The 64,472-nt window shown below is 37.3% G+C and overlaps 1 protein-coding gene across 1 annotated transcript; it reads right to left on the bottom strand.

Annotated features, from left to right (window-relative positions):
• Nucleotides 1-4,122: 4,122 nt before the first annotated feature.
• On the bottom strand, nucleotides 4,123-50,152 carry PZP (PZP alpha-2-macroglobulin like). The gene is given in 36 exon segments (XM_035027846.1): nucleotides 4,123-4,205; nucleotides 4,684-4,786; nucleotides 5,738-5,806; nucleotides 6,491-6,563; nucleotides 8,460-8,587; nucleotides 8,744-8,760; nucleotides 8,763-8,955; nucleotides 10,647-10,870; nucleotides 11,863-12,043; nucleotides 12,461-12,535; nucleotides 12,866-13,022; nucleotides 14,022-14,109; nucleotides 14,603-14,779; nucleotides 15,251-15,334; nucleotides 16,416-16,467; nucleotides 16,959-17,080; nucleotides 17,466-17,592; nucleotides 18,977-19,196; nucleotides 19,811-19,955; nucleotides 23,950-24,018; nucleotides 24,021-24,092; nucleotides 31,110-31,173; nucleotides 31,425-31,652; nucleotides 33,022-33,183; nucleotides 34,444-34,553; nucleotides 34,701-34,762; nucleotides 34,975-35,027; nucleotides 35,357-35,470; nucleotides 42,380-42,462; nucleotides 42,890-42,937; nucleotides 42,940-43,057; nucleotides 43,329-43,349; nucleotides 44,591-44,643; nucleotides 44,821-44,980; nucleotides 45,771-45,954; nucleotides 50,067-50,152. Coding segments are annotated over 36 exon segments (4,005 nt in total).
• Nucleotides 50,153-64,472: the final 14,320 nt, after the last annotated feature.

The following is a 64,472-nucleotide window of genomic DNA, read 5'->3' as shown; positions in this document are numbered from 1 at the left end:
GGAAGGAAGGAAGGAAGGAAGGAAGGAAGGAAGGAAGGAAGGAAGGAAATTGACTACTTTTTGCTATACCCTGAATTAGTCACAGTGGTTTCACAATAATGGTAAATAAGAATAAGAATTTTCAACTTTCAGGGCTAAGAAAATAGAAGTGTTGGCATAGTTTTAAGAATACTTATTGCTGTAGCAGATATGAATTAGGAACCACAAACTGTGGCATTCAAGAAATATAACATTCTTTTTTTTTATGTTGAATTAAATCCAATTTTACTTCCATTCTTCCAAATTGCTGGGTGAGAATTAATCTTAGTTTTTATGAGAGCTTTTCTCACACCGGGATTTGTAAAGCAAAATGGGAAGATTGCTTTAGTGTTTGCTTGAAATGGCAACTCCTGATATGACCATGTCATTGTCCAACCCCTTAGCTACCTTGGAAGGCTGACTGCTTGGCTGCTTCTATGCTAGTTTTGGGTGTGAGAATGTTTGCTGACACTGAGAGCTCTGTGGCTCAGAGTGGGCCTCATATAGCCATTTAACTCAGAGGCCTTGTCTTTTCTCTTGAGTGCAATGAGGGAGATTCCACTATCTTGGGTCACACAAACCTCCACCCAACTCCTGGTTTTGGATTCTCCCTGCCAACTGGGTTTCTACTCTTCCCTTCCTGCAAAAAACTTCTTTCTCCTTTTCTTCAGGAGCACCTAGAGTAAGTAATTTGCTCAGTAGTCAGGGCTTTCACAAAGATCTTTAAGTAACCTCTGCTTCTAACCTTGAAAATTCCTAAGGCTTGGCTACACTTTTGAAATAGGGAAGGGAAAACAAGGGATTAGGATCAGCACAGACCACATTCTTCCCAAATCCTTTTTTTAGAAGTGAAAACAAAACACCAGTTGATGTTTCAATAAGTTATCCTTCCATGTTATTCAGGGAAGGAAGCTGGGAAACTGAGAAATATTTCACATATTTTGAAAGAAAAATGAGCATGTATAATTTCAATTCAGGTATGTGCATATATATATATATATATATATATATATATATATATATATATATTCTTTTTAAAAAAAGAGAAAGGAAAAGATAAAGGAAGGGAAAACAGTCTATTTATAATTTTGGTAATTTCCATTTTTACATATACATCTCCATACCTCACATATTGGATAAAAACATGCAAAGACTTCTGGTGCTAGGCTCCCATGTTATGATTTTCTTATACAGGAGTGGATAAAATTACCCTCCCCCTCAATTTCTTCTTTGGTCTCTATTTGATAATGCTATTACTGCCCACACATATATTCTTCCTGCTTCTGCAAGCAAAATTATGATCCTAGAAATATGGAATTTTAATCCCAGGATTTAATTAAGAGCACTAGCATTAAGAAACTTACCTCTTTTTCTGGGAGTAGTGAAATGTTGGAAAAATGTGTTAATCTCTATTTATTACTTCTCCCATTCCTTATGTGAAAATGGATCAGCAATACTTGGCCTCATAAGAAAGGGATCAAAATTCATAGTGATAAAATAGCACTACCTGAATCATTTGAATGAAGGGATTAGTGCACAGTTTACTTGTTTCTCTTTGGAAAACCTAAGGTGAAATCAAAAAGTGGTCTGGATTAAGGAGAGGATTTCTTAGATTCCTGGCTGACCTGCCCTTCTGTCCTCCCTCTCGTTGTCCCATCTAATCCTTGTGATTGAGAAACCTCTTGTTTCTCACAAAATTCTCACATTCATTTGGGCTCAGATCTTTTGGGTCATCTTTAAAGACTTCTAAATTTTCCCTTTTGAAACACTGTGCTTTTGATTCTGAGGAAGGCCAAGCAGAATCGTTTCATACTGTTTCTTAGCTTTTTCTCAGGAACAGAGAATTAGATTTAATTTTTTTGCAATGCTACTTCATAGGAAATATTATATTCATTCACCAGGATGCACAGAATGTCTATTATTTCTCTTTGTGATGTTAGCAATTGTTGGTGTTCAAGACCTAGATACATTATTTCATTATGAGTTGTAAAATGGTTTAGATAAAATGAGATATTTAGAAAAGTCTCTGAGATGTTTAAAATACTATGCTAATATAAAATTACATCAATATTTGATTTTCTGAAGAAGAAGAAGGAGGAGGAGGTGGAGGAAGAGGAAGGGGAGGAGGAGGGGAAGGGGGTAGGGGAGGGGAATGGAGAAGAGAAGAAGGGGGAGAAGGAGGAGCAAGGGGAAGTGGAGGTGGGGGAGAAGGAGGAGGAGGGAGAGGAGAAGACCCACATAAGTTAAAAATAAAAAGTAAATAGACAAAATTCCTCCTCAAAAATATTTGTGAGTTGAGAATTCTTTCTTTAAGGGGACAGCAACTGAAAGATAATTTGGCTTCTGAATCAAATGTAAGTCCATTTCCCTCCTTTTCTCTTCCCAATCACCCATTTAAAGAATGTTGAAGACAGGAAGAAACCCACGGTAGGGCTGAAAATGAGAGGGGACATCATCAGATAAGAGTTCTGCACCATCACCCCCCACAGAACATTGATTTTAGCAGTTATGGATGAGAGTACCCTGGGGGAGTTGGAGAGTCCAGTGGGGAAGTCCCAACACACTGTGTGTGTGTGTGGGATTTCCAAGAATAGATGCATTGAAGAGGGTAAGAGGAATATTTTTACTTTGCCTTCATCACCTTCCCCGAAGGTGGCACAGTTTGGTGCCAGGAGAGACCCCCATGGCCTGTGATTTTTCCCATGAAGGGAAGTGAGAACATACTGAATGAGTGCCCCATTAAAGTTTGGTTTGGTCATGTGATTTGCTTTAGCCAATAGAATACAAATGGAAGTTATATACTTTTTATTTTAGCCAAAGCTTTAAGAGCCCTTGCTTGATTCAGCTATTTCTCTTTCCCCTCTCCCATGAGAATAGTTTATCCTCATACAATACTTTGAGGGAGGGTCTGTTATTCCCATTTCATTGTGAGGAATCTGAAGCAGAGAGGTTAAGTAACTGCCCTCCTTACTCAGTTGGTGAGGCATGGATAGAGTCTGAATTTGTCTCTAGGCAATCTGGCCCCTGCGTCTAGACTTTAATCACTGCACAATACTGCCTGTCTCCAACACATTCTTTTACTCCAATCATTTTAGTCTCTTGTGAAGTCCATTTTTGATGTCTTAGCTTAGGGACAAAGACTAATATTTCCGGTTTCCTCTCAAAAAATATTTATGCCTTCCTAGTTACTAATCAATACAACTTACTTATCTCTCTCTAAGCAAAGGTTTCCTAGACCAATGGATGAGTTTTTTCTTGAGGTCTCTCAAAACTATTGTAAGTTTTTCCATTTGACTTTATATCTAATATCCACAGCTGAACTATAAGTAGATTTGTTACACATCTGTAGTCTTCACATTATTTAAAATAATAGAACTCTTTATGTGAACATGTAATTAATATTTGATAAGTAAGTGATTGAACAAATGATAGCCTGACCAGAAACACATGTTTATTCAACAAGCTTTTTTGAAGTCTGTTTCACAGAGACAAACAACTCCATTTCTTTTAAATAGAAGTACAAGACAGGGAATCCGGCAAAATATGTAGCTTAAATATGGTCCTCAAACATTGCTGTGCTCTGCATCTATGGAGAAAAGAGAAACATAGGAAGGTTGTAGGGTTTCCTCAGGAATATTCCCTCAGTTGAGCCTGGGCAGCAGAGTGGGCTAGAACAGAGGTTGGCACACTTTGCTGTGAGGCCACATGGTAAATATTTTGGACATTGCAGGCCATGTGGCTTACATCATAGCTACTCAACTTTTGAAAGCAGCTATTGAAAATAATGTAATGAGCATGGCTCTGTTCCAATAAAAACTTCATTTACAAAAACAGATGTTGGGCTAGACTTTGTCTGAAGGAAACAAATCAGCTGTGATGTAAAATGTTGCCTCTTAACGATAGCTATCCTACTAACAAACAAGCAAACAACACTTATTGACTTTACTGATAATGGTGTGAATATCTGCTATTGGAGTCTACCTACAGAGTAAGTGCTCTTCTCCAGTATTCTCTTTGTGTGAGAATGTGCCCTATGGACTGTCTTGGGGCTAGAAGGAGACTTGTAGAGAATTTTAAATTTAGAAGAAAGTTTAGGGAGTGTAGTTAATGTGGAATGATGGTGGTTCTGGCGTGTGACCTCTTAACTACGCTGCAGGGGGTGATGTACTCAGCAATGGCCGACTCATCTGAAAGAACTGTTGGATGAAAGGAGAGAAAAAAAAGATATCTATAAACTGGAGCCCATATTAAGTTTGTTCACTTTACTTTTGAAGAAAAGTACATCATATCAGGATTGTCAAAACTGCATAAATACACAAGTGTTGAACAGGATAGTTAAAATATCTATATTCTAACACTCATTTGTCATAAACTGCTTTTTCTTGTTACATTATCTTTTTATGTGTATTACATTCTCTATGTCTCTAAACTATTTGAGAGCAGGGACCAAATGTTATCTTTCTTTTTAAATTTCTAAGTTTCTGACTCCATAGATACTGATAAATTTGTTCCATTCATAGTTTCTACACTATGTATCTCAGAGCAAAGAGACAAATAGATGTACTACTGACTGAATGGACTAAAATAGGATCTACTGTAACAACAGAATCCATTTCTTGGCTCTGGGTTGAGAGTCTTTAGTTGCTTCAGTTTCCTTTGACTTACCTGTCTCATAGTAATCATAGACTTTAACAGTCACTGGCTTGAGGTGTCTTACTGGGATGTCTTGCAGAACCATGAAGGAAAAGCTGAGTGTCTGATTTGTTACCTAAGAGGAAAAGTGGGAGTAATGAACAGGCTAGAAAGCCTCCTTCCCTCTTCCTTGAGTAAATTATATTCTTTATGGTTCTCAGATTCTTATGCACTAGTGTCTTTTAGGTGAGCAAACATTTATGGATGACAAGATGGGTTTTATTTTTTTATTTTAAAAAATATTTATTCAGTTATTTTAGAGCGAGAGAGAGAGAGAGAGAGAAAGAGAGAGTGCGTGTGAGCAGGGGGAGGGGCAAAGGGAGAGGGAGAGTCCCAAGCAGACTCCCCACTGAGCCTGAAGCGCAGTGTGGGGCTGGATCTCATGACCCTGAGATCACGACCTGAGCCACCCAGGTGCTCCCAAGATCTGCTTTAAACAAAACTTTGGAAACACTTTACCATGAACAAAATTCCCCCGATTTTCTCTTAAACAACTGAGACAATCCATATTCTCTTGTAGTCTTCTGTATGAGATTAACTCTCTGGGCCCATGGGAATGGTTTCTAAGATGCAGAGACTTGGCTTTGTACCATTTGTAATTATTAAACTAGTCTTTTTGTGTGCTTAGATAAATCACTCCCTTTGCTTTATAGTCAGATTTGAAGATATTCATGAGGTCTACATTTTATATTCTCTTACATAGTGATATATTAGAATGTTTACAGTATCATTGATCAACCACCATGTGGTATATTTATTCTTTTGTGGGAGGTCTTTAAAATAACAGACACAATAAACCTTTTGTTCTAGTTCATAGAAATTCTCATTTTCCAATTTTAACATAATAAAAGAGAACAAAAGACTCCATGGGTCTAAAAGGAGATTTTTATTCTCTTAGAATAAAGGAACTTTCTGGAAGAGTGCTATTAATTACCGCTTTCCTCATACTACTTATTTTCTAGTGGAGAGATTCCCTTAAAAAGATCACCAGTATGTATAGTGTCAGCCAAAATGTCAGAGCTCTTACCTGTTCCACATAAATGAGGACATGGTTATTGCTTACTTCTATCCTGCTCACATGGCTGGACCTTTCAAGCTGAGGAAAATTAGAAAATTTAAAAAGTTAGAAAATGAGAGCAGATTGTAGTAAGGGACAAATGTCCAAATGATGTCAGGAGTAGGATTCCTATAAATCATTTTCATGGTTAAATAGCCAGGGTACATTAAAGATATAAAAGATGGGTGAGGGGGAAGAATCAGATTTGGATACAGGCATCAACATTGTCATGTCTTGACTGTGAAAAAAATCTTCTGGCTTTCTATGAAGAGATGGTAGCCAGGTATTTTCAGATCAGGCTTTCCACCATGCTTCAGTATCCAGGTAACATATTAGACCCTCTCACATCTGTGATGATTCCAGTTCATATTGACTTTATCATTGCCAAATTTTTTAGAGCATATCAGCCAATTTGGTACTTAATCATAGTCTGTCTTTCTAGCATTGTGATGGTAAAATAAGGTTTCATGCCTATGTGCTTTAAATCCCTAACTAGACTGTGGATGGCTCAAGGACAGGGACTCCTCTCGTGTTTCTCTAGTATCATACAAGTCCCTCAGCTTAGAGACAAATAAGCAATTATTGAATTGAATTTTCTGGGTTTGGGAAAAAGATTTCGTGAGGCAGGTTGCTATTGATAAGGCTTTGATATTGGTATGGTCTTAGTTTGAAGATACAGAGCATCCTTTTGTATGAGATCTATTAGGCTTAAAATACACCTACCATTTTTACTGTTGGTTTCAAGGGGATAAAACCAGACACCATCTTCACATCAACAATCATCATATTGGTGTAACTGTAGTGTCAAAGGAAAAAGGAATAAGGGCTTTGTATGTGAAAGAAAGCCAGAGTCCGTCTTTTAAGACCTACCATAAATGTTGCCTATCATCATGAAGTTTTCTATAACATTATAACTCCTAGAAATCTCTGTTCCTTGGACATGTATGACGATGTTTGGAACCCTGAATGTACATCAGATCTATGGCTTACTAAAATCATAGATGTTTAGGTCCCAATCCAAAACTATCAAATCAGAGTCTCTGAGAATGGAGCTTGGTAATCTGCATTCATTAACACATTGCCAATTTTTGGACACTCCATTTATACTATACATTTGTTATTTAGTAGGTATTACTTTTTAATTTTTTTAAAAGATTTATTTATTTATTTGAGAGAGTGAGAATGAGAGAGAGAGAGAGTACATAAGAGGGGGGAGGGTTAGAGGGAGAAGCAGGCTCCTGCCGAGCAGGGAGCCCGATGCGGGACTCGATCCCGGGACTCCAGGATCATGACCTGAGCCGAAGGCAGTCACTTAACCAACTGAGCCACCCAGGCGCCCTACTTTTCTTTTTTTTTTTTTTTTTTAAAAGATTTTATTTATTTATTTGACAGAGAGCTACACAGCAAGAGAGGGAACACAAGCAGGGGGAGTGGGAGAGGGAGAAGCAGGCTTCCCGCTGAGCAGGGAGCCTGATTGGGGGCTCGATCCCAGGATCCTGGGATCATGACCTGAGCCGAAGGCAGACGCTTAACGACTGAGCCACCCAGGCCAGGCGCCCTACTTTTCTATTTTTAGTTAACTTGAATGCAGCATGTTTCCAAAGAGGCTTCAAAGTGTTGTGAGATCAGATAGACTTATACTTTATACTTTGAATAAATTGATGTTTACTAATTAGGTTGGCTGTCTGAAACATGATTTGTTTTACAATATCAGTATCATTAGTTGTAGATACATAGTATTATATGCTGCTATGTTTTCTTAGGATTCCTATTTTTTTTAATGAAAATTTATTTATTTATTTTAGAGAGAGAGCATGCACGAGCAGGGGGTAGGGGTGCAGAGGGAGAGAGAATCTGAAGCAGACTCTGTGCCGAGTACGGAGCCTGACACAAGGCTAGATCTCACAACCTCAAGATAATGACCTGAACCAAGAGTTGGATGCTCATCTGACTGAGCCACCCAGGTGCCCCAAATTCCTATAAGTTTTTGATGGGCTATTATAGGGTAATTTCTATATTTTATATTTAATTTATACCTCTATTTAATATTAGCATTTGCTATTTATATATTTGATTAGAAAAATAATAAAATAGAATTTAATTATTCAGAAAAGGTAAGGAAGACTTAATTCAACCTAAAATAAAAATCTTTGTGGAAAGTAATTTATTCTTCAGCATTGAGTTGAACAAAAATTAGTGTAAAAGTAGGAATTTATTAGAACATTTGAAGAGTCTACATTTTTTTATTTGAAAGTTTAAGACCAACTTTGCTTTTAAATACTTTTAAAGTATTACTGAGGGGTGCCTGGACGGCTCAGTCGTTAAGCATCAGCCTTCGGCTCAGGTCATGATCCCAGGATCCTGGGATCAAGCCGGGCATCGAGCTCCCTGCTCCGCAGGAAGCCTGCTTCTCCGACTCCCCCTGCTTGTGTTCCCTCTCTTGCTGTCTCCCTCTCTGTCAAAAAATAAATAAAAAAATCTTAAAAAAATAAAGTATTACTGAAACTTTAAGACAAAAAAATTGCTAGAGAAAAGGATCACTATGTAATGATACAAGGCTAACTTCATTAGTAGATATATCAATTTTAAATTACATTCACCTAACAGCAAAGGTTCCAAATATATTCTTAATTACTGAAGGTTCCAGGTAGCTTTTAGACTCAGCATTAGGTGGTTCAGTCGGAAGTCTTACCTGACATTCAGTGAGATCTGGAAGTTGGTGTGAACTTTGGGTGCATCACAAGTATGGGGTACAGTCTGTACCTTCAAGGCAAATGGGGAGTCCTCCTTCTCTGGAAGAATATTGTATTTCATGGATGTCTGTGGAATAGCAAGCACAGCATCAGTCTCTCTCCTTACCTGGGGCTCCTCACTTTTCCATCATTCAACTTCTCCCGATTTGCCCTTCATTTGTCCAAGAAAGAGAGATCAGAGCTCCCTTTTCATTTGATAAGGTTAAAATTTCAAGAGTCTCACCTGAAGATACACACATCCGTCACTGTTATGGAATATTCCCCAGGCAGCTCTGGCAATGAGACCTGATGCAGCAACAGGAGGTTGCTGTTGTCCACTTGGAGATTTGTGACAAATGCCTGTGAATTCTGGATGGTCACCTGGGCAGCTTTCTCAGTCCCGGTGAAGGTGGCTGTTCCATATCTGGTTAAAGCCTGGAGAACCACCACTGTGTCCTGGAAAAGACAAGTGGAGAACCCACCGCCACAGAGTAAGTTTTTGGTAGCAGGGATTTTCCACCAAAGTCTGTGTTGGTTACCACAGGGGAGGCTGGCTTTTTCCCCCTGAAGTATACACCTACTCATTGTTTTTCCCTCTTCTCTACCTTTAGGCATCATCAAAGTTATGCTATTGTTTCTGCAAATGAAATACAAGATTATTGATGCCAATTAGCCTTGCCATTTATTTTCCCTTATATTGATTTTGTCCTAAGGGATTATTCTCTCTATCTGGAAGTTGCAGCCTGCTCTTTCTTATCAAGAGTCCTCTTGGCTGTATCTTTTAAAAATTGGGTTGAGGGGCACCTGGGCGGCTCAGTCATCAAGCGTCTGCCTTTGGCTCAGGTCATGATCCCAGGGTCCTGGGATCAAGCCCCACATCGGGCTCCCTGCTCAGCGGGAAGCCTGCTTCTCCCTCTCCCACTCCCCCTGCTTGTGTTCCTGCTCTAGCTGTCTCTCTCTGTCAAATAAATAAAATCTAAAAAAAAAAATTGGGTTGAAAATTAGCAAGTTAGGAAAAAGAGTGACTGGTGTTAATGTAGATAGAAGAGTGAGAGAAATTGGTGATGAGTGGTGATATGAGACAGTTGAACTTTCCCAACTCTCTTTTCCTTTTTTATACAGCTTATTTTCATTCCCTGCACCTAATTTCTCTGAAAAAGAGAAGTTTTACTATGTCCATCCTAAATATTGAAAGAGGATTATAGGAGCAAAAACCCAGACTCTCTGGATGTTTAGCACAAAAGGAAAATTCCAAGAACTTCAGCTTTGAAAAAAAAATCAGTTTAAAGGGGAAGTCAGAAGGGAGTTCACTGGGCAGGTAGAAAGGATTGGAGAGCCTGAACAGGACTTCTCAATCATTCTATGAAGATCAACATGAACTCTACTTGGTCCACTTTCCTTTTAATCGTACAATTTTCTGGCTCACCTTAGAGGATTTCTTGTTGGAAGAATCCTACAGATGTAGTCTGGAGCCTAGAACACTGATTCTTTTTTTTTTTTTTTAAGATTTATTTTATTTATTTGAGGTGGGGGAGGGGCATAGGGCGAGGGAGAGATAATCCTAAGCAGACTTCTGGCTAAGTGTGGAGCTCGATATGGGGCTTGATCTTATGACCCTGAGATCATGACCTGAGCTGAAATCAAGTGTTGGAGGCTCAGGTGACTAGGCCACCCAGGTGCCCCTAGAACACTGATTCTTAACCAAGAGCGATTTTACCTTGTCTCAACTGGGAGCAGGGTGTTATTGGCATCTAGTGGAGAGAGAACAGGGGTGCTGCTAAACATCTTAAGGATCCAGGACAGCCCCTCACAACAGTAATTATCTGACCCAAAATGTCAAGAGCAGTGATATTCAAAAACCCTAGAGTGTGGCCAATGACCAATGTGTATAAGCTTTAGAGAGGAATGATGTTTATGGTAAGTAATCAAATCGATAGGATGTTAACATAGTTCTTAGGGAAAAGTGTTTTTGGGGAATGTCTTAGATCTCTTTACTTCATATTCCCACTGCCTTCAAATATCCCTAAATAACTCTCCCAAGATGTAATGGTCTCTTCTCTTTTCCTTGTTAACTGTTGTGTTTTTCAAGCTTTCCCATGTGCCATGTGAATCTAGAGTCTTGAGAAGACTATTTGGGAAACACAGACCTGAGTGGAGGAGAAGCCCCCCTGGGAATCCTGTTGCTTTGTGATCCACTTCATGATGCGCGAGGCGGAAGTCAGCTCCTTTGAGGTCGGGGCAGGCTGGGCCTTGAGGTAAGCCAGGAGCACATAGGATGTCATTTCCACCTCAGCTGAGGGAGCTGGGGGTTGGTAAAAATGCCCCACTGGTGCCCTGGGTTTCTGAGGTCGCTCCCAGTGGACTGAGTTATCTTACGGGTGAGAAAAAGGAGAGAATCCTAATTACCAGTAGATGATACGTGAATACACATTTGTATCATATGGAGCCGAAGATAGTACAGAGAAGTAACGTCCTCTCTGTCATAAGCCCTGCAAATTCACTAACTCACATTTCCATGCTAAAGTTGGCTTAGTCTTGTGGGGATAAGTTGAAGAATGTTGTTGAAGGAGGAAGCATAGAGCATCTTTATCAGTTTCTCAAATATTATTTTAATTGAGTCAGGGGAAGGGAAAAGTGACAGAGAGAGTTCTCTGGAGAGATATTTCCTGGAAACTGAAGAATAAATTGGAATATAAAACCTACCTATTGATCTCAGAGGACTTTTGTGATAATCTCTGGCAAATAGGGATAAAAACACTTTGGAAATGTTATTTCACTTCCTTTAGTATGGTTTTTGGTTGTGCCTCTTTTCTTTTTTTTTTTTTTTAAGATTTTATTTATTTATTCATGAGAGACAGAGAGATTGAGAGAGAGGCAGAGGGAGAAGCAGGCTCCCAAGGAGCAGGGAGCCCGATGCGGGACTCGATCCCAGGACGCTGGGATCATGACCTGAGCCGAAGGCAGACGCTTAACCATCTGAGCCACCCAGGCGCCCGGTTGTGCCTCTTTTCATCCAAGTAGGGAGACAGATACCATGTGAAGTATATATAAATTAAATTAGAGGGAGCATGAGGGGAGGGGCAGAGGGAGAGGGAGAATCTCAAGCCGACTCCCTGCTGAGCGGGGTGCCTGACATGGGGCTCGATCCCACAAACCTAAGCCGAAATCAAGAGTCAGAAGTTTAACTGACTGAGCCACCCAGACACTCAAGAAGACATTTTTACAAGAGGTGCTCTGATTTCACAATATACGAGTTGGCTAAGGAATTCCAGATGAAGCTTGTTACTTTCGTTGGAAATATAGCCCTCCTTTTTGTAGTATCAGTGTAAATGAAAGGGGAAATTTTTTACCATTTTCTCTCACCTTCTTTCACAGCTTCCTCATCAAGAGAGTTCAGTATTTCTCTCTTCTTATCCTGGTTTCCCACTAGAGCAAAAGCATAGGCCCACAATGCCTTGGTGTAGCTATGGCTCCCACGTGTCCCCTCCTTTGCTGTGTTCCAGGCAGTCTCCAGGCAGAACAGGGCATTGCGAATAACAGGGTGCTGCAAGGACAAAGAGGTAATGATGTCAGATTAGGGTAAGTAGAGGATGGAGGAAACCCTGAGTTGGATATTGTTTGACAGAAGTCATTTGTGGTTGTCAGCCAGCCAGGTAGACAGCCAGATAGCCACGATACTGAAATTGAAAAAAATGTTTTAAATCTCTTAGCTTTATCGTTAAGTCTTAAAAGAATAAGACTAGTGAGCCTGTGGTTTTTGGATTAGTTTTGGTACATAGTCCAAGGGCATGGCTAAGCAAGTATAAGTTCCCTCTAGTGGATTAATTGAAGAGCTTATCTAGCTGAGAAATGCCTCAGCATTGAGCAAAAGGAAAGTTGAGACTTGGCTTGTAGTAGGTGGTGTTCCAGACATCAGGCCTGTAGGTTCCATGGTAGGAAATGGGATTGAGGTGAACCTTACAGTGACTGGAAGAGGAATCTCCAGAAGAGCAATAGTAATGTAGGCTGAGAGGGTCACTTCATCTTCTACTCCTCCCTGTGGGGTGGGGGGTGGGGAGGGGAGAGAGAGAGAGAGGGAATTTTTATTAATTCTACTCTCAAATTTTAGTATATTCTCTACTGCTGTTTCATGGGGACCCTTCTCAGGATCTGTCTCTATTAAGCAAAATAACATCCTCATGCAAAGCACCGTTTCTTTCTCCTCTATAATTTTCAGGTTTAATATTATATTCCTTCCCTGATGCCCTCTCACACTGCTGGACTTCATCTTTGCAATTTCTCTGTGCCTTCCTTCTCCCCTCACCGTTGGAGGAATGTTAGTATTGGTGTATCATGAGGTTCAGGATAAGTACTCAGAACACCTCACCTTAATGGCATTGTTGAGGAGTGACCCAGAGCTCCTGAAACAGCCATTGTCCTTCTGCCTTTGGGAGAGCCACATGAGGGCTTGGGTGATGTGTGCTTCATCGATAATGATGTAGGTTTGAGCCTGGGAAAAAGTCTTCAGTACAAAGGCCGTGAGCCTGAAGGGTGAGGAAGAGTGGGGTGCTGTTTTCCATACTGCACCCTAACACTGTTTCACACACATAGACTCCTTTTCCCCCCAGTGCACCCTCATGAGAGTCAGTGAGCTATCACTAAGAGTTTGGAGACTATTTCTGTTAACCTGGCAGCTTCCATATTCTTTTTGCTTAGCTACAACATGTTGTTAAATACATTACCAATTGGTCCCTGCTTCCTAAAGCATTTCTGTGTCACTTTAGAGATTCAGATGTCTCCTAGTGTTCTTGGGTTGTTATGATATTTGCTCTCACATTCTGGGCTTTCTGTATTTATTTCTTTTTCACAGATTTCTTATCTTCTCTTCTGCAGCTAATACTCTAATGAACTAACTACTTTGAATGTCTTGCTTCAGTAAATATTTCCCTCCACATCACTCAGCCCCTCCACCACTTTCTGGGTCATTGATTTACACTTGTTTTCCTGTGTGGTCAGACTTATTCAAGACAGATAGATACATAGAGAGATAGATGAGCAGATGGACAGACAGGTAGATAGATGGGGTGGATGGATGGATAGACTGATGGATGGAGAGACAGAAGACAGATGGATGGATAAACAGAGAGAGAGACACACACACACACACACACACAGAGTCATCTAGTACAAGGTAGTAAAGTACACTTAGTTTTTCTAGCCCATTTCTAGCATCTCTCAGTGCTGAGAAAAAACTTAAGAGGGAAAATCACTAACTTACAATGGTCCCTTAGGAACATGAGAAAGAAAAGATGCTTGGTGTATTAGATGTAAAAAGATGCAACTTCCAAGTGTTCTCAGTTCTGCCATTTATTAGTTGTTTATACCAGAGACATTTATTTATCCATGCTGAATGTCATTTCCTCCTTTGTAAAAAGAAGTGAATAGCTCTCACTTGACAGGATTGTTTTAAGAATTAAATAGGCTAATATATGTACGTGCTGTGAATTCATAGTTGAAACTCAGAATAGATTTTCTTTTCTTACCAACTGTTACCTTGGTTCCTTCCATATTGTTCCCCAAAGGTGCTATAGGAACCATCTTGGTGGTTGTAGTTGAGCTGTCTCTGGTAACCTGGAATGAAAGGTTCAAGTAGTTCAAGAAGTGTTAGAAAAAGGCAGGCCGGGCGCCTGGGTGGCTCAGTTGGTTAAGCGACTGCCTTCGGCTCAGGTCATGATCCTGGAGTCCCAGGATAGAGTCCCGCATCGGGCTCCCTGCTCGGCGGGGAGTCTGCTTCTCCCTCTGACCCTCCTCCCTCTCATGCTCTCTGTCTCTCATTCTCTCTGTCTCAAATAAATAAAATCTTTAAAAAAAAAAAAAAAAAGAAAAAGGCAGGCCACCCATAGGTGCAGACTGATGCATCCAGAAGCCACAGACATCGTATGGTCTCTTATCTGACATAGTTTTAGGAACACTATGGATATGTCACAACACAACATCCTATTAAATGGTGGGAAAATTGTCATTTTCACAAAAATCACCATCATTAGCTTAATATCTGGTAATATAATTCAGGTTTAATCGGGAAAAGTCTCAGAGTAACAGAGTAAACTTTTCTTTGACTCACCACTGGTAAGATAGCCAAGGGCCTTGGACTTGATCTCTGGAGTCAACTGTTGGGTTTCTTTCAGATAGTTCAAGACATAGATGTTAGGAGCAAACAGGACCATGTTTTGTTCTCCACAGCCATAGGGCATCTGGAGGAGATTCTGTATATTGTGCACAGCAGAACCCAGTATGTCACCTAGGGGATGTGAAAGATTAAATGTCAGAGTAATTTCAGCCCCTAAGTAGACCAACATTATTAAAGACAAATTATTTTCATATTTAGAGTCATGGACACCATCATTTAGGCAAGAAGAAATTTATATTTAGAGAGTGAGACTTCCAGAATTCTAATAGAAATAGATGCTATTAATAAATTGAGATTTAAAACACAAATATTGGGGCACCTGGGTGGCTCAGTGAGTTGAGCATCTGACTCTTGGTTTCAGCTCAGGTCATGATCTCAGGGTTGTAAGCCGCGCATCAGACTCCATGCTCAGCGGGGAGTCTGCTTGAAGATTCTCTCCCTCTGCCCCTCCCCCTACTCTCTCTCTCAAATAAATAAATAAATCTTTAAAAAACCCCACAAATACATAGATATATGTATACAGATTCAGATGTATGATGGCTGCTCTTTTGTCCCGAGTTTCCCGGGTGTAAGATGACTTACCCAAAACTGAGAAAGAGGCTCTGGCAGATTCTTTGACCACATTTGGTGGGAGCTTCAGGGATAACTGCTCAGATATTTCAGTACCTTTGGAAACAGACAACCCATACCAAAGTATGACATCTCTTATAGCAATACAATGTAGTGGTTGGGAGGGGGCTTCAGAGCCACACTTACTAGCTCTGTACCTTGGACACATTACTTAACCTCCTCATAGTCTAACTTGCTCATGTGCTGATTCAGTGGAAGAATGCATGTAAAACATGTGTGCATTAGAATAGCCTCTGCAACATGTGAAGTCTGCATACATGGGAGCAGTTATTATTATGGTTATTATTATATTTAGCGGTATTATTATGTCTCCTTCAGGAACCCTGGGTCCAAGGAATAAGGACTCTGGCTTATGATGAGATCACCTTTAATTGTCCAGCTCTTCTTGGCACAGAATGACTTCCAGAGTCCTTTCCCGTCTCACTTTACTATGTTCTGGGTAGCTGTGCATGGTGGCTCTCTAAACGAAGCTTGGGAACTGGTGGGGCATATAGTTCTTTGATCTGATTGTCTAATTCTCTGATTTTATTGTTCTCTGATTTTATACTTTAAATTGGTCCTTCTTGAAAGACAAGAACAGTGTCATATACACTACAAATGTAGAACTAATACTAATGTGGCAATGTAACTTAAAAGCTACAGTTGTTTCTTAATGATATGATAAAGCCCTAATGTAAAGTGTTTTTTTTTGCCATGAAACATTTTTTTCAGTAAGATGAATACAAAGTGACCCCCGTTTCATCATCAACTGTTTTAGAGAATATCACTGTCATTCAATCTTATAATGACTTTGCTGTCTTTCTACCTAGATTATGACACTCTAAGCTACTATATCCTTATTGGTTCATGAGCAGCCCCTGGGCTATGGAGGTAAAGGCTAAATGTGAACTGAGCAAGTATTAGTCTTGTCTGCACCCCTAAGCCGCGTTTACCCACACCCTTGGGCTCAGTGTCCTCTTGTGTAAAATGCATATAAAGAAATACTTATTGCTATGCCAAATTTAAGGGAACATTCTAAAGATAAAGGGAGATAAAATGTAGGGACATGCATTGTAACTTGACATACATATCCCTGTGGGGCATTATTCTCACTATGATTATGAAGATGGACTCTTACCAGAAGTGCAAGTCATAGAGTTGAAAGTCTTTTCTTGTTCAATACCTTCAGGCTCAAGTGAAAAAAAAAAAGAAAAGGGATAAACGTCCAGGTTTTTGAAGGACAACCGCAGATTCATTGCTTTGAGGGGTGGGGTTTACACTAAACAATCTTAACATCCTACTTATTATCAAATTACTATAAATCCATAAAACTCTGAAGAACCATGGAGACCAGCAGAGGAGAAAATGAGGGATAATAAGGAAAGAGAATCAAAGGTACAAAGTGTGAGAAGTAAATGAATCTTAGAAGAGATGAAGAAGTCAGGAAAAGGGACTAGCTCTGAAATCATTCATGAGAAAAAGTATTTATGATAAGCTAACAAGGTTAGCTAAAAATTTTACTATAATACTTTTAGGACAGGAAATTCCATTAGTCTTATCAGGTGGATTGTGTGGGTACGGTATTAATTCTTTGTTAGCTCAAGAATATGGCCATACTGTTTCTCACTGTTACTATTGTTAGGGTCTCTGAAAAATACTGAAGAGGTCCAGACCGACTTACCTCCACCAACAGGATTTTGACGACTGTTTCTTTTCTCCCAATCTCAGGGACCTCAGCAACCTCATTTCCACACAGCTCTGGGGACTGCACCGCCTCTGCACAGACTGAGAAGTTCACATTCCCTGAAACAAAGAATGTAGAAAAAAAAATGTGCATCCATCTTGATAGCAGTCCAAGCCATCCCTAATAGCTGAAAATGACTTTGTGCTCTGTGATCACCTTGAAGGGCTGCACTTTAAACTTACTACTGGCTGGAATAGGAAATAAAGCTGGAAAAAACTCAAAGCTAGACACTGAGCGATCAGTGCCCAAGTACAGTGACTGTGGGGCCCAAGTGCTATGGGAGTACTGGGAGGAGACCATTGTGGCTAGAAATCAAAAGAAGAAAAAAAACTAACCTTATGGAATTATATTTGTGTGAAACAAAAAAGCGAATGTGATGTAAGTAGTGTTCAGATACCCACCACCCCTGTTGATTGGAGAACCTTTTGGGGGAATGTCACTCACCCAGAGTTTTAGGAGTTATTGTCCAAGACAGGGTTTGCCGCTCATTTGCACAGATGCAATAGGATTCTTTTCCCTTCTCATTTTGGGATTGTAGGAAGGCTGGAGAAGCTTTCAGTTCCACACTGACCTATCATTTGCAAGGGAGGCAGAGGGAGAGAAATTATCAGAATATGGAGAGACAATGAATGCACAGAATTGGGGCCACATATGAGATGTTGCTCTAAATTGTGACTTGGAAAAAATGATGTCATGTAAGCTCATTCATGCTTTGAGAAGTATGAGAATGGCAATTATATAACTCAAGGATGATTACTTACTAGGAGGATCTGGCCTTTGCATTAGGGTAAATTGGAGAAATCTACAGATGTGGAAGCAGTGGGTAGGAGGGAAAAGCAGCAGTGGTATATTGCCCATGGGAGCACTACCTACTGGTTTCTGCTTGTTGGTTCCTACCTCTCATGTAGATTTTTTCCCTGACTCCCTTCTTTTTTACCTTTTCCCACTTCCTGCAACATTCATCACATGTCTACTATGTACAAGGCATAGCAAATTATGAAGAGTATGTAAGAAGTTCCTGACCTCGAAGATACTGTGTTATGAAGGGGATAATCTATATGCACAACTATGACAAAGTTGACAAAGAAATATGTGCTGTAAGAGAAGTCACAAGCATATTGTGGGAGTTTAGAGATGGGAGTCCTTAAAGAATGACACTCATGGGATTAATAAAACTGAGTTTTGTGTCAGCATCAGGAATTTTCTTGGCAAAAAGCCTATCCCATGGTAGAGGATGCTGTAAGATTCAGGAAATTTTTAAAAAATGCATGTGATTTTATTTATTCATTTGACACAGAGAGAGAGAGCACAAGCAGGGGGAGTGGCAGAGAGAGAGGGAGAAGCAGGTTCTCCCCTGAGCAGAGAGCCCCACATGGGGCTCAATCCCAGGGCCCTGGGATCATGACCTGAGCCGAAGGCAGACACTTAACCCACTGAGCCACTCAAATAATACAATATATGTTAAAAAAAAAAAAAAAGAAGAAGAAGATAGCAGGAGGGGAAGAATGAAGGGGGGGGAATCGGAGGGGGAGACGAACCATGAGAGATGATGGACTCTGAAAAACAAACTGAGGGTTCTAGAGGGGAGGGGGATGGGAGGATGGGTTAGCTTGGTGATGGGTATTAAAGAGGGCACGTTCTGCATGGAGCACTGGGTGTTATATGCAAACATTGAATCATGGAACACTACATCAAAAACTAATGTAATGTATGGTGATTAACATACCAATAAAAAATTTAAAAAATGCATGTGATTTGGAGATCCATGATTTCAGTACCTGTAGCTCAAATGTTGTTGTGTTACCTTTCTGATCACGTCCTGCTTGCTTAGCACAAACAATGCTAGTGCATAATTCCCAGAATTATCCACAGTCTTGGGAACAGAATCAGGAGCTGAGGGACCGAAGAAGTCTTTGATTCTATCCACCCTTTCAATCTACCTTCATTTTCCTTACCCAGATACATTTGGGGAGGTAGTTGAGGACGGTGGCCTTGAGTGTGAAGGCCTCTCCTCGGTAGGGCATTGTGAGCTCCACAAAGAAGGGCTGGAAGGCTCGGAGGGAGGCGGGAAGAGAGAGACCAAGTCCAGTGTCATTGGACAGGCAGAGGGCCCCTGCCTTACACTCCGTGATGGTATCAGGAACAGTTACTCCCACTTCAGCCACTCCTGAGGAACTGGGGAAGATAGAGATGTGAAGAACAGAAAGTGAGCAGGTGAAACATCTCTTCTTAAGTGAGAATCAATATGTGCACATGTGTACACTAGGTTATGTATTGGGAAACTGAGTTGGGAAAACAAAAGGTACTAAATACTGCCTCTTTCCCTTATCAACATGTCTGTACCTTAAAGAAAAATATTTGAATGTAATTCAGTTTGGTCCTTAAACTCCCCTCACTGTTGTGTGATCTCATAAACCAGCATACTTAAGAATCATGATCCAAAAAGCAAACCATTACATTTACATAGCTTGATGTGTTTATGTGCATGTTCAAATCTTGTTTATGGAAGGCTCCCCCAATGGCATTAGGCAATCTAGCATTTGGATACTTTTAGTACCCATGTCTGTTTTCTGGCAGTCTCAGGAATAATTCTTTTAGAATTGCTCATCTCTGAGACAATTTTACTAATGAATCCAAATAATAAAAGCATTTTCTTAGGCCCATCCTGAATGGATGAGAGGTTAACATGATTATTTAGAACTTCTCAGAAAGACTATCTTAGAGTTGAAAATGCTGGAGGACCCATGTTCCCTCACCCACAGCAAATGGAAGAGAATGAAGGTACTTACTCCACCACTACCAAATCCCAGATCCAGGTCTCAGGGAAATAAGTCCGTACTGTTTCAGAGATTGGCTCTGGACTTTGCATATTATTTGCAGACATGATATTATATGAGTGAAATTGAGGACTATATGAACTTGCTCTTATACCTGCTATCAAAAATAAGGGAAAATTACAATCTAGTTAAAGAAAAAGCATTCATTCATTTTATGGTACAAGTGTGAGACTTAGAAGAGCAAAGTCTTAATATTCCTGCTCAGATTGTCTCCTAAGAGTTGTAGAACTTTGGAAATAACTTGTTGAGCCCTTATTCTTTGAGCATACAGGCGTCTTCATTAAAGGTAGAAATTCCATGTATCTTAGAGATAGCATAATTCTATATTGAATGGAGGCTTGTAGGACAAGATAACTTGGAGATGCATTTATGGTTTGTGGGAGAAATAGTGAGTTCTCAAGGTCATAGAGTATTGTTTCCTCCATAAGAAGGGTTGAGCAGAATATGCCAAACTCTCTTTAGACAAAATGTGTTCAATTGTTTGAATTACCAATGGGGTGAACAGAATTTAATAATATCAACTCTTTATACTATATTGAAGCTTATAAACTCATTGTTCTCTTGATAACAAGGCTAGAGCATTAGATTTTATTCTCTTTATCTCTTGGGAAGGAGAAATGAAAAATTCAAGATGCCAAAGAGAGACAGTTCCATTTGGTATAGCGCTATAATGGAGACAGAAATTATTTACAAAAGTGAGGGCGGGTAGAGAACTAAACATGAAGGCTTTCTGGTTCTATGTTGTACCTGAAATCATGCTTAATTGAATTTGAGTGAGGCTCTCCATTCAAGTACTCCCTCTGATATTTCAGAATTGCCTTTGTGAAAGAATATTGATGAGGAAAAACATTGTCCAGACATTTCCCCTCAATATTTCTCTCAACTGTAAAAAGCATCAATAGTAATTTCTTTAAATAAATATCATACATCTTCTTTCCCTCATGTCCTTCCAAGTGGTAGCCATCTCTATCTCTGCCTTCGGTTTCTCACTGATGTTGCTCTGTTGTCTTTATCTTTACTCTTACATCGAATATGTAAACGGATTATTAGTATTCAAGTTTATTTAAATGGATGATACATCTAAATAAACTATCTTCTCTTTCCTGCTCCAGATGTCAAAGACCCCTCAACTTCTCCAGCTGTTGCAGTTAACGAACAATGGCTTAATGTGTTATTTTAACTCTATTTACTGGATGATGACGATATTTTCCTTATCGTCTCATTCTCAAGGTCAGCTTGACTCTCTACTGATTCTTTCACAGTGTTTACATTAAAATTCTATTCTTCCTTATGTCACAACTCATAAACTCTACTGAAATGCCTTTAGATTAATTTCCCAAGACAAAATATTATTATTATTATTTTGCTTCTTTTTCCCATCTGATTTCATCAAAAAGTGTTGATCCCTGGACACACCCACTTATATTTTATTTCACTGCTGATCACAAAATACTTTCTCCTGGACATTCTGTTCATAGCTATTAAAGGGCCACTCAATCTAGCTTAGTAATACTTGTATTCATTTTTGACCTTTGCTACTTTCAAGCAAAAAGGTATAAAAACTCAAAACTTAATTTTCTCCTAAATGTAGTATTTAGGTGATCTATATAAGAAACATATTAGATCACTTTACCCACCCCTTCTGAAAATCTTTCCATCTCATGCAGAGTAAAATGTCAAATTCTTACAATGACCTACAAGGCCCTATACAATTTGGCCTCAATTATTCCACTGATCTCACTCTCCCTTGATTCACTCTGTTCTGACCACAATGGTTTCCTTACTTTTAGAATGTTCCAGACAAGCTCTCACCTTAGAGCCTTTGATAGACAGAATAGTGTAGAGGTTAAAAAACATGGATCTGGAGTCAAACAGCCAGATTTGAATCCATCCCCATTCCATATCTAAACTGGCTGTGGCATCTTAATGGGTCGAGTTACTTAGTCTTTCCAGGTTCAGCTTTTCCATTTAAAAATTGGTGAAAACCATAAAAAAGAAATGGACCGACTTATTTCACTTAGCACTATACTCTCTAGCTCCATCCATGTTGTTGCAAATGGCAAGATTTCATTTTTTAAAAATATTTTTTTTATTTATTTGCCAGAGAGAGAGAGAGAAAGTGAGAGAGTGTGAGAGTACCAGCAGGGGGGAGCAGCAGGCAGAGGGAGACGCAGGCCTCCTGCTGAACAGGGAGCTCAATGTGGGACTCGATCCCACGACCCTGGGATCATGACCTGAGCGGAAGGCAGATGCTTAACGACTGAGCCACCCAGGCATCCCAAGATTTCATTTTTTAAAATGGATGAATAATATTCCTAAGGCAGTCAGAGAAAGACAAATACTATATGATTTCACTCATATGTGGAATTTAAGAAACAAAACAAACAAGCAAAGGGAAAAAAATAAGAGAGAGACAGACAAACCAAGAAACAGACTCTTAACTATAGAGAACAAACTGATAGTTACCAGAGGGGAGGTGGTTGGGGAGATGGGTGAAATAAGTGATGGGGAGTAAGGAAGGCACTTGTTATGATGAGCACCAGATGATGTATGGAAGTGAGGAAATCAATAAATTCTACACCTGAAACTAATATAACACTATATGTTAACTAACAAATTAAAATAAAAACTTAAAAGAAAGAAATGGAAATTATGAGGTCATGGAAATTTTAGTTGATGCTGTGGTGATAATCATTTTGCAATATATAAGTGCATCAAGGGGTGCCTAGGTGGCTCAGTGGTTAAGTGTCTGACTCTTGGTTTTGGCTCAGGCCATGACCTCAGGGTCATGAGATTGAGCCCTGCTTGGGGCTCAGCGCTCAGCAGGGAGTCTGCTTGAGATTCTCTCTCTCCCTCTCCCTCTGCCCCACCCCTCTAAAAAATAAGAGCATCAGATAAGCACACTGTACACCTTAAACTTATATATAATATTATACGTCAGTTACATCTCAATAAAGCCATCTATATTCTATCTCCCTCTCATCGGTCTTCTAAAACAGAGTAAGCACTCTACAGGTATTTTCTATTATTGGTGTTGCTTTCTATGAATGAAATACTCTTCTTCCAGATAGTCTCTTATTTTGTTCTCTTCCTTCAAGTCTTTGCTCAAATTTCACTCTCTTGGTAGGATATTCACTGAACACCTTATTGAAACTTGCAACTCCTTTAGTCTCAATATTCCATTCTCTCTTTTAATTTTTCCCATAGCTTTTGTCATCTTTTAATAGACTATTTAATATACTTGCTTATTTTGTTTACATTCTTTCTGTGTCCATTAGGACATAACCTAAGGTGAAGATTTTTGTTCTCAATATTTGTTATGTCCAGAAAATAGGTAAGTAAGTGTTCAGTGAATATTCATGGAACACATGCATGAATAATAACTCCAATTTTTATGACTTCTTGATTTTTGCAGTTTCAGGCCCTAATCATTTCTATCATTGTCTAACATGATTTTAATCCCTTTTTTAGATGAACCATTCTCTCTCTCTCTCTCTCATGCTAGGGACATTATTAAAGTTTTATTCTCCATGTATATTGTTCTATGTCATCAAACCCTTTGAGGTTGTATGATGGCTTCCCAAACAGACATGGGAATGGGTTTTATGTTATTTAAATTACTTTCAAGAACTTTCACAAAACATTCTAGTTCTTGTAGCTCTTCCATTGTATCATATACTTTATTCAGTTATATCTACCCATTTATTATTCATTATATCTATTTATTTCAATTTTCAGCTATTTTTATCTATACATTTTTATAAGTTTTTTTTTGAGTTATATCATATGCCTACAATTCTATCCTTATTAAATTCCAGAAAATTTCCTTCTCCCCCAAATTTTCATAGTTTAAACTTGAACTTCTTCCTTTGTAACTTAAAGTATCCGACTCAAATTTAAAACACTCTGGTCAGTTCTGGCTATGCCATTTACCAGCTAAATGATCTCAGCAAGAAACATCTTATCTGAATCTTGGTTTCTCTATATATAAAATGGTTACACTATCTATCGCATTTTACCTTTTTTTTTTTTTTTTTGCAAAGTGATATTGTTGGATGTAATAGAAAATTGAAAATAACTTGTTATTTTACCTGCCATCAATGGTTGCCCTTCTCTTCCTACCGGTGGGTGGATCATTGAACATGACTGTGGTTTTCGGATTTAGAGTTGGTGAGCACCTTTAATCCCATACCCTGTAAAAATGGTGACTCAATAGGTTTGTAACTTGAATAGACTATATGAAATATATTTTCCTTAGTAATGTCCCTAAGTAACCCCAATAGCCTTAATGTTATATTAGTTTCATGGAGATACCCAAAGCCATAAACATTATGGCTTCTTTCTTTCTTTCTTGATAGAGAGATAGAGAGATAGCACAGATAGGCAGAGTGGCAGGCAGAGGGAGAAGCAGGCCTCCGCTGAGCAGGGAGCCTGATGCAGGGCTCCATCCCAGGGCCCTGGGATCATGACCTGAGCTGAAGGCAGACGTTTAACCGACTAAGCCACTCAGGCGCCCTGGCTTTGTTCTTGTATAGAAGAACCACGTAAGTACGTAAATGAATATATATCATCTATATTCAATAGAACAATGTCTACACGATTGCAAACATAGGTCACTTTTTTTTGAACAAGGATGACTTAAATGAAAGAACCAAGAATCCATAGAGTGGAGCCAAGAGGCCTGGATATTTATTTCCTAAGCTGGAGTAAGACAAGTCCTAATCAAAGGACTTTGAACCTTTGGCTGGATCTCAGAATTGCCATGGACCAATAACTCCCATGTGACTTTGTTTCCCCTTTTGAACAGGAGTGTTAGTATGCTAGTTCCACCATTGTACGCTGGATGTGTGGAGGTAAATAACTTAAGTACACTTTAGTTCAAGGTCTTCATATCTAGAGGAATTGTACTTGAGGAACTATACCCAAGAAACATCATCTGCCCCTGGACCTAATTTAAATGATGAAGTTCAACCTTTGAGCTGTTGCTATTGGGGAATGAGACATTTAGGAGTTTGGAAGGAAAGTGAGTGTATTTTACCTGTGGGAGGGTCATAAATCATTGGGAGTTAGAGGACAGACTGTGAAGACAACCTCCAAAATTGCCCCCAATAATCTCTACTTCCTGGTATTCATGCTCTTGTGTAGTTTCTCCTATAATGAATAGGGTTGACATCTATAACTAATAAGATTTTGTGGAAGTGATAGTGTATAAAGTCCAAGCCCAGGTCATAAAATGTACTGCAGCTTTAGCTTCTCTCTCAGATCACTTGCTCTGGAGGAAATCACCTGACATGTTGTGGGGACACCCAGGCAGCCCTATGGAAGAGTCAGTGTGGTGAGGAATTAAGGCCTCCTGACAATAACTATATGAGTAACACATCTCAGAAGTAGACTTCCAACCTCAGTCAAGTCTTCAGATGACTGAAGCCCTAGCTAACACGTTGACATGTGGACTGACATGAGACATCACAAGCCAGTACCACCCAGATAAGTCACTTCAGGATTCCTAATCCACAGAAAGTGCATATGATAATAATTGTTTATTGTTTTAAACCACTAAGTTTGGGGAAGATTGTTATACAGCAGTAGATAACTAACCACAAACACCCTTCAAACTTTATCTATTTACTTTGTTCTTGAGTAGGAGAACCAAATGGTCACATAAATGAGCATGCATCCTCTATATTGGGTGAATGACTATTTTTCAGGTTATTGTCAAAGCAAGTGATTTAAAGATTTAAAAAATTTTAAGAACCCAAATCTCGTTATGTTCATAATCCTTTCTTACCTCTATAATCAAAGCTGTGTAATGCAACTGAAGCAACTATTAAATTTATATAATGACACAAAATAGGATAGACATAAAAATATTGAAAAGTAGACTGAATTCCTTCAACACAAGCTGAAAAACAGCTTAGAATAGACTACCATAAATACAGAGTATAAGAAAAAAATAAGCCATTCCTCCGGGTGCCTGGGTGGCTCAGTTGATTAAGTGTCCGACTCTTGATTTCATCTCAGGTCATGATTTCAGGGTCCTGAGATCAAGCCCTGTGTAGGGCTCTGTGCTCAGTGCTAAGTCTACTTGAAATTCTCTCCCTCTGCTCCTCCCCCTGCTCCCTCTCTTAAATAAATAATCCAAAGAAAGCACCCAGGAGAAAATTCCCTACTTTTCAGGTTAACTTCCTCATGCCATCTTCTAATTCAAATAGAGAACTCTAGTCAGAGAAATATGTCTTTTATGTAATAATTATTATGCCAAGAGGAGATATTTTGACCTGTCATAAAAGACAAGTTTGAGAAAAATTTTGATTATACCCTCCATTCTGAAGAATGTTAATTTTGATGATTGGAAAGAGGATAGTGATTCTTGATATATTTATCTTACAGTTTTAAAATTTAATACATATCAGGCTCCTGGGTGGTGCGGTTGGTTAAACATCCTTCTCTTGGTTTTGGCTCAGGTCATAATCTCAGGATTGTGAGATAGAGCCCCGTGTTGGGCTCAATGCTTAGCAGGGAGTCTGCTTGAGATTCTCTCTCTCCTTCTCCCTCTGCCCCTCCCAGTTGTGTGTGAGCATGTTCTCTCTCTCTCTCTCTTTCTCTCAGGATGAATAAACAAATCTTTAAAAAAATATAATACATATAAATGAATTTTGAGAAGTAGATACTAGAACAAAACCAGAAGGAACTTCAATATTACTGATTTATCCTCCAATATTGATAAGTAATAATAACTCCCAAATAGGCAAGTTATGATGAAGAAAATAAAGATCAACATGATACACCAAATATTACCACTATGAATTAATACAATTCTAGAAAAAAAAAAGAAGAGACTTAAAATTTTAGTTAGTCTGTGATTCATCAAAGCTGACAGAGATGTTGTAGGTAATTTTTTTTTTTAAGTTGAAAATAATTTGTGAATCACTTTCAATTTCATAGACCACAAGAACTCTAGAAATAAAATAGTTAGATCTGCTGGGAGGTACATGACTTATGCTTGTAAATATCAATTTTATAAAAAGCTAACTTAGTCAATTGACCAAAAATGATTTTTTTAGGTATGATCCATATTATCTAATACTTTGGGAACTTACTCTTTTTTCTTTTTTCTTTATTTTTAAAAGATTTTCTTTATCTATTTGAGAGAGAGAGAGAGCAAAAGAGAGTCCAAACAGGGGGTAGGCCAAAGGGAGAGGGAGAAGCAGGCTCCCTGCTGAGCAAGGAGCCGGATCCGGGCTCAATCCCAGGACCTGGGATCATGATCCGAGCCGAAGGCAGACGCTTAACTGACTGAGCCCCCAGGTGCCTCATTTTTAATTCTTTTTTAAATAAGAGCATCACATAAGTGGTGAATCTTAAAACACGTAGCTTTCATTAATATCATTGTGAAGCATGAGTAACTGAGATTTAGATTTGATTCTCTAGAGAAAAAGAAGTTATGTCAGGGAAGAGATCAAAGCTTGTGGGCAGTTTCAGAAGCTCAGCTATGTCATTTACTTCTGGTAATCTTGCACAAATCTCTCAAACATTCTCTTAGTTTCCACATCTTAAAATGTGTCTGTGAAACAATGAAAACAATGGATCGTGGATCACCACATCAAAAACCAATGATGTATTATATGGTGACTAACATAACATAATAAAATTAAAAAAAATTATAGAATAAGGAACTTCTTATATATGTCATATATATAATGAGTATATATCTCATATATCTATATGATGAATGAAAACCATTTCACTTAGACTGCAGGCCAGAGGTGATCCTCAATTTAAATTCAGAACTATAATTTATAAGATATAATCATAGAGTACACTTTTTTTTTCAAATATATGTCTTTTTTATTGTGGTGAAAAAACACATAAAATTCACCATCTTAACCATTTTAAAGTGTATAGTTCAGTAGTGTTAAGTATATTCACGTTGTTGTGAAACAGATCTCCAGAACTTTCTCATGTTGCAAATCTGAAACTATGCTCATTTAAAAACAACTCTCCTTCCTCCCCCACCCTTGGGAATGACTAAGGCAGTGTCAGGGCATTCATATTTTTGTCCCATTGGAGGGATCAAGTTCAACTTAGGCCCCTGAAAGGAAATAAGCTTCTCTCTAATAGGAGGGTAGTTTAAGTCCTTGTATTGCCATGTCTGGGCATGAGCAATAGTAGTTCAGAATAGATTGAAGCATCATAAAAAAAGAGAAGTCATGGCAGATTTTTTTCCCCAGAGAATATTGGAAGGAAAGTAACCTTTTAGTAATGAAATAGTAATGAAGGCTTTGTCATTTAAAATCTGAATTCTGAATTTAAAACAGTAGTTTTAAATTTAAAACAGACTCAGAAATACTTCTGAAATTAGTAATTTGCACCATGAGGTTAAAACTGCAGGATAGTATAAGAAAAGAACAAGATGAGCAAGCTATGAAAAAGGTTGAATTTAGACAAATTGTGAACAGAGTTGGTTCTTTTAACTAATAGAGTTAAGGATTTTCCATACATCTTTATGAAGAACAAACTGGTAATTAATAACATAACTACAATGTGTGGTTAAAATAGTTTTATTATAAATACTTGTGAATTCATTGAGTATATAAAGAAATTCTTTTCAATTATTGGTTGAGTTACTTGCATTACCTTTTTTGTGATGTCTTCATGAAGTAAATAATGAATAAACTCTTCCTTATATTATTATGTAGAGATCCTTTTCTGAATGATGCACAAATTAAAATATCAGGAAAGAAAAATCAGATAAACATATAATGTTTTAAGACACTCATCCATTTCTATAAAGGTGTTATATGTTCCATTATTGTAAGAAAATAGAAAAACAGGCTATATGATGCATTGAAGGGAAATAATGCACACGTGGGTCCATTCTCTATATCAAACTATCCCTATATAAATATTGGGATAAATGATATTCGAAGTTGGCAGCACTCTTTAACATTTAATTCAAACAATTGTTAATTTTTTATAAAGATTCTGTGTATTCATTTGAGAGAGAGAGAGAGAGAGCACAAGCAGGGGGGAGAGGCAGAGGGAGAAGCAGATTCTCTGTTGAACTGGAAGCCAGAAGTGGGGCTCGATCCCAGGACCTGGAGATCATGACCTGAGCTGAAGGCAGATGCTTAACCAAATGAGCCACCCAGGAGCCCCCACAATAGTTAATTGTTGAGAGTACTAATTAGTACCTTCTTTCAAATTAAACCTCCTCCAGAAAGGGGAACCCTCCTACACTGTTGGTGGGAATGCAAGCTGGTGCAGGCAGGTAAGCGTCTGCCTTCAGCTCAGGTCATGATCTCCAGGTCCTGGGATCAAGCCCCACTTCTGGCTTCCAGCTCAGCGGGGAGTCTGCTTCTCCCTCTGCCTCTCCCCCCTACTCGTGCTCTCTCTCTCTCTCAAATGAATAAATCAGTATGGAGTTTCCTCAAAAAGTTGAAAATAGAGCTACCCTTTGACCCAGCAATTGCACTACTGGGTATTTACCCCAAAGATACAAATGTAGTGATCTGAAGGGGCACATGCACCCCAATGTTTATAGCAGCAATGTCCACAATAGCCAAACTATGGAAAGAGCCCAGATGTCCATCAACAGATGAATGGATAAAGAAGAGGTGGTATATATATACAATGGAATATTATGCAGCCATCAAAAATTGAAATATTGCCATTTGCAATGACGTGGATGGAACTAGGGAGTATTATGCTAAGTGAAATAAGTCAATCAGAGAAAGACAAGTATCATATGATCTCACTGATATGAGGAATTTGAGAAACAAGACAGAGGATCATAGGGGAAGGGAGGGAAAAATGAAACAAGACAAAGCCAGAGAGGGAGACAAACTATGAGAGACTCTTAATCTCAGGAAACAAACTGAGGGTTGCTGGAGTGGAGGGGGGTGGGAGGGATGGGGTAGCTGGGTGATAGACATTGGGGAGGGTATGTGCTATGGTGAGCCCTGTGAATTGTGTAAGACTGATGAATTACAGACCTGTATCCCTGAAACAAATAATACATTATATCTTAATAAAAAATAAATTAATTAAACCTCTTCCAGTATAGTTTCAATATGGAAAAACAAAAATATAATTGATGTTTTACCTTTCCAGCCTGATAGAGAAAGGAACTATTAAGAAAAAATCATGGGGTGCCTGGGTGGCTCAGTTAAGCCTCTGCCTTTGGCTCAGGTCATGATCCCACGGTCCTGGGATCAAGTTCTGCTTAGGGCTCCTTGCTCTGCAGGGAGTCTGCTTCTTCCTCTGCCCCTCCTCCAACTCATTCTGTCAATTTCTCTCTCTCTCAAATAAATATATAAAATCTTTAAAAAAAATCACAGTTATGGAGCAAATCCCAACCATTGTTAAGTTTAGCTCTGGGTCGAGGTGGAGTTTGGTGAAGTATTTGCCTTAATTTCAGTTAATTACAAGAATGCTCATGGGTTCTTTTTCCAGTGATTTAAATCCTGACATGATTTATTTATTTATTTATGTATGTATTTATTTATTTTAAAGATTTTATTTATTTATTCATGAGAGACAGAGAGAGAGAGGCAGAGGGAGAAGGAGGCTCCCAAGGAGCAGGGAGCCCGATGTGGGACTCGATCCCAGGATCCTGAGATCATGACCTGAGCCGAAGGCAGACGCTCAACCATCTGAGCCACTCAGGCGCCCCTGACATGATTTAATTAAGATAGAAAATAATCCTTTTTCCTTTCCCCCAAGTTATTCATGAAGTGCGCTCAAAATCATGTGTGAGTTCACAGTTTCATGCCTGCGGCACACACAGTAAGCATCCTCATTAAGTGTCGAAGGGAGAGAGCCTTTCCTGAGGGACGAAAGCCTAGCGCAGAGTCCGGCATAGGAAAAAAAAACCAGTCCATCATCTTTTTCCTCGCTGTTCTCCATGACACTTAACTCTCTTCTCTGCAATACTAAGATTAAAGACGACCACTTCACATTTATTGTTAGGGTTAAAAAACAGAACGAAGCTTAGATTTGCAGAAGTTTCTAATTTAAATGTCAGATAGGAGAAACACACTGAAGTGAAAAAAAGTGTGCCTTAGGAGGCAATCCAATTTATCTGTTGACTGTGTTGAATAAAAAAAAGTTAGAGTTCATAAGGAGAGCATCTTTTGTGTCCTTATCATAAAGGGATAATGGGAATAACATCCCATTTGTGAACTGTCACTGACATGTGAAGCTAGATGTGTTGGGAAGGATATGGGGGAGCAAACTTAAGGATACTCACTGTCTCTTAGCTGTATAGGCACAGCATGTGTCCCTGATCTGACGATGTTCCCCTTAGTCATGATCTGAAATGAAAAATCAACAAAAAAGCAACCTTTCTGAGCCTAACACACTTCTCAACTTCTTACTCCCCACATGACCTGCTTTGGGTTCTTGAATCTCTGCTAGAGAGAATGAATTGCATAAAAATGAAAGAATCAAGGGGAACATGGATGAGAAGGAAGATGGTGGGGCACTGGCGAACCACTTTTCCTGGTCCGTTAACCACTTTTGTCTACTGATAAACTCCAAATATATTTCGTGTCCTTATTCTTACCAGGTAATAAAAAATGAGCTCCTTTGGCTCCCCAGTGGCATTCCCATTGAGTATATAGTATGCCTTGATAATCTGAGTTTGGCCACAGGGCAGGGTACCAGCCACACGTTCCAGGTGAACATAATTCCCATGTAAGGAGAAAGCATGCTTTGCAATGTGCTGAGCTGCCTGGTGTTCCTCTCGTAGCCATACAGAGTTAAAACACAAGTCAGGTTGTGTGTGGTAGGCCTGGTAAAATAGAAAAACAAAGAATCAATATCATCTTGAAATTCTTCACTTTAGCTTCCCATCAAAATGAAGAGTTAAAATTTTGTGTCTTCCCTTCTAACATATACTATATCGTCCTCACCCCTGTTGACCACCAAAGAAACAAATGATCACCTTCCCAAATTGCAGTGATTAAAGGGAAATAATCTACCCATTAATCTCCTTTGCCCTGATTCTGCTAAATCATCACTGATTTATCTTTTCTTCTGTGGCTCAAGGCCAGAGGAACAATGATGTCCCAGTGAGAGTGGTAAATAATCATAGTAAGCAGAAAAGGAAATCTTTAGATAATAGAAGTCCCATGTAAGTTGATTTAATTAAAATTATGTTATATATATTAATGTAATATTTTAAACTATAAGGGCTTCAAAATTGTTTATAAATAATCCCAGCAAATTATCATCTATGCTTCTTATCATTATTATGACTTGATTTTCAAGGCCTTGTAGTTTCTGGACCTTTAAGCCTTACCAATGTTGTTTAGCAGATAATTCCATTTATTTCCCCTGCAGTGGTTGCTCTTTAGCTATTTTATGGATATACTTATTTTCTTTTTCTGGATTTACTAGGTTTATTTTGGGGACCTTTCTATTTGCTCTCATGATAAAGTTCCTGTTTTTTTTTTTTATTATTGCTTTTAAGTATATAATACTAATAATTTACAGCTCTGTTAACTCTATCATTATAGAGTTTCAAATATAAGGACACTCCACTTATCTTTTCAATCTTAGGGAAGAGCAGGTATCTATTACATAGAAAACATTAAGCATCATTCCATATTTTAAATTGAATTAACATTTGAACTTTGGGAAATGGAAATAATTTAAATGCTGTTTAAGGTGGAATCAATAAATCATTGTCTTTCACCAATTCTTTGTTTGAAATTACAAGCATAAAATCTTTTTGGTTGTAGAAATCTTTTGATCATCATCATTAGGCAATATATATTAAGTGTGTGTGGGGGTTCTGATCAGTCTTCAAATTATCTGAGTGGACAAAGAAAAAAACAACATTAAACAAATTACATGAATTACTTACCCATTGAAGAACTGATATGGTTCAGAATCAAATCCTATAAGATTTTTTTTTGCATAATACATAAAATTTTAAAGATAATGCTAATGAATTGATCAGACAATCTGACAGTATCTCTTCTACCTTTTTTGTTGTTTTTAATTAAATTTTTAATTCCTAAGTTTATCCCTAAGTTAGACAGCTTCTTATTTCTCTCTCTCAAATACAATATGTGTGCTTCTTCACTTCTGAATAAATGATTGTTATACTAAGGTTTCTCTTTGTCCTCAGTTTTTTTTTTTCCTTTCATACTTACCATGACAGAAATTTTGTTAGCCAAAATATTAGTAGTATTGATTGAAAACTGAACAAGACCCTGGTCATTGGTAGTTGCATTGTAAAGATAATTTGCTTCATTTGCAGAGATAAAGACAAGTTTATTGGGGATGGGCGCATCTTTCCCGTCCACCAGAAGCACCTAAAGAAGAAAAGAATTTGATAAGTTATGTGGATAATATTCAGAGAAGACAGAACTCATGGAAACAAATTCCTTTGCTACCATAACTGAAAGAAAAGCAAAAGCATATCCAGAAAACAACCCTTCTATATTTACTACAAAATTTATTTTTTTTCCTATTTGTATCCTCATGTCTTTCACCTTTCTCCCCCTTTTTTTTTTGATCCTCAGGTCTTTTGCATCTCCTGAAACAAACCACATAAACTGTCCCATGAAAAGTGTTTCTTTTTGAGAAAAATTATAAGTAATTTTAAAGAAATAATTATGGAATGGATAAATAATTATAAATACTTATAAAAGGGGTAAAATTATTAGTTAAAATTAAAAGGTATACCTTTTAAAAAATTTTTATTATGTTATGTTAGTTACCATACAGTACATCATTAGTTTTTGATGTAGTGTTCCATGATTCATTGTTTGCATATAACATCCAGTGCTCCATGCAATACAAGCCCAAGTATGAAAATAATTTAATAATAATGGCCATAAAATGTACACAATTATAGTTCCTATGTCTAGAAATAAAATTACACATATCCAGTCTAGACATATGGGAAGAAAAAGAAAAAAGAGAGAGAGGGAAACAAACCATAAGACAAGTCTTAACGATAGAGAACAAACTGAGGGTTGATGGAGGGTAGTGGGTGGGGGATGGGCTAGATGGGTGATGGGTTACGGAGGGCACTTGTGATGAGCACTGAGAGTTATATGAACAAAATTCTATTCCTGAAACCAATATTATACTATATGTTAATTAACTAAAATTTAAATAAAAATTTGAAAAAGAAAAAAATAAACACAAAACCACTTATTTATTTCTAAATAGAACAGCAGGTATAAAGGAGGATACTGGTAGCCATAAATTGAGAATCATTTGTGAGAAATTCTCTTAAAATTCTGAAGCTGGCTGGATATCGGTAGAAATATATTTATTGTCAAATGGGCGGTAGAAAGGTTTGCCATAGTAATTAACTCATATCACATTAAGCATCTTCATTAGCTGTATGTTCTAAAAAAAATACCTCTGATTCTCAAAATACTATAGTATGTGATTGCACATTTTATCAGTGATATTTACAAAGGAAAGTAGTTTTGCTTGGCTTCATGGTTTGGGTCATATTAATTAACTGATATCATTAACTAGTTATAGGCTACATCATTGTGCCCTGAAGATAGGTACAACTGGATACTTCATTACTTGTGAATTGCAATATACTCTACCTGTCCAAAGAAGGGGATTCCTCGTCTAAAGTGTGAATCCACTTTCACAAACTTGAGTCTGGTTACAATGTTTGTGATTTCACTGGTCCCATTTCCAGTAAATACTAGGTCTAAAAATATGTAGAGAAGAGTAAGTACTCTTGGAAGTTACTAGTACCAAAATTCATTTCCTTCCACTTTCCTATGACCCTTATTTTGTTATGGAAAACAAACCAATTTTTATTGTTTCACCGCCTGTATTAACTTAGAGTGCAAACCTGTTCCCTCTTTTCTGATCTTGGCTTCCACTTTAAGTTGCATTTTATAACCCATATTTTTTTTTTTAAAGATTTTATTTATTTATTTGACAGAGAAAGACACAGCGAGAGAGGGAACACAAACGGGGAGTGGGAGAGGGAGAAGCAGACTCCCCGCCGAGCAGGGAGCCCGATGCGGGACTCGATCCCGGGACTCCAGGATCATGACCTGAGCCGAAGGCAGTCGCTTAACCAACTGAGCCACCCAGGCGCCCCTTTATAACCCATATTTTTAATCTGGAGTACATTTGATTTTACTTCTTGGGTGATGCAGCCATTGCTGTTGAGCTGAGAGAAATAAAAAAAATTGATAAATGCCATACTAAGACAATAGTCACTAAATCTATTATTTTCCTTCCGATGCCAACACAACTTCTTTGGGTTAAACATGTTAACTGACCTTCAGGAATTTAATATTCACATGTGTTATTTATATTCTCTAAGGGTTAGACATCAAAATGAGAATTTTATTGACCAGGAATAGAAATTATTTTTCCTTTTTGGTGGTAAATATTTTGGGATAAGTTTACTCCAATGTCCTCTTTCCAGTGAGTAAAATGGGGTAGTTCAATGGTTGTCAACAATGATAGCCTCTAGAGAGAAAACTGTAAACTAACCTGTTGAGTGAATTTCTCACAGAACTCTGGCTTCTGACAATAAGTGGGATGAAATAATTTTCTGCACATGCTTACAGTTGCAAGTCCTGGGACAGGTTTCCCGTAGGTGTATGTGTCACATAAGAAATACATCAGGAACTGAAGAAAGGTTTCTACATTTTCCACCACCAACCCATCACAGGTCAAACAATTACTCTCTGTAGTTCCTTGCACTTCTTTATCATTTTCGGCTCATAGCAATTGAAATATGCCTGGAAAACATCTTTATCAAGAGGTACTACTCATTAAAACATTTGAAATTTTGCTGCAATGTACAATCAGGTTTCCTTCAGGATTTAAAAAATTTCTTCCTTTTAGCCTATTTATTTTTTTTTATCATTCTTTTTATTCTGTCATTGTAAAATCAAAACTTGTTGTTTATACCAAATGAGAAAACTTAGGTAATTAATAGAACACAAATAAATAAATAAATAATGGAAATAATAAACCCAACATAACATGCATACACACACACACACACACAGATGGAGAGGGAGAAGGAGCCCTGATAAAACCTAACAACATGGGGCTTATAAAAAAAATTGTGTGTGCACTCTATATTTCTATTAGTTTTCCCTTAATAAAAATGGAATAATTAGTAATCGGTTTGCTTTGGGCATTAGTTTTCTTTCCTATTTGTAAATGTCTCAAATATCACTTCAAATAAAAAATGTAATCAGAGCAACTTATTCTGAAACCTCTTTTCAAGATACAGATATCAGTCCAAGATGCCATTGAATTAAACAAATAATTCCTTGGTCATGACTCCAAGACAGAATTGAGGCAGAGGTCCAGATGCTTTGATGCTTCCAGTATATAGTATGTTTGTTTTTTTCTTTTACCATGCATGCTCCCTCTGCTACTGATGATTTGTAGGAAATGAGTTTTAATTCTCAAGGTTGAAATGAACTGTAAGAGTTGTTTGTAATTGCAAAAGATTAAAGAAGAAAGGAACCCTACAAGACAGAAAAAAATTTCAAAAATAACATTAGTAAGTCCTTCACTATCAATAATTACTTTAAATGTAAACAGATTAAATTATCCAATAAAAACAAAGGGGACAAATGGATAAAAATACAAGATCCAACTATATGCTATATACAAGAGACACACTTTATATTTAAAGACACATATAGCTTTTTATCTTGATGAAGTCCCAAAAGTTCATTTTTGCTTTAGTTTCACTAGCTTTTGGAGATGTATCTTGAAAGAAGTTGCTGTGGCTGATGTCAAAGAGGTTATTGCCTATGCTCTCCTCTAGGATTTGGATAGATTCCTGTCTCACACTGAGGTCTTTCATCCACTTTGAGTTTATCTTTGTGTATGGTGTTAGAGAATGGTCGAGTTTCATTCTTCTGCATGTGGCTGTCCAATTTTCCCAGCACCATTTATTGAAGAGACTGTCTTTTTTCCATTGGCTATTCTTTCCTGCTTTGTCGAAGATTATTTGACCATAGAGTTGAGGGTCCATATCTGGGCTCTCTATTCTGTTCCATTGGCCTATATGTCTGTTTCTGTGCCAGTACCATGCTGTCTTGGTGATCACAGCTTTGTAATATAGCTTGAAATTGGGCAACGTGATGCCCCCAGCTTTGTTTTTCTTTTTCAACATCTCCTTGGTGATTCAGGGTCTTTTCTGATTCCATACAAATTTTAGGATTGTTTGTTCCAGCACTTTGAAAAATGTCATTGCAATTTTGATCAGGATGGCATTGAAGGTATAGATTGCTCTGGATAGGACAGACAATTTAACAATGTTTATTCTTCTGATCCATGAGCATGGAATATTTTTCCATCTTTTTGTGTCTTCTTCAGTTTCTTTCATGAGTGTTCTGTAGTTCCTAGAGTATAAACCTTTACTCTTTGGTTAGGTTTATTCCGAGGTATCTTATGGTTTTTGGTGCTATTGTAAATGGAATTGTTTCTCTAATTTCTCTTTCTACTGTTGCATTGTTAGTGTATAAGAAAGCAACTGATTTCTGTGTATTGATTTTATATCCTGCCACATTACTGAATTGCTGGATGAGTTCTAGTAATTTGGGGGTGGAGTCTTTTGGGTTTTCCACATAAAGTATCATGTCATCTGCGAAAAGAGAGAGTTTGACTTCTTCTTTGCCAATTTGAAGACCTTTTATTTCTTTTTGTTGTCTGATTGCTGTTGCTAGGACTTCTAGTACTATGTTGAACAATAGTGGTGACAGTGGGCATCCCTGACGTGTTCCTGATCTTAAGGGAAAGACACTCAGCTTTTCCCCATCGAGGATGGTATTCGCTGTGGGTTTTTCATAGATGGATTTTATGAACTTGATGAATGTTCCTTCTATCCCTATACGTTGAAGAGTTTTAATCAGGAAAGGATGTTGTATTTTGTCAAATGCTTTTTCTGCATCAATTGAGAGGACCATATGTTTCTTCTCTCTCCTCTTATTAACATAAAAAGTTTCTGCACAGCAAAGGAAACAGTCAACAAAACAAAGAGGCAACCCACAGAATGGGAGAAGATATTTGCAAATGACACTACAGATAAAGGGCTGGTATCCAAGATCTATAAAGAATTTCTCAAATTCAACACCCCAAAAACAAATAACCCAGTCAAAGAATGGGCAGAAGACATGAACAGACACTTCTCTGAAGAAGACAGAAATGGCTAACAGACACATGAAAAAATGTTCATCATCATTAGCCATCAGGGAAATTCAAATCAAAAACACATTGATATACCACCTTACACCAGTTAGAATGGCCAAAATGGACAGGGCAAGAAACAACAAATGTTGGAGAGGTGGTGGAGAAAGGGGAACCCTCTTACACTGTTGGTGGGAATGGAAGTTGGTACAGACACTTTGGAAAACAGTGTGGAGGTGCCTCAAAAAATTAAAAATAGAGCTACCCTATGACCCAGCAATTGCACTCCTGGGTATTTACTCCAAAGACACAGATTTAGTGAAAAGAAGGGCCATATGCACCCCAATGTTCATAGCAGCAATGTCCGCAATAACCAAACTGTGGAAAGAGCCAAGATGCCCTACAACAGATGAATGGATAAAGACGATGTGGTCCATATATGCAATGGAGTATTACTCAGCCATCAGAAAAGATGAATACCCAACTTTTACATCAACATGGATGGGACTGGAGGAGATTATGCTAAGTGAAATAAGTCAAGCAGAGAAAGTCAATTATGGTTTCACTTATTTGTGGTACGTGAGGAATAGCATGGAGGACATTAGGAGAAGGAAGGGCAAAATGAAGGGGGCGGGAATCGGAGGGAGAGATGAACCATGAGAGACTATGGACTCTGAGAAACAAACTAAGATGGGGTGACTGGGTGATAGACATTGGGGAGAGTATGTGTTATGGTGAGCACTGTGAATTGTGTAAGACTGCTGAATTGCTACATTTCAGAGGTACCTCTGAAACAAATAATACATTATATGTTAAAAAAAAAAAAAAAGAAGATAGCAGGAAGGGAAAAATGAAGGGGGGGAAATCAGAGGGGGAGACGAACCATGAGAGACCATGGACTCTGAGAAACAAACTGAGGGTTCCAGAGGGGAGGCGGGTGGGAGGATGGGTTAGCCTGGTGATGGGTATTAAAGAGGGCACGTACTGCATGGAGCACTGGGTGTTATACGCAAACAATGAATCATGGATCACCACATCAAAAACTAATGATGTAATGTATGGTGATTAACATAACATAGTTAAAAAAATAAAGAAACAAAAAAAATAAAGAAACAAACTAAGAGTTTTAGAGGGGAAGGTGGTTGGGGGAAGGCTTAACCTGGTGATGGGTATTAAGGAGGGCACGTCCTGCATGGACCACTGGGTGTTATATGAAAACAATGAATCATGGATCACCACATCAAAAATTAACGATGTATTGTATGGTGACAAACACAATATAATAAAACAAAATAAAAAAAAAATAAAGACACATATAGTCCGAAAGTGAAGAGATAGAAAAAATAAAAATGGTTACCAAAAAAGATCAGGGGTGGTTATACTAACATCACACAAAATTGACTTTAAGTCAAGAACTGTCACAAGAGGCAAAGAAGAAATTATATAATGATAAAAGGGTCAGTTCACCAAGAAGATATAGCAATTATAAATACATATGCACCTAGCATCAAAGCACCTAAATATATGAAACAAACACTGATGGAACAGAAAGGAGAAACAGACAACAACACAATAATAGCAGGAGATTTCAGTACCCCACTGTCAATAATAGATAGAATATCCAGACAGAAATTCAATAAGGAAACAGACTGAACAACCTTAGAGACTGCATGGACTTAAGAGGCATATATAGAATATTATACCCCAGTGTCAGCAAAGATGTGGAGGAAAAGGAATCCTTGTGCACTGTTGGTGGGAATGTAAATTGGTACAGCCACTGTGGAAAACTATGGAGGTTTTTCAAAAAATTAAAAATGGAATTACCATATGACCCAATAATTCCACTAACTGAATATTTATCCAAAGAAAATGATAATACTAATTTGAAAAGATATATGCACCACCATGTTTATTGCAGCATTTTTTACAATAACCAAGGTATGGAAGCAACCCAAGTATCCATCGATAGATGAATAAAGAAGATGTGGCATATATATATACAGTGGAATATGACTGAACCATAAAAAAGATGAGGTCTTGCCATTTGCGACAACATGGTTGAACCTAGAGGGTATTATGCTAAATGAAATAAATCAGACAGAGAAAGACAGATACTGTATAATTTCACTTATATATGGAATCTGAAAAACAAAAAATGAATAAACAAACAGGCAGAATCAGACTTACAAATGCAGAGAACCAAGTGATGATTTTCAGAGGGGATGGATAAAATGGGTGAAAGGAAATGGGAGACACAGGCTTCCAGTTATGGAATGAATAAGTCATGGGAATAAAAGGTACAGCATAAGGAATATAGTCAAAAACATTGTAATTGTGTTATATGGTGACAGATGGTAGCTACACTTGGACTGAGCACAGCATAACATATAAACTTGTTGAATCTCTATGTTGTACACCTGAAATTAATGTCACATTATGTGTCACCTATACTTAAATAAAAAAAGGAACGCATACCAAAAAATAAGTCACCCAAGTCAGGAAAGAAGTAAAACTATCACTATTTGCATAGGACATAATATTATATATAGAAACCCCTCTAATGACTTCACACACACACACAAATCTATTAGAACTAATAAACCAATCCCATAAAGTTGCAGGATAAAAAATCAACATACAAACCCAGCTGTGTTTCTGCACACTAACAATGAACTGTATGAAAAATAAATGAAGAAAACAATCCTATGTACAATAACAACAAAAAGAATAAAAGACTTAGTAATACACTTAGCCAAGGAGGTGAAAGACTTGTACGCTGAAAACTACAAAACATCAATGAAAGAAAGTAGTCACAAATAAATGGAAAGACACCCTATGTTCATGGATTGGAAGACAATATTAAAATATCCATACTACCCAAAGCAATCTCCAGATTCAGTGCAATCCCTATCAAAATCCTAATGGCATTCTTTACAGGAATAGAAAAAATAACCTTAAAATTCATATGGAACAACAAAGGACACTAAATACTCAAAACAATCTTGAGAAAAAAGGAAAAGCTGGAGCCACCACACTCCCTGGTTTATACAATATGGCCTTGGCATGAAGATGGATATGTAGATCAATGGAACAAAGCCCAGAAATAAATTCATTTATGTATATTGTCTTTGACAAGGGTGCCAAGAACACACTGTGAGGAAAGGATAGTATCTTCAACAAAAGTGTTGGGAAAACTGGATATCTATATGCAAAAGAATGAAATTGAACCTTTATATTATACCATATGCAAAAATTGACTCAAAATAGATTAAAGACTTAAATATAAGACCTGAAATTATAAAATTATAAAATTATAAAATTTCTATCAAAAATATAGGGGGAAAGCTTTATGATACTGGTCATTATGCATGTTGTTGATGGAAATGTAAAATGGTGCAGACACTATGAAAGACAGCACGGAGGTTTCTCAAAAAATTAAAAATAGAGATTATTTCAGGTTTTAAAAATCTGTTCTTACACTGCACCAAGAGGATCTATGATCTATCTATGCAAAATACTCCAGGTATCCTCTTAAAATTGGCCAGAGGAGAAATTAAAATTAATCAATTCAATGTACCATTAGGAAGTAATCAGGCAAATCCAGCAAATGGGACATTTGCAGGCCAACTGACCTATGCTCTTTAATAAGTTAACATCACAGGGAAAAAAGGAGGCTAAAGACCTTTAAAACTTTAAGATATTTATGGATTCCCATGGCTTGTTAAGAAATATTGGAGAAAAAAATTGGAAGGGGGGAGAATAAATGGAACAAAATTGGCAAAATTTCAAAATTTTTGTCATGGTTGATGGGTACATGGATTTTCATTTTACTATTTTGTTAACTTTTGCATTCAATTGAAAATTTCCATTGTAGAGAGTTGGAAAAAAAGGGTACATGTGAGTCATAATAATCAAAAGCAATGAGTAAACAGCATTTTTAGAAAAATCGAGGGAATTTGAGTGTAAAATAAGAATTAGTATTGGAAAATTACTTTTAATTTTGTAAAGTGTCATAATGGCATCATGACTACGTAGGAAAATGTCAGTAATTTTTAGAGGTACATAGTACTGCATCTAGGGTAAAATGTCATGATCTTTGTAATTTATCCTGAAATGGTAAAGCAAAAACAAAAAATGATGTAGCAAATATAGAAAGATGTCAATTGTTAAAATCATGATTATGGGTGTCCTCTATTCTTTTGTATATTTGAAAATTTTAATAATAAGCGATTGAAATAAGTCATTGAAATAATTTTTTAATTCTGTGGAAAATTAATTTATGATTATGTACCTAGCCAAATAATGACTCAAAATTGAGGCAAAATATGAAATTTCAGACAAAAGCAATTTAACTCACATCCCACATACTGATATGTTCACTTTTTCATCCAGGATACTGATTATCTTTGGCACCTGAACTTTGACCTCAAACTTGGGAAGCACTGTTGATAGAGATAATAGGGAGGCTGGTGAACATTTAAAGGAAATACAAATATTTCATGTTTATAACTTTTCCCAAAATAATACCCTGAAAAGCTAGATCCATTTTTCAAGTGCCAGCTTTAAGATGATAAGTTTTAACAATTCACACAAAATTTAATTGCCTTTGTGATCACAGCAGATCTCAATGACACTAACAAAGGATGATGGCTCCACTGAAATAAGAATTTTGATACTCGGCAAAGTGTAACTTGCTACTGAAAATCAAGCTCTTGTGAGCTTCTGGAGCACAGAATTGTGATGACTTTACAAACAGCTCAAACTGATTCTAATCCAAGTTCAACATACCAATGGGAGATTCAGAAAGCCTAAGTGAGTGCACGGAGTGAAACAAAAAGTTACGTCCTTTTCATTTTTCAGAAGCCATACCAAATTCTTCTACGGTGAAGGGGTGTTCTATCCTTTCGCCCAATTCCTCTGTACCACCACCTTGTAAGAACCCTGAATGGGCTCAGATGAGAGGGGAAAGGCCGGCTGTTGGAGGCCACTCTCCAACCTGAGACTCTGCCATTGTCCAACTCGATTTCTTTTTGGGTCCTAGAGGTAAACAAGGAGCATGGGGGAATAATTATGTAGCCATGATAGTCCTTGAACCAAACAAATGACTTTGGAGTTGGTAACTGGTTCTTGCCTTCCGAAGAGATAAATGCAGAAGAGAGAAAACAGAATAAACCTGATACCTGGGAGTAGGAAATTTTAGATCTGAAAGTTGTTTTTTTTTTTAATAGTAATTCATCTGTAAGGACTATCAGAACTTCTAACCTTAAATGTGCTGATTTCCTTCTGTAAGGCTCTTTCTGTTGCTTACCTCAAGGTATACCAGTGGAATCTATATGAAAAAAGGAAAGAAGAGATGTGATTAGAATTTCACCAAAGGCTGTGATTTCAGACTTATGATCCAATAGTTTATTCAGGAAAAATAGTATCTGTAGCAAGATATAACAAAATTTAACCTGAAACATTAAAGAACTAGAATTACTTAGGGAAACCGGTAAATAGTTCTAAGAAAAGCATAAATATTTCCACAACAATCATTGTGTTGCCATTTCCCTGAGAAATATTATTGGTGAATAAGTTTTATTAATATTTACTAATTTATTAATATTATTTACCACTAATATGTAGGTACTGAAGTCTTCTTAATAAAGAATATGACTATACTCTTTACTTGCATATATTAGGAAATGGATTATTTTTAAAAAAGATTTATTTATTTATTTATTTGACAGAGAGAGAGAGCACAAGCAGAGGGAACAGCAGAGGGAGAGGGAGAAGCAGGCCCCCCACTGAGCAGGGGGTCCGATGGGGGGCTTGAGCCCAGGACTCGGGGATCATGACCTGAGCTGAAGGCAGTCGCTTAACTGACTGAGCCACCCGGGCACCCCAGAAAATGGATATTAATAGAGTGATATGTTATTATAATTTAGACCAAAGCGCAATAGAGTTGTCAGAATGATTTGGTTAATAGTTAACCAAGAATATTTTTTCTAATTTAAAAATTGCATTTTTAAAGTAGCTTTATTTCTTTGTCTTGTTAAACACTAGTTAGAGGAAGGGACACTCAATCAGCAAAAACAAAATCTTTGTATATAATATATATCCTATATTATATCTATGTTATATATTAATATATATTATAGATTATATGTATATAAAATATACATATATGTATTTATTACCATATTGCATTTTTTCTACTATATAGATAGATGGCTAGATATATTCAGAATCAACGAAACCCTTCGTGGTTTAATTAATCATAAACTCCTTGGAAGTATGGGTATGGATAGCTCCTAACTTTTTTATTGTGTCTCTTCATGTTTAATGTATTGTGTTCACAGCAATAAATCTAGCTATTGTCGAATGATTAATTACTATTATAAGAGAAATAGCTTCCTCATCTCTCACCCTTCAATTATGCCTTACATAAGACTCTAGACCTGTGGTGCTGCTGGAGTCCAGGTTCCAAAAGGAATGTTCTTCATCTTCTTGCTTTTCCTGGACTTTCCTGCTCCCACTAGGGTGAGTACTCCCACCCCCCACCAAAATCATAACTCTCGAGATACCTACCAGTTCATTCAAGGGGTGAAAATTCTCATCCACAGAGACAATACGGAATTTTACTGAAAAAGAGATTCCCTGGTAAGACTCAGACATGATAAAGCAGGGAATGTGTGTGCTAAGTCAGGAAGCTAAGAGATGGGGATTTTGCAAGTTTACTCTGCAAAACCTGCTGAAGGGTGCCCTCTCCTTCTCAGTACTGCCCCCACTGACGGAAATAGAGGAATTTCCCGACATACCTGTCTGTCCTGGTTTATAGATGGGTTTGTCTGTCTGGACAAAGACCAGACTTTGAGCATTCTTTACCAGCACTGTGTTCTTCTTCCTAAAGTCTTGTGTTGGTCCCTTTATCTGGACAGTAAGGAATGCCACCTCTGAAGAGGACGAGATCCTTGGGAGCTAAGGAACAAAGAACACTGCTGAGGAGCCACACAATCTTCTCCCTCCCAATCTTTCTTCCATTACTGTTTTCTATCTCTCTTTCAGCTTCACAAAGAACTAGGTAAGTATAAATATTTCTCCAGATATGAGTGAAGATAATAATGTAAGACATAGGAGAAAAATATCAGTGAGAGCAACCATCAGTGGGACCCAAATCTCCATATAGCTTACCAGGATCTCTAGTTCTTAAATCATTCTCCTTTTAACAGAGTATATATAGTGTGAAGGAATGGAAAGAAGTCTATCTGTAAAAACGTGGGAGAACATGATAGCTGAGTATCCCAAGCTGGGCAACCTCAAAGAGGTACTGGATGTTTGCTTTGAGTATCTTGCACCATTTACACATTCAGAGGACAAAGACGCCTAACGTCTCACCACAGGAGAAAAATTCTGCTACATGCTGTCCTTCCATGAGATTTTTGTATAATCTCTTTTTAGGCACTGTCCTACTCTGGCCTGAAAGAGATGGTTACATATCAAAGCTAGAGAATCTAGCTCATATGTTTTCTATGGCTAACAGGATTTTTTTTTAAAGAACTTAAATTGGATTTTAGCACATAGTAAAATATTTCTCTCCTATGTTGGTGGAAAATCCATGCTTTGTTCCTTCATAGCTGAAAACCCACTCTGTTTAGTACTTCATGAAGTCCTCACTAACATTAAAGTCATTCTTTGGGATTCAACACCAGTTCCCCATCACCATGACTCAATACAATGTATCAAACAAGGACAGGCAGATAGTACTCACAGTGAAGGAGACGCAATGGAATAAGTCCTTCTGCACCACCAGGTCAGTGAAGAGGCTCTGGTTTCCCCCGAGGGACTCCAAGGAAGCACTTACAGTCACTGTCTCATTCGGGTAGCTCAGAAGGAGGCAGCCCTTCTCAGGGGTCCCAGTGTGCAACAGGGAGGGGACAAGCACCACATACTGCCTGGGAAGAGAAGAAGGTTAAATCAGAGAAAAATGGAGGATAGCAAGCATTTTCAACCATAAATGTGCTTTTCATAACAATATGTATTTCTTGCTACATTTGGTTCTACAGCAAATGTCAACGGACTAAGAACATGAAGATGGAAGTTCTATCACTGCCCGGCCTAAGAATTATATGGTTTACTCCCGAGTAGTGCCTCACCCACACAGTCAGTCTGCCGGAAGTTGGCTTCAAGGCTGTTAACAATTTCATAGGCATTCTTTGTGTTATAGAGCATTAATATCTGACTTCCTGAATATATATCCACAAAAGTGCACATATATAATAAATTGCTGGTGACTATTCACTTTATAAAAGGATTTACATTAAAATCTGTCTAAATAAACATCACTGGTACATGGACACCACAACTGAATTTATATAAATTCAACTGAAAAAACTTCAGTGAACATATATCCATTACATAAAATAACTCATATCTATATTGTAAAATAATTTTCTTTATAACAGCAACACTGAAAACAATATATTTGCTCTTTCTCTAAGGTTTCTCAGATATGCCTTAGCCAAAATCAATAATTTTTTTAACAACAAGTTTTTATTTCTGTCAATAATTTGCAAGCACACACAAGTACACAGTGCATTTGATTAACATTCTCCTTCATTCCCACCCTCTTGAGGTAATCAATATTAATATTAATACTTCTATGTTCAAAAATATATGCTTGTGTCAAACCTATACGGGTGGATAAATTATCTTCACTTACTAAAAAAACAAGTTCACATAAAATATATTATTTTGCAAAGTCAGTTTTATTCTAATTATTGAATATATTTAATTATTCAGAGGTATGGACAATCTTTTGTGTGAGTTTTCTTTCTTTCTTTCTTTTTTTTTTTTTTTAAAGATTTTAGCTTTATGTAATCTCTGCACCCAATGTGGGACTTGAACTTACAACCCCAAGATCAAAAGTCGCATGCTCTACCAGCTGAGCCAGCCAGGTGCCCCTGTGAGTTTACTTTCTTGACTTGGTTGATAAGTTTCCTTTATCTATTATATTCTTGCATATCCTACTCCCCACCCCCGCATATTTCCAAACAGAATTCTACCCATTTTTTGGGAACCATCCCAAGTGACCCCTTTGACACAAAAACTTTCCTGAAGCAGTCAACTCAGTATAATCTCTCCATACTCTGAATCCCTATGGGCTGAAAGAGAATGTGTGTTTCCTACATATTTACTACTTGCAAGGAAATGTGTTAAGCAGTCTCTGTATTAATCCTCCTAGCAATCCTATATGATACATACATCATATTCTTCATGTTCATGACAGCTAAAACATGAGGTCCTCGCCAGTCTCCAAATTCGAATATACAACAGTAAGGTAAAGTCCCTGCCTACTCACTAAATCAGTAGATCACACATAAAATGTGACTCCTCAAAACTTTAATGATTCAATAGCTGCAGGTTTGTCATTTATTTATAGAATTAATTTACAATTAAGAAAAAGAGAGTTATTATTTTCTTATATTGTTTTTTTCCCTTCTACTTTCAACATGGGCTCTTACACTTAAAAAAAAGCAGGCAATTTGACCCATGAAAAACTATTTTATTACTTTTCAAAGTTAATAGGTATGAGACTAGGAGAAGAGAGTAACAGTTTAGTTGTGGAAACTGGAAGTCAAGTTTGGTTCTCTCATTCTCCAAGTGGTCTGCTGCAGCCCATTCATCATGTTGTATGTGTTTTAAGTTGTTCCTTAGCAAAACTATATGCCATGAATCTTTAGATCCACCCTTCAAAAGTTAAAATCTCAGATTTTTAAATTGCATAAATGCTAAGGTTTTGTTCTAAAGCAGAGAAGCTCAGAGTATTTAAATAATCTACCCATAATCATTCAGATAGTACCTCTCATTTAATCCCTTTCTGGCATCTGGATATTTTTTATCTGAATCATCTACTCTTTCAAAAATATGGTTAAGTGACAAAAATTATCATTTTTCACCTCCCCATCCATACTTTTTTCCCTCTAGTTCTTTGATCTTCATCAGTGTATTATAATTTTATTCAATATACTATTTTTATTCTTATTAGTTATAAGCCTAATTGATGTCATAATTTAAAAATTAATTCCATGTATATTAGATGTTTCAAACAGTTATTTCATAAAGGTTTGGTTAGTATCATTTAATAAATATTGAAATTGGAACCCATCAAGATTGAGTAATTTGCTCAAGATTTCGTCTGTAAGTGAGCAATTAAACTATTAAAATATTACTTAACCATGGATGTTTGCATTTTAAATATTTGCTTTTGTAGGAGTGACTAAAGTTTGCAAATATTAAACAGATGACTCTTAATTTTCTCTTTTTCATGTTCCCCTCCCACCTCCCTCTCTCTGAAGGCAGAGGAGGACAGTTACTGGGTCTTTTGGGCAATATATCTCATTTATCACATCAAAGGCTAATAATGCTGGAGGGATAGGGGATGTTTTCTGCATAGTGAGAAGATACCTCTTCTGTTCATGACAACTAGGCCATGAAGTTTATTGTTTTTTAACAGATGTTGGATGCGATGTAAAATAATGTTTTCAGTGGGCATAATGTTGTGTTGAACTGAAAACACAGACTGCTTAACATTTCCAACTCCAATGAATGCTGCTTGCTTCATCCATTCAGCCTTCAGAAATCTGAACAGCCCCTACATATTTCCAGATGCTCTTTGGGTGGAATGCAATGGGAGGTGCTACCATCCACAGTTGTACATGAGATAGAGGAAGGATGGCAGAAAAATGTATCCCTACTGATTACTGGGAAATTGTGCATTGAAGAAATTTGAAGAAGAAAGGAAAGCGAGTTGGTCACAGTTCTGATTTCTGCTTCCTGCACTCTGTCGTGGAGAGGCCCAATTGTATTAAGTGGATTAAGCTCACACAAAGAGAAAGGGATCCTTTGATCCCTCTGCACATTTAGGACTCTCGAGGCTGCCTGTATCAATCTGGAATGTAGCTACATTCAAGGCAGGAGTGCACAGTGGGTAGGGGTCTGAACTACAAAGGGGGAAAGGTGACTCTGCAATACAGTTTGTATTAGAATAGTCGCAGGATTGGAGGCAGGATGCTGTGGCAAGTTGGGGGCTCTATAGGATAAAAAAGAGCTGAGGTGAATCGGAGTCAGCCAGAGAGGGCTTCTGGGACTGTTGATCAAGGGACCGAGCTGAGACAAACCAGATGGCTGAAGATTCAAACGATGAAGGCTGGCAGGTGAGAAGAAGCCAGATTAACAATGGCCAAGGAAGACGAAGAATTCTCAGAGCAAAGACTCTGAGCCTTTTTCTCCACTAGGAAGGAATGGAGATCACAACCTTCTAGGTCCTCTCTTGGGGAGGAACTGGGGAGAGGTGGAAGAGAAATCTTACGATTATTGGATCTTACCAACTTTAACTGAATAGTTTTCAATTACTCCCTGCACCCCTGCCCAACTGGCCCGTTACTGGGGTCTCTTGCTGAAGACTCAGTAAGTTATTGAAAAACAAAGGAGCTATATACTTCTATATGTGTGATCTACAATATGAATTAAACTGCACCCCACTATGTGCTGTAACTATTTTTATAGTCAATGCTTTCCATCCTAAAGAAAGATTCCGTGAAGGTGGGATTGAGGTTTCAGTGTCTAATCAAATCACGCCTTCTAGTGACTACTTATTCTTATTTATGATTATGATGACGCAATGAAAAAAAGTGAAAATGTAGAAAAAAGTGAAAGAAAAAATAGCTTATAATTCGTCTCTTAAGATTGGAAGGTATCTTTTTTTTTTTTAAAGATTTTATTTATTTATTTGAGAGAGAGAGAAAGCATGAGGTGGGGAGGGTCAGAGGGAGAAGCAGACTCCTCGCTGAGCAAGGAGCCCGATGCGGGACTCGATCCTGAGACTCCAGGATCATGACCTGAGCTGAAGGCAGTCGCTTAACCAACTGAGCCACCCAGGCGCCCAAGATTGGAAGGTATCTTAAGAAACAGGAAGGGTAGCATTTAATGGGAAAGTTAAAGCAAAGATATAAAGAAGAGATGGAGATAAAGCACAGACTCTTGAGGAGGGGACTTTAAGAGAGACCGTTCTGCAGGGTCTGAAGCATCGGTAGAAAGCAGGACAAGGAGAAGTAGCATGAAACATGAATGAGGAAGTCTGCCTTTCTCCATAGTGAGGGACAAATCTCAGGCACTGTATTGTGCCCAACTCCCTGCCTTCAACCTGGTCCCTGAGACGTCTTAAATTTACCAGGTTTTATGTGGCTGCTATTTGCAAACAAGCTCCACCCCAAGGCCTCCAAAGGGAGCTCAGAGTTGGGCAGAGCTTCCCTGAAAAGGTCATTGCTCTCAGTGATTGCCTCATTACCCTCAAGGCTAACCTCTGACAGGCTCTGAGGCATTTCCAGAGGATAAAATTCATATTTTAAATAGAATGAACTTTCTTTTGCTTTGACAGCAAAGCTCCTGGTGAACAGCTCCGTATAAGAGATTCATCCATGTTATTATGTATAGATTAAATCAGTTGTATTTTATTACAGTAGCACACTTCTTGGTCATCATCAACCGAATTTTGTATGTCCACTCTCCCAGTGATAGAATCAAGATTGCCTCTGCCTCCCTGATACCACAAATAATGCTTTGATAAATATCTTTTTAACATGTTTCCTTAGACACATACACAGAGGTGGGATTGCTGGATCTGAGGCATGTACTTAACTGACTAAATACTGCCAGATTACTCTCCCAGAATGGTTGTAACACACTATGATGCCACCAGATAGTGCATATCCTCACATTTCTGCCGACAGCTGGTCTTTACATTTTGCCAAACAAATGGGTATGAAGTTGTATTATATCATTGTTTCAATTTGTATCTATCTCACTATCAATGACTTCAAGGTTTTTTTTAGTATGCCTTTAGTTTGTAAATTGCTTGTTCATTTCCTTTTCTCATTTTTTTTTTTTTTTTAAAGATTTTATTTATTTGACAGAGAGAGAGAGACAGCGAGAGAGGGAACACAAGCAGGGGCAGTGGGAGAGGGAGAAGCAGGCTTCCCATAGAGCAGGGAGCTGGATTTGGGGCTCGATCCCAGGACTCTGGGATCATGACCTGAGCCGAAGGCAGACGCTTAACGACTGAGCCACCCAGGCACCCCCCTTTCTCATTTTTAAAAATTATAGTTGCTATCCTAGTCTTGTTGATTTCCTGGAATTTTTTTGTATAAACCTAGATACAGTTCCTTACCAGTTTTAGACATTATAAATATTTTCTTTCATTATCTCATCTATAACTCTGTCCATAGTATCCTTTATTTCTTAATGTTGCACTGATAAACTTCAACTTCTTTTCCTTGTGATTTATGCTTTTGCAGTTTGCTTTAAGATATTTCTTCCAAGCCCAAATTTGATTCTTCTGTTAATTTTATAGTTTGACCTTTTATAAGTGTATCAGCAAACTATCTGTATTCTAACTTTGCATGTAGTTTTCCTTACAGATCCAAGTTTTGTGTTTTTTTTTAAACTTTAATTTTCTTAGCCCCTTCCACTAACAGTCTTTTTAAACCCCCTTGATATGTGGTGCCACTTATATGGTCTGTTAAAGTCTCATATATACATTGTTCCATCTCTGAACTCTTTGTTTCCTATCAGTGGGCTTCTGTTCATTCTTGCACCAGTATCCTTCCTGGCCCCTCCACACCCCCACCCCCTGCCGCATACATGTAATTTGAGCTTATTCATTTCATTGTACAAGTGTTTGATATTCTTGTTTTGTTTTCCTCTGCAACATCTGTCAGTTAATATTTATTTAGCATTGTAATTTATTTCCACTTTTGTTTGTATAATTTTAATGACTATGTATTGACAATGGGCATATCTTCCTGCTTTATATTTCTTTTAAAATATATAATGTCCCTCACAGTACCTTCTGATTTTATTTTTCCTTAAATCTAATTTTGATAGATATAAAATTGCTACTTGCGGGGAGCTTTTCTTTGGTTCATATTTATTGCTTTATCTCATCTCAAGCTATATCTCATTTCAAATTTTCTTTTTTCAAACTTTTTATTTAAGTATGGACAACACATTCCTAGATTTTTTCCTTTTTTATCAGCTAGTTTAACAGTTCCTCTCATTTGTTAAGTTTAATGCATTTATAATTATTGTAATTTCTTTTTTTTTTTTAAGATTTTATTTATTTATTTGACAGAGAAAGACACAGCGAGAGAGGGAACACAAACGGGGAGTGGGAGAGGGAGAAGCAGACTCCCTGCCGAGCAGGTAGCCCGATGCGGGACTCGATCCAGGGACTCCAGGATCATGACCTGAGCCGAAGGCAGTCGCTTAACCAACTGAGCCACCCAGGCGCCCCAATTATTGTAATTTCTGAAAGTTTTATTCATCTGATTTAAAATATATACATTCTGTTTTGTCTTATGATTGTTGCTTTAACCTAAGACATACTCATGTTTATTTATTCCTGTGATAGCTTAGACTTCCCACATCTTCCATCTAATAAGGCAGGTACTTCAGAAATTTCTTATATATGTTTAGTCTCTCCTACATCTATCCCCCTTCCCATATATATATATATATATTTGAGTAATGAGTTACTGAGGTTTGTGCTGGTTACCAATTCAATACCTTCCAAATCTATCCTTCATTGGCTATTTTGCCTTGTGGAGCTGGTGTCTATGAATTTTTATCCTTTGCCAGGATGTTAAGCTTTTCTAATAAAGAGTTCTAGAGGAACATTGGAGAAGGAACAAATTTCTCTTCTTGGTTCTAAGGTGCTCCTCTAGGTAGTCTCTTTCAGCAGATGTGGTTTCCGCAGTCCTGGGCTCCTCCGGTGCCTGATTTCTGCAGTTTGCATGATCTGTTAAGCACCCGTCTTCAGCAGTGCATGTGCTTCTGCACTGGTAGGCTTCTGTGGTGCCCAATAGCTAGCAACACTTGGCAACTTCTTGTGGATGATTTTCCCCAACACCTTCTGAGGTGCTTCCCAACAAGAGTGCCACCAGCCCAGCACCTTCCCTTGTCACCTGATTTCAAAGCCTGAGTGAACTTCTCTATCATCCAGTGAGCCAGGGTTTCTTCCTCTCCAACAAAGTTCAGTACTCAGCATTGAGGAGTTCTTTCTTTGGATGTACTTCAGATCTGTCTTTTCCTTGGTGCACTATTTCAGCCGGTGGATAGTGTCTACTTCATAGTCCTGCTATTCTTATATTTTTTAGAGTTCTTTTTATTCTGTATTAAATAATCTCTCATGGGAGCCTGGGTGGCTCAGTTGGTAAAGCGTCTGCCTTCGGCTCAGGTCGTGATTTATTTTTAAATAAATAAATAAATAAATAAATAAATAAATAAATAAATATCTCTCATCATCCCAATCTCCTGTTTTTGTCTATAATACTTTATATTAAACTTTCCCTCTTCAAATTACAATGTGGTTTTGATTACCTTGCCTGATACAAAATCATACTTTTGCAAGTTTCTTTGATTTTAGACATTTTATTTAAAGAAATCCATAAATAGCACTAATCCTTTAAATCATCCTTGCTTTCATATATTTTATAGCATACCCTGGTTTATTTCTCTTTTTTGTTTGCAGATTTTCTCTTGAATGGTTTTCAGCATAGGGCTCTTGTCTAGCAAATGGTGAGCGCTGTGAAGTGTGCAAGACTGTTGAATCACAGATCTGTACCTCTGAAGCAAATAATACAGTATATGTTAAAAAAAAAAAAAGAAGAAAATAACAGGAGGGGAAGAATGAAGGGGGGGAAATCGGAAGGGGAGATGAACCATGAGAGACTATCGACTCTGAAAAACAAACTGAGGGTTCTAGAGGGGAGGGGGGGTGGGAGGATGGGTTAGCCTGGTGTTGGGTATTAAAGAGGGCACATTCTGCATGGAGCACTGGGTGTTATATGCAAACAAAGAATCATGGAACACTACATCAAAAACTAATGATATAATGTATGGTGATTAACATAACATAATAAAACAATAGAAAAAAAAACTTCTGAGGCTGTGTATACATGCAAATATTTTTTATGCTCTCACATTTGAGTCATGATTTTCTTGGATATAAAATTCTTTATTATTTATGTTTTGAATTTTTATTTATTTATTTTTTGGATATAAAATTCCTGATATGAAGTTTTCCTTAGTGCCTTAAACTATTTTTCCATTGTATTCTTGTATCCAGTGTTGTTGAGAACTTGTACTTAGTCTTTGTCTCTGGAATCATTTAGGATTTTTCCTTATCTTATAAATTTTAAAAGTTTAGTATGTGTCTAGGTTTGTGGTGTTTTTTTTTCTTCTCTTTTATGCTGTTAGTTATTTTTTTTTTGATTCTGGGAAATTTATTTCCATTATTTCTTCATATTTTCTTCCTTTTCACTTTTACTTTCATCTCACCTGGGAAGTCTAAGATGTAGATGTTCACGTTTTTACTTCAATCTTTCATATTACTTAGTTTTCCATTTGCATTTTCTATGTATTTATTTCAACTTTTCTGCTGCTTTTTTGCAAAATTCCTCAACTTCATCTTTAAGCTCATATTTTGTTCAATTATATACATCAGAATATTAATCTCATAAATATCAAATATTATGTATTCATATCTAATATTCCCACTTTTTTGTGTTATGGTTTCTAGTTTTTAATTTATATTTTGTATACCTTTTATTATCTATTTTAAAATATTAGGATTATTTTATGTTATGTTTATTCTGATAATTCTCCTTTAGGTAATATATGTTGATCAGTTTGCTGTTTCTTTTATAGGACTTGAGCAGCCAACATTTATTTTGTTATTTTGGTCTGTGAGCCCATTATTAATGGGATACTTTGTCCAATGATATATGTAGGGGAAGAGCCAAAGATCAGATCCTTGTCTGTGATCCTGCTAGTGACTTTAAAGTGTGGAGAGAGAAAGAGTCCAGGGAGGAAATCCCCCGTCACCAAGGACTACTGGTGATCACGCTTACTTGCTACATTTTTATATCTTTAGGAGACAGTAGTGAAAAGAGATCGTCTCCAGAGCATGGAGGGTTGAAAGGGGGACGGAATGGAAAAACGAAAGTCTGAGGCAGCTGATTATTCCACATCAGGTTTCGTCTACTCTTCATACTTGCAGAGGTTTTCGGTTAATAAGATTTTACTCTAGGCTTTTGCTGCTGATTTCTGTGGTGAAGGGGTAATGATTGTCCCAAACCAGCTTGAAGGAAAACCAACTGCAGAACTTAAATAACTTCTTTCAATTTACCAAGTCAGCCATCTCCCAAATTCCTTTCTCTTTGATTACCAACTCCCCTGACATTTCTTCATCAGCTCCAGATTGCCTTCATTTCCTCCAGTTTTTTTTTTTTCTAATATTTTGTTGGTTCCTAAAACTTCTGTTTCTCTCTTGCTTATGTTATTTCTCCAGGGTTATCTGGAAGAAGGAAGAAGCAGTCTGTGCTAATTTTCCATTTTGTTGGAAATAAGTGTTGACTCTATTCTGTGCTTTTTGTCTTTTTTAAACTTGTTTTTGGTATTTTGCATAACTTTTTAATTCTCTTGCATTATGAGTAATTTCCTCAGATCTTATTACAAATTCGTTAATTTTCATTTTATCTCTGTCAGATCTACTGCTTAAAGCATTAGATTTCTAATTTCTTTCTTTCTTTTGTCATCTGGTTTTTTTCTTTTTTCTTTTTTTTTTTGTCACCTGGTTTCAAAGCCTTAGTGAACTTCTCTATCATCCAGTGAGCCAGGGCTGCTCCCTCACCAACAAAATTCAGTACTCAGCATTGATTTCTTTCTTTCTTTTTTTTTAAGTAGGCTCCACGCTCAGCCCAAAGCTCAATGTGGGGCCTGAACTTACAACCCTGAGATTAAGACCTGAGCTGAAATCAGGAGTCAGACACTTAACCAGCTGAGCCACCTAGGCGCCCCTGATTTCTTTTTTTATTTCAATGAATCAATTTTTTATTTCTTGAATTATTTGTACTTGGTCTTTTTTCAAATTAACCACATTTTCCTTGCCTTATGTTTTCTGTTCCTTGTTTTTACAACTCCAAACTTTGAAAAGTTGTAAAAGGGATATGGGTGGCTGCAGAAAATTGTCTTTATATGTATTCTTGAGAACTTTATTAGCCTGCTAAAATGCTAGATACAGGAGACACTTCTCAGTGATCTCTCTTCCAGTTGTTTTTCTGTATATAGGGTTAAAAGTTATAATTATGAATAAGGTGAGACTATAGTGGGAACAGAAAAACACAATTGTGCAAAGTAATGGACTGTCTGTTTTTCCAAGGGAAAAAAGAGAATACTTTTGTTTTAAAATGACTCACAATTTTAAAATGAATCACAAATTTCATAATGTGAAATAGAACAGTGAAAGAGAAAACCTGAATGAATGTAGAACAAGGTCTGCAGGAAAGGATTTTTTTCCCCCTTCATTTGTAACACTGAATCTGGAAAGAAGCATTACAACTTTTCCCATAGCTGGGGTAACATTTTTGGGAGTAATTTTTTTATTTAGATGTAACTCACATAACGCAAAAGTCCATTTTCAAGAGTACAATTAAGTGACTTTAGTATATTCATGGTATTATGCAATCATTACCATTGTCTAATTGTTAAATATTCCATTATTCCCAAAAGAAATGTACCTGCTCCCAATTTTTTCCTCCTCAATTTCTGACAACCTTTAATCTATTTTCTGTCTCTATGGATTTGTCTGGTTGGACGTTTCATATAAATAAATGGAATAATACGTTATGTGGCCGTTTGTGTCTGGCTTCTTTCACTTAGCACAGTATTTTCAAGATTCATCCCAGCTGCTGCCTGTAACAGTACTTTACTTTTTTTTTTAAAGCTTTTATTTATTTATTTGAGAGAGAGAGACAGAGAGCACAAGAGAGAGTGAGCACTAGTGGGGTGGGGGAGGGCAGTCATAGGGAGAAGGAGAAGCAGACTCCCTGAGGAGCAGGGAGCCTGATGTGGGGCTCAATCCCAGGACTCCGTGACTTGAGCCAAAGGCAGACACTTAACCGACTGAGCCACCTGGGCACCCCAGTACTTTACTTTTTTATATGGATGAAAGATATTCCATTGCATGGATGTACCATATTTTATTTATTATTCAGTTGATAAAACTTTTGGGTTGTTTCTACTGTTTGGCTATTATGAATAATGCTGCTGTGAACAGTTGTGTAAAAGTTTTTGTGTGAACATATGTTTTCAATTCTCTTTGGTGTGTAAGTTGGAGTATAATTGCTGGATCACACTGGAACTCTATGTTTAACATTTTGGGGAACTGTCAAACTGTTTTCCAAACAGCTGCAGCTTTTCACCTTGCAGCATTCCATAAATGAGGCCTCTCTTTTCTCCACATCCTTGCCAACACCTGTCATCCTCTGTTTTGTTGTTGTTGTTGATTGTTTTATTATCCCCATCCTACTGGGTGTGAAGTGGTGTCTCATTGTGGTTTTGATTTGCGTTTCCCTAATAACTAACGATGTTGAGCATATTTTCATGGGTTTATTGACTATTTGTGTATCTTCTTTACAGATGTTTCTATTCAATTCCTTTACCATATTTTAATTTGATTGTTTTCTTATGGTTGAGTTGTAAGAGGTTTTTATGTGTTGTGGATTCTAGATCAAATTTTGAAAATAGTTTTAAAATAGGGAAATGTGAGTCTTTCTTCTTTGTTCTTCTTTTTCAATACAGTTTTGGCTAATTTGGGTTCCTTGCATCTCCAAATGAATTTCAGGATCAACTTGTCCATTTCTGGAAGAAAAGTACTGGTAATTTTGGTTGAGATTGTACTGAATCTATCACACTGATCACTTTGGGGTATATTGCCATCTTAATAATATCAATAATATTAGTATACTAAAATTTATACATTATATTTCATTACTCTAATGTAATATATTTTATATTAATATGTCTTTCAAGCCATGAATATTTGATATTTTGGAGCTCCTTACTCTACCATTTTTGCTGATGTTACTCTCGGCTCAATTTTGATGGGTTTATTAATTTTAAAAAACTTACAAAACTTTTACACAAAATGTTATATTAATGCAAAATTAAAATTAGGCTTTCTCTGTTAATGATATATTGGTCTTAGAAATTAAATTGTGGTTATTTACTTGGAATATAGTAGGTATGATTATAAATACTGTGTTTTTAAAGAATATAAAAGAAGTTCTTTTTCTTTTTATGCTATATCTAACCCTCAATTTAGTAGGTTTTGCTCTCAACAGTGGCTGAGATTTTTACTTATTTTCTGTTGTAATGTGTCCAAATAGCAACTATTCAGTGTTGCACCAGAATATTTTTCTCTGCTTTGTGTTGACTTGACAATCATGTTACCTTTCTTCTCTTACGTTAACTTTAAAATATTTTCACTTTAAGTAATAGGTAACAAAGTATCGTTTTCCCTTTTAACCTAGTTACCAGGTATAATTGGGCTACTTTCTTTTGCTTTCCTTGGATGGAATCCTAAATTTAAAAGAAATGATAAAGTCAGGATATTTTTCATTATATTTATTAATTAGCTTATTAGTGTTGTAAGACCTCATTGGGAAGAATGACTAAATTGGAAGATATAGTCAACCTTCCCTAGGTTAAATTTGCACAGGCAAAATGTCAATATAAATATTTCAGAAATTGTACCTTTTATGTGAAGACGCTGGACATTTGTCAATGTCTTCACTGTTCATAGCATATTCTCACTTTTTTAAAAAATTTATTTATTTGAGAGAGAGGAGAGAGAGCACAAGCGGGAGGGGCAGAAGGGAAAGAGAATCTCAAGCAGACTCTGAGTGCAGAGGCTGATGCAGGGCTCAATCTCATGACCCTGGCTGAGATCACGACCTGAGCGGAAACCAAAAGTTGGATGCTTAACTGACTGGGCCACCCAGGCACCCCTATTGTCACTTCTATGAAAACATCGATCAAACCCTTGTGAAATAGCTATGTGCAGTATGCCTATAGAGAAATTTGTCCTCCTTCACTGTGATGTTATTGGTTATTGTTATAAATTAACTAATTTCACTATCATGCAGGTGTCTACTTTTTTTCTTTTTTTTTTTTTAGAGTTGGAGGGTGCAGAGGGAAAGAGAGAGAGAATCTTAAGCAGGCTCCATGCCCAGTGCGAGACCCATACAAGGCTGGATCTTACAAACCTGAGATCATGACCTGAGCTGAAATCAAGAGTTGGATGCTTAACCAACTGAGCCACCAAGGTGACCCAGGTGTTTACTTCTTGATTCTTCTGGAAAGTCCTGTATTAGATGCTATGAACATCGATACTTCAAAGAACAGACTCTTGGATTCAGGTTTCTGAGCTGTTTTCCCTTAGACAACTTTTAGGCTGGGCTAATGGATCAGTCAAGATATCCAGGACTCTTTTTAGTTTAGAAGCAAATATAGCAAGAATGCTTGACCTAAGATAAAGTAGAACAAGAATTACTAGCATTGAATAAAACAAGGAGGGAAATTAAAATGTGGTTATCTATTTGAAAAATGGTTAAGTATTATTTTAAATAATGTGTTTTTAACAAATATAGGAAAAGTTTTTTCTTTCTTTTTACTTATATCTAACCCCTAATTTAGTAGATTTTATTTCTGTGGATGAAAACAAAACATTTAAAAATGATATCTGATTCCCACTGGTTTCAAACACATACTTTCACTGAATTTTTATACTGCATGGCAAATATGGCATGGTTTAATAAGAATCTGTTGTTTTCTTTTAACATGGATATAATTGGACAGGTTGATTGTGTAATCAAGGCCCACTCAGAACAATAATATTTGAAGATAATTCTCATTTAGCTTCAAGCATGTTAAGGTCACTATTGAGAAATATCAGTGGAGTCAATGTCTACAAAGTTTTCTCATGAAATTGACATGGTACCTGACTTATAGGGCCCCAGTCTCACAAGTATAAATAAGAAAGATCATTTCCATGCAAGCCAAGGACCCTGGATTTTGGGGGACTTTTAGATGAGAGGCGTTCATCTAACTTTGTGGGTACTATAGGTTAAATGGTAAGTCATAGAGGGTCTGAAAAGTCTGAACCAAGATTCCTTATAAAAGCTGCTGGACAGAAGTTAATTATGTGGCCTTGGTAGTTGCTTAATACTGAAGGCTCAAGATTTACAGACAAAATCAAAGAGGCCTACATAGCTAATTAACCCTCCTAGCACTTATGAAAACAATTCGTACAGACCTAATGAGACTGCCACTTCTCTTTTCTAAAATCAAGAATAATCTTTGGACAGGGGAGACCATCAGAAAAATGACCAGAAACTCAGCAATAAGGCAAAAATGAGGAGTAGCACATTCTTGCAATACAACTTGGGGTCAAGGGCCACTTAAAGATTATCAAGGGGAACATACTTAGTTCATTTCATTGTTTACTACAAATGAAAAGTTCCAGACCCAGTGAGGTTACTTGTGGCTTTTTGTCAGATAAACATGCAAATAATTTCTGTCCAGTGGAACAGATAACCCCAAGGATGTTATGGCATATTTTACATTATTTAGTTTTATACACAACCCACCCTTCTTATCTTAACAGTTTTTGTTAAATTGTCTGTAAATATCCTAGCCTTTTGGATGTTCTTTGACGTGGTTATAACATCTTACTGGTTGCTTAATTAACAGGTTAAATAAAATCTTTCACACGTGTTTATTTTATGTTTTCTTGAGAATATAATTTATATATATATATGAATATATATTTTCTTTTTGAAAATTATACTTTGATGAGTAATTACTTAAAATAAGAAGATACCATGTTAATAATATTCCTCTATGAGTCCTAGTATAAATTATAAAACATTTTATAGAAAAGGTGCTGTTTTATTTTGCACAAATTGGCAAAGGCATTCTCTTTTATTTTCAATCTTTTCTTTTTTTATGCCTGGTATCAAGAAGCAACTTAGTTTTATATTCAGGTGCTTGGTGTCTTTGGGAGAGAATTTTGGGCTGAGTGATATCCAAGTGTACTGAGGGTGAAAGTCTTTGTGTGGCTTATATATTAACAGAGTTTGGGTAATCAAAGATCATTTGCTAGACATGACAAGTTTCATTTTGTCAGATTAAGTACACATTAGATCTTGGCACAGATTTTCTTAGGCCAAACTTTGTCCAGCAATAACTTGAATCCTTGCAGACCTTTTGCATTTAGTGGCTTGAGTATTCTTTATTTTAATATTATCTCATTAATTCTGGTTCCTAAATTTTATAAGAAAAATGCCTGAGAATATTAAGTGAAAAGCACAAAGATATTTTGTGCACTATTGCCATTTAAATAACAGTGACTCCTTTATATTTTCAAAATCTCTAAGAAGAAAGGTCTGCACAATACTTCGACTTTGTATTAAGTACTAATCAAATATTCCTTGAGGGAGCATACCAGCACAGATTAAAATCTACAAATCAGCATTTTCACCCAAATGTGCCTTGAAGTTCAGCAATCTTAATGGCTCATGGATTTATTTATTTTTATTATGAATCATTTTATTTTCCTTATGACCACAGGAGAAATAAGAAAATTCTCCTGGAGAACTTTAACAGCAAGAAGAGATTCATCTGTTTTGAGATAAGCTATAAACATGGTAGAAGGCTAGATGTGAAAAACTAGACCCCATATCTCATTTTAGTTTTTGTTTGTTTTAAGTTACGGAACAAGATATTTTATTTTTGAACTGTGTGGGAATATATAAAACAAAAAGAAAATTTCCTGGTTTCTCTTTCCACCACTCAATCATTTGGAACATGCTCATTTATTTGTTCTGATTTATTTTATTTTTAATAGATTTTTATTATTCATTTATTCGAGAGAGAGAGAGAGCATTATGGGGGGGATGGGCAGAGGGAGAGAGAGACTCAAGGAGAATCCACCCTGATGGTGGAGCCTGATACATGACTCGATCCCAGGACCCTGAGATCATGACCTGAACCAAAGTCAGACGCTTAAATGACTGAGACACCCAAGCACCCCTCTTTCTTCTGATTTAAAAGACAGATAAAAATGAACGAAGTAAACTGGGCCAGTAATGAAAATATATTATTTTAATTGGATATTACAGTAGTTTCCTATGACTGGGTGGCTTAAAACAATGGAAATTTATTCTCTCCTAGTTTTGAAGGCTGGAAGTCACAAATCAAGGTGTGGACAGGGCCACTCACCCTCCAAGTGCTCTACTGGGCAACCTCTTGCCTGCCTTTCTCTTTGCTTGGTGTTCCTGTCTCTGCTTCCATCATCACATGACCTTTTCTCTTTTTCTCTGATGTTGTCTTCCCTGTGTGCATGCTCGTCTCTGTATATCTTCACCTTTTCTTATGGAACAACAGAAATACTGGATCAAGGGTCCATCCTACTCCAGGATGATCTCATCTTAACTTACATCTCAAGTACATCTGCAAAGACCCTATTTCCAGGTAAGGTCACATTCACAGGTGCCAGGGATTGGGACTTCAACATATCTTTTTGGGGGGCACAAGTCAACCCACAACAGAGATAATGTGTATTTACCCTTTTGATGATTGTTGACAGCCAATTTTGCAAGACAGAGGCAATAATTTTCCTCTTAGAGTTCAGTGAACGTATAAAAGGTACTTTTAAACAAGTTTTGCTTAAAATGTTAATAAATAACCAAAATTCCTTTTCCTCCTCATTTATTTGACTTTGGAAAAGTATGAAATTCTTTTCCATAAAATATTTGTGAAGTATTAAGCAATTCAACTCAGGTTTGAGTAAAATGGTCTTTCTAGCTAATTTTCTTTTTTTTCTATATTCTTTTTTTTTTTAGTTTTTAGAGGTAGAATTTACTGATTCATCAGTTGCATTTAACACCCAGTGCTCATTACTTCAAGTGTCCTCCTTAATGCCAATTACTCCATCCCCCCCCCACCTCTCCTCCAACAACCTTTCTAGCTCATTTTCGTTACAGGTATATTCCAACACCTTTGTGTTTCTCCATTTCTCCTCTACCTATCTACCTTTGGGAATATGTTCATCTGGGCAGTGACCCATTCAGTCACTCCTTTGTTTCACTGAGTGCCTGCAGTAGTCACGGCACTGTGTTGAGAGAACAGGCTGCAGACAAGATACAGGTTTGGTTTTCAAAGAGGTCTGAGTCATAGATACAAGGAAAATAATTTTTTAAAGTGTAGAATTGTGTAAGTGTGGAAGAGGGATAAGTGTGCTCAACCATTTGATGAAGCATGAAGGAGAGAGCTGAGCTTTGCACAAAGGGCCTATGTATTTGGAGATCAGCAAAAACTTCCTCTTCCCTTTGCCTAGAAGGCGTACTCTTATAATGCAAATCTGAAATATTCTCTTGCTTCAAATCTTGCAATGGTTTCTATCAACAATTGAAAAATATTGTTGTAGTCTTTCATTATCTTGTAATCTGATCCTTGCACATATCTTTTGTCTCCAGATGCACATTGTTTTATGCTTTCAATTTATCATGGTATATATATTCATGAAGTTAATCTTCAATTTTAACTTTGTAGTTCAGTCCAAATTCAGAAAGTAAATCAAATTTAGAATTCACTTCATGTGACTTGAATAAATGAAGATAAACTGTCTGAATAGCGAAGGCTAAATATTGTAAAAATGTTGGCATTCATAATCATTATAAATTGATAAATAGTCAATGCAGCACTACATAGTACCCAGCGTGATTACGGGGTTAATTAACTTGACAAAGTGTTTCGAAGTTTTACCTGGAGAAAATAATAAACAGTATTGCAAAAAAAAAAAAAAGATGAAAACAGAGAAATGAGAGAAACTGGCCATAGTAGTTATTATTATTATTTTTTTTAAAGATTTTATTCATTTATTTGGGAGGGAGAAAGAAAGAGCAAGCATGAGTGGGGGTGGGGGAGGGGCAGAGAGAGAAGGAGAAGCAGACTCCCCACTGAGCACGGTGCCCAGTGCGGGGCTCCATCCCAGGACCCCGGGATCATGACCTGAGCAGAAGGCAGCTGCTTGACTGATTAAGTCGCCCAGATGCCCCACCATAGTCGTTATTAAAACATTTTATTAAGCCACAGAAATGCAAATATTTTACTTGTAACAAAACACATACAGGGTTTTATCACCCCAAATATCTCTCTAAACCAACGCCTTATAGTCATTCCAATCCCCCCTTGCCCTACCATCCCTAATCCCTGGAAACCACTAATTTTTCCCCATTTCTATAATTCTCTCATTTCATGAGAATAAAATGAATAAAAGGAATCATATAGTATGACCTCTTGAAATTGGCTTTATTTTCACCCAGCATAATGTTCTTGAAATCCATTCAAATTTTTGTGTAGATCAATAGTTTGTTCCTTTTTATTGCTGAGTAGTATTCCATGGCATGAATGTACCACAGTTAGTATAACCATTTGCCTATTAATGGACATTTTGGTTGTTTCCAATATTTGGAAACATTGTTTTCTTTTGTCTACCTTCCTGTGGGTT

The sequence above is a fragment of the Mirounga leonina genome, unplaced genomic scaffold (genome assembly GCF_011800145.1).
Source record: "Mirounga leonina isolate KUSES-001 unplaced genomic scaffold, KU_Mleo_1.0 Mir_201, whole genome shotgun sequence".
NCBI classification, from domain to species: domain Eukaryota; kingdom Metazoa; phylum Chordata; class Mammalia; order Carnivora; family Phocidae; genus Mirounga; species Mirounga leonina.
Note: the sequence above shows the minus strand (reverse complement) of the source record. Positions and strands in the feature narration are given on the sequence as shown.